The sequence below is a fragment of the Cetorhinus maximus genome, chromosome 15 (assembly GCF_964194155.1).
Source record: "Cetorhinus maximus chromosome 15, sCetMax3.hap1.1, whole genome shotgun sequence".
In the NCBI taxonomy this organism is placed as follows: Eukaryota; Metazoa; Chordata; class Chondrichthyes; order Lamniformes; family Cetorhinidae; genus Cetorhinus; species Cetorhinus maximus.
Window position 1 is genome coordinate 84,601,720 of NC_135893.1, and position 60,948 is coordinate 84,662,667.

Below are 60,948 nucleotides of genomic sequence, written 5' to 3' on the forward strand. Positions count from 1 at the left end.
CGAAGCCTCTAGCTCACTCTGTCTGGCTGGCATCGTCCCAGCAGTAGTGGATGAACGTCAATGCAGGCCTGAATACAGCATCTGTCACCTGCTTGACATAAGTGTGGACAGCTGATTGGAAGACACTGCAAAGATCACCCACCGACCCCTGGAAGGAGCCAGAGGCATAGAAGTTGAGGGCAGCTGTGACCTAAAGAGCCACTGGCATGGGGTGCCCACCCACATAGTTAGCGGAGATCTCAGGGCCTATCATCTGACAGATAGAGTTGACTGTCTCCCTTGAGAGACAGAGCTCCCAGGGGAGCCTCCTTTGGCACTGCACCTCAGACATATTGAGGTAGCTGATTTGCCGTCTGTATACCCTGGCAGCAGGATAGTGGTATTTTCAGCGGCCTCTTCCGCCTTGGACTTCCTGTTGGCCCTGCGCCCCTGGTGTTTGAGCCTCTCCTCCCACAGGTGGCTCTCCTGGAGGTTGAATGTGCACTCCTGGCCTCCTCCCCCTTCTGGCCCTTCCTTCCTCCTCAGAGGATGTGCTTCCAGTGGAGACCACAACTCCCATTCGCAGGCTAAGGGAAGGCTCCCTGAAATCTGTAGGCCCCAAAAAGCATCTTCACTGTAGAGTGCTGACCTAAAGGTTGTGAGTCCTGTCCAAGCAGCTGGTATGAGTTTTGAAGTATTTCTGCTCACACAGGCAAGTATCAGTAACTTTCAAAATAACTATCTGACTGAGCACATTCACGACCCCACTGACCCCTCTTATCCTGCCCGTGGATGAGGTTTATACAAGTGTGGCCCACCCGCCTGCCCGTTGCGCCTGTGCAATGACCTGAAGATCACAGGCCCTGAAAAATCACCGTCTATTGGTGCCTCAAGGGCCTTAAGTGGTCCCTCAATTAATGGCGGCCGTGCATTGGAGATCATTGCGCACCCGCCCACTGAAATATCGCGATGGCGTGCAGTGATGTCAAGACGCTCATCCAACATCACCACATGTCATTTTACACGTCAGCGTTGGGGCCCGCCCCCGCACGCCGATGGGAAAATTTTGCCCTCTGAGTTAGAAGGTTATGGAATGATGATTTAAACACAAGTGAACTTTACCCTTTACCTAACTCACGATGTACCTGCTCTGGGAGCGTTTGATGGGACAATGTAGAGAAAGCTTTACTCTGTATCTAACCCATGCTGTACCTGACTGGCAGTGATTGATGGGACAGTGTAGAGGGGTTTTATTCTGTATCGAACATGTTCTGTACCAGCCCTGGGAGTATTTAATGGTACAGTGTAGAGGGAGCTTTATGCTGTATCTAATCTGTGTTGTACCTGACTGGAATTGATTGATGAGACAGTGTAGAGAGAACTTTACTCTGTATCTAACCCATGCTGTACCTGCCTGGCAGTGGTTGATGGGACTGTGTGGAGGGGTTTTATTCTATTTCTTACCTGTGCTGTACTAGTCTTGGGAGTGTTTGATGGGACAGGGTAGAGGGAGATATATTCTGTGCTATACCTGCCTGGGAGTATTTCCTGAAATGCAAAGTATTTTGATAGACACAAAAATCTAAAAATTATTTTTCTCAAAGTTTAGATTTAAAACATCTTTTTTTTAGCTGCTGATAAAAATAAAAGTACTTTATCCTTTGGTTCAGCAGGATAATGCAGCAGGGGATGGGCAATAAATGTTGGCCTAGCCAGTGACACCCACATGAACGAATAAAAAAACTGTGGAAACAGACACTTGACCACCAACAATATTCCCAGTGTGATTGAATTTGTTTGGGTATGAATGGGTGATGAGGCTCAGCGTTATTATACCTGGTGACTTGCTGCTGTATTTATTGTTATTTTGAGTAGTAATAGACACCTCCCTGTACAAAAATATTCATGGTCAATATGACATTGTTACGTTGCACCAAAGTGATTTTACTGTGAAGATATATCATGTTACAGGATAGATCAAATTAAATCTCACTTCCATCTATCAGTAATGATAAGAAGGAAGAAATTGTTTAATTGACTTAAATCTGCACAGCCTAGATATTATGTCAGTGATAATAGAGCTGGAAAAGGAAAACTCCACCATTTCAGATGCCCAGTATGAAAAAGGAACTTGCGTTTATATTGTGTCTTTCACAATCATGGGTCATCCTAAGACAGGTTTCAGCCATTTCTGCCAACTCCAGCATGATGCCACCACCAAACACATCTTCCCTTCACCCCCCCTGTCAGCATTCCGTAGGGACCGTTCCCTCCAGGAAACTCTGGTCCATTCCTCCATCACTCCCAACACCTCATCCCCTTCCCATGGCACCTTCCCAAGCAATCACAGAATGTGCAACACCTGCCCCTTTACGCCCCCCCCACCCCCTTCTCACCGTCCAAGTGCCCAAACACTCAGGTGAAGCAGCACTTCATTTGCACCCCCTTCAATTTGGTCTACTGCATTCGCTGCTCCCAATGCGGTCTCCTCTATATTGGGGAGACCAAATGCAGGCTGGGTGACCGTTTTGTGGAACACCTTCAGCCTTCGCAAGCATGACCCAGACCTTCCTGTCGCTTGCCATTTCAACACGCCACCCTGCTCTCATGCCCACATGTCCGTCCTTGGCCTGCTACAATGTTTCAGTGAAGCCCAATGCAAACTGGAGGAACAGCACCTCATCTTCCGATTAGGCACTTTACGGCCTTCCAGACTTAACATTGAGTTCAACAACTTCAGACCATGAGCACTCTCCTCTATCTTCACCCCTTTTTTATTTACAATTTATTTTTATTTTTTATCCACTTATTTTAAGTTTTATTAATTTATCATTGTTTTATCCCCTTTTTATCCCTTTTTCCATCCTTTTAACCTCCACCCCGAAAAGGGTCATCCATTACTTGTTCCATGTTGTTCTTTCACAGAGTGCTTACCCTTGTTCTGCTATTAACACATTCTGCTTTCTTGCCTTTATACCACAATCAGCACCTCCTTTAGCCCTTAACACTACCATTAACACTCTTTTTGTCTTTTTGTCCATGACATCTTTGTCAATTTCTCCTTAGCCGCCACCTATCACTGGCCTTCTATCCAGCTTCACCTGCTCCACCCCTTTAAACAGTATAAATTTCATAACTTTTCTACTTCTCTTTAACTCTGAAGAAGGGTCATACAGACTCGAACCATTAACTCTGTTTCTCTCTTCACAGACCTGCCGAACTTTTCCAGCATTTTCTGTTTTAGAACATAAGACCATAAGTCGTAGGAGCAGAAGTAGGCCAATCGGCCCATCAAGTCTGCTCCACCATTCAATGAGAGCGTGGCTGATCTGATAATCCTTAAGCCTACTTTCCTCCTTTTCCCCATAACCCTCAATTCCCTTACTGATTAAAAATCTATCTCAGCCTTGAGCATACTTAATGACCCAGCCTCTACAGTCCTCTGTGGTAAAGAATTCCACAGGTTGACTACCCTCTGAGAGAAGAAATTCCTCCTCATCTCTGTCTTAAATGGGCGACCCCTCACTCTGAGATTATGCCCTCTGGTCCTAGACTCTCTCACAAAGGGAAACAACCTCTCAGCATCTACCCTGTCAAGCCCCCTAAGAATCTTTTTTGTTTCAATAAGGTCACCTCTCATCCTTCTAAACTCCAATGAGTACAGGCCCAACCTACTCAACCTCTCCTCATAAGAAAATCCCTCCATACCCAGGATCAACCTAGTGAACCTTCTCTGGACTGCCTCCAGTGCCAGTACATCTTTCCTTAGATAAGGGGACCAAAACTATTCACAGTATTCTAAGTGTGATCTAACTAGTGCCTTGTATAGTTTTAGCAAGACTTCCCTATTTTCAAATTCCATTCCTTTTGAAATAAAGGCCAAAATTCCATTTGCCTTTCCTATTACCTGCTGAACTTGTATGCTAGTTTTTTGGGATTCATGCACGAGGACCCCCAAATCCCTCTGTGCCGCAGCTCTTTTCAGTCTTTCTCCATTTAAGTAATATTCAGCTCCTCTATTCTTCCTGCCAAAGTACATAACCTCACATTTTCCCACATTATTTTCCATCTGCCAAGTTTTTGCCCACTCATTTAACTCTTTGTGTCAACTTCACCACTTGCCTTCCAACCTATTTTTGTGTCATCCGCAAACTTGGCGATAGTACTTTCATTTCCCTCATTCAAGTCATTACTATATATTGTAAATAATTGTGGCCCCAGCACTGATCCCTGTGGCACTCCACTAGTTACAGGTTGTCATTCTCAAAATGCCTTCCGTATCCCAACTCTCGGACTTCTATTAGTTAGACAATCCTCTATCCGTGCTAATATACTATCCCCAACATCATGGGCTCTTATCTTGTTAAGTAACCTTATGTGCAGTTTTTATTTCAGATTTCAACCAGTTAAGTACTTTGAAGGGTAATGTAGGAAATGTGGCAGCCAATTTGCAGACAGAAAGCCCCCACAAACAACAATGTACTAAAGACCAGATCATTTGTTTTAGATGTTGCTTGAGGGTTAAATATTCTACAGGGGACCAGGAAGAGCTCCTCTGCTCTTCTTCAAATAGTGTCTGGCACCATTTATACTGAAGTCAGAAGTGGGGCTCAATGGGGCCCCAGTTTAAAGTCTTACCTGAAAGATGAAGCCTCTGACAGTGAAACACCTCCTTAGTATTGCATTTGGAATGTCAGTCTGGATTTTACACTCAAGACTTGATTCCATAACCTTCTGACTCAGGGGCAAAAGTGCCACCCAGTGAGCCACGACTAACATTCCAGACACATGTGGAAATTGCTGAATGAAGAATGGACCTGTTCTGCTGCCTCTATTTGCCACACTGTGTAATGTGATAGTTTTATAATATTTACGGGCTATCACTAAGACTCCCTTCAGATGTCCTAATTAGCTAATTTCCAGATTTCCCTCCCAGGCCATTGTGTCCTGAACAACAGAATTTCTTCAGATGTGTAGGCACCCACATAGGACTCAGAAACACTCTATTCACATCACTCAATACAACAATAACCAGTGTGTGGGCTGGCTGAGGAGGGGGTGGGGTGGGGGGGTCCAAAAGTGTCTTTCTCTTGTTAGGATGCAGAAGACAACTGGACTCTCTGGGTTGATGAGTATAATAGGCAACACAAGAATGCCCAAAGTTGCTCCATGGGGAAAATTAATGAGCTAAAGGCAATGCCAAGAGCATCCTGGAAAAAAAAAGCAATGGCATTGCCAGGAATTACGTGCAGTGAGAGTGAATGGAATGGCAGCAAAGCTTTGTTTAGTTCACAAATGTGTCTTCCATCAACATCACCATGTTTAGGCTGTGATCCTTCATTCCACCCACCCTCCCCCCAGTGCTACCTTTGCAGCCCAGCCTTCACTGTAACCTCAGTAGAGCACCTCCAAAGACATATGCATGATATTTGAAATTTATCTCGTCCCTTCTGGTGCTGGGTTAATACAAAATCACTTAGCCTTGTGGACTTGTGTCCGCTGGGATCTGCCCAAACCCATTTTGTTGCAGGCTCTAAACAGCAATCAGAGAGACTAGAACCTTGTCCCATCTGCCTGGACTAATTCCCGTGAAATACTGGGAAACAATTTCTACAGATCCTTGAACAAGAGGAAGTTGGCCTCATTTTTCTGCAGGATTAGTGCAACATAATTGCATATTTATTGAAGTGATGTCAAAATGCATTTATATATGCAAAGGAGTACAATGTTTATTGAAACATCAAACAGAACAATGTGTTTATACACCACTTTTCCCAGTTAACCTCTCTAGACCCATATTTTGTTTCTTTACTTTTTCCATTACTATCGTTGTTTGCCTTGCATCATCATCAATCTGTCATGTCCTGCCCTCCACTCTATTATAGACACTCCTGTTTGTTTTCTTCCCCTCACCTTTGCCCTGCCTTGCTTTAAAATCTCTCATATCTATAAGTATTCCCAGTTCTGATGAAGGATTGTTGACCAGAAATGTCAACTCTGTGGGGAATTTAATGCCCTCCCCAATGCTGAGTTTGGTGGCAGAGAGGGTATTTAATCAGGTGGGAGGGTGGTGACTGGTTGACCATTCTCCCTTCCCGCTTCCACCCTGATTAAGTCCATAGACAGCCTTTGCGCTTCATCACCTATTGAGGTCCTTAAGTGGGTCTCATCCTGCCACCACTAGTATTAACCCAGCAGCGGGCAGGGGTCTCACCATATGGGGAACACAAGCAAACCCATGCAGGGTTGTTTGTGGACTCCCAGGAATCCCTCATTCAAAGGCACTTGGTGCCTGATTGAGACACCTGGCATCGGGAAATAGTGGGCTGCTGTGACTGCACCCTCACCTCCACATCATTCACCTGTGGCCTGGGATCCAGGGGCAATACTAGGCCTTGGGTGGGTGTCATACTGGCAGCAGCCACCGCCTCCCCGGTGGTGCTGTCTTTCAATAGAGCTTCCAGCCTCTGATTGGCAGGCAGGACTTCCACCCGGCCTGCCACTGCCCAATCAAGTACCTGAGTGACACAAGATGCAGCAGGCCTTCGCTAAAACGGTTTACACCAACTCTCCAGCTGGCAAGACTCCCATTGCCTCTATTAAATATTGCTATGTTTCTCTTTCCGCAGGTGCTGCCACACCTGCTGAGTATTTCCAGCCTTTTCAGAATTTAAAAAAAATATTCATTCATGGATGTGGGCATTGCTGGCCAAGCCAGCATTTATTGCCTATCCCTAATTGCCCTTGTTTAGAGGGCATTTAAGAGTCAACCACATTGCTGTGGGTCTAGATTCACATGTAGGCCAGACCAGGTAATTATGGCAGATTGCTTACCCTGAAGGACATTAATGAACTAGATGGGTTTTTTACAACAATTGGCAATGGTTTTGTGGTCATCATCAAACTTCTAATTCCAGGTTTTAATTAAATTCAAATTTCACCATCTGCTATGTTGGGATTTGAACCCAGGTCCTCAGAACACTGGAACGCTAGTCTAGTGACAATATTATTATGCCACCAACTCCCCCTATTTCCACCATCCATGCTATTTTGCTTGGGTAATGTGCTTTTTTTCTCCAACTCATTTTATATTGCTTACTACTTTCTATCATGTACCATCTGTGTCACTGTGTAATATAATCAGGGTGAGATGGAACATAGGAATAGGAGGTAGCCATTCAGCCTGTTCCACCATTCAACTAATGGTCTGTATCTTTCTGTTTTTAAATTTTCCATTGACTCCCAGCATCCACAGCTTTTTGGAGCTGAGAGTTCCAGATTTCCATTACCCTTTGGGTGTGAGGAAATGCTTCCTGACATCACCCCTGAATGGCCTGGCACCAATTTTAAGATCATGACCCATTGTTCTGGACTCCTCCCACCAGAGGAAAAAGTAGGAGCTTGCAAGCATGATGAGACACGGCGAAGTATCTTGGCTCAGATATTTGAAACAGCTTTAAAAGCCGAACAAATATTTTATGCAATGAACTCATTTGAAGTATGTGATACTACGCACTAGGCCAATAGGATTTTGATACTTGCCAAACTTCTGGCAATCAGGTCACCATTTGCCACATGATACAAAATATGTTTTTCTTTATTCTTTCATGGTATGTGGGTGTCGCTGGCAAGGCCAGTATTTGTTGCCCATCTATGCTCTTAAACTGAATGATTGCTAGGCCATTTCAAAAGGCAGTTAAGAGTCAACCACATTGCTGAGAGTCTGGAGTCACATGTAGGCCAGAGTGGGTAAGGATGGCAGATGTTCTTCCCTAAAGGGCACTGGTAACCAGGTGGGCTTTACAACAATCAATGATAGTTGTTATGGTCACCATTACTGACAATAGTTTCATATTCCAGATTGATTAATTGTATTTAAATTACACCAGCTGCTATAGTGGGATTTGAACCCATGTCCCCAGAGGATTAGCCTGGGCTTTCTGGATTACTAGTCCAGTGACATTACCACAACACCGCCATCTCCCACCCATATATGCAGTGTTACAAAAGCAAATGTGTAATCTTTTGAAAATAGGTTTGCAGTTTTAAACTGTCACAACCAAGACCAATACAATCGCTGCCAGAGCCAGGAGAACAGCTTCAAAAGCATTTTGCAACCCAACTGTTCTGCAAAGCAAGTCTGCCGCATACACTCTCAAAGGGTGGTGACAATCTGTTAACTTAAATGTTCTGTTTCTGACTGTGCTCCAATTTATTAAAAAACAAATTTCTTAAAAAATAAAATCTATATTTTATCAGAATTGATATATTAGGAAACTCAGGGAGGTAAAAGAATCGCAAAATCTCTATTGACTTGTGCGTCATGACTCGTCTTTCTTACGCTTTGGCGCCTGTCATTTCCAAAGTCAGTGTCCAAACAGTTAATGGACCTTTGGCTCGTGGCCAACCTCCTGTAATCTTTTCTTTCACCTCTATGCTGCCCTATTCCTTCCAATGGACTGGTTTAACAGATCTATTGAGATGAAGGCTAAACACATTTGGATGTTGCTGCACTGGCTCGGCTTGCCATAATCGCATATTTCAACCCTCATTGCAGCCATGGAGTGCTGTCGGTCGCTCATGCATCTCAACTTTTATGAAAGCCACCAAGGGCCAGCTAAACAAAACCAAGTTCGTCAGTTAGCATCTCCTGTGCCACTAGATTTCCTCAAGAAAACTTTGAGAGTAATTAGACCGCTGTCCTTCCGAAGGCCAGCCCTGCTTTCACAGTGCTTCATAGAGCAGTTCCACAGATCTAAATGTACCATCGTTTAGAGGCATCCAGAGAGAACAGGAACAGAGAAGGTAACAAACAGTGGACTATTTTTCTTGTTTCTGTGAGCAAGTGACCCTTCAGCTTCCAGGTCACTGGAAACCCAACAACTGAACTATATTCTGCTAGACAGTCGTGGTCTGACTGATATGTGACTCCTGTCCAACAGCAATGTGTTTGACTCTTCTTTGCGCAATTAGAGACAGAAAAAAGGTAGCGAATGACACCCATGCCTATCCCTGCAACTTTAACACAACTCAGTATTGTGTGGCTCTAAAAACGAAGAGCATTGATTCACCACGTGGCTGTGGTCGATTTGCCACATGACGAGCGGCAAGCTTATTGGACATTACTGCTATAGACAGTTCATTTACTAGCTGAGCCTTTGTGGCTCTGGCAGTCTGCAGCATGCTTGTGATGTTAATATGGAGTGCATTTAACCTGGTCTCTCCTTTGAAAGGCAACATGGGTAAGTGGTCTAAATCCCACAGCACAAGGTCAGTTAGAGGCTAATTGTTGCCAGAAGCTTGCGTAGGTTGGCAGCTGCTTGTAAATCCCTGGCAGTTGCCCTTTGGGGTAAAAGCAGATAATCAAAATGAGGAAAAAAAAAATCAATGAGTCAGCTTTTTAAAAAATAATATTGACACTTTGAAATGTGATAGATGAACTTTGGATGCAAGACTTTACACTTGTTACATTAATACATTAATACTCGTGTCCAACACACTCTTCCTATTTGTCAAATGGCATTGGTATCGTACACATATTAATAACAACTTGTGTTAATATAGCACCTTTAATGCAGTAAAATTCCAAGGAACGCAATCAGATAAAAAATTGACATCAAGCCAAAGGAGGAGAAATGAATATAGGTGTCCAAATGTTTGGCCCAAGAGGTAGATTTTAAGTAGCATCTTGAAAGGACAAAGAGAGGGTGGGGGAGGGAATTCCAGAGCTTACAGCCTGGGCTGCTGAAGACAGAGCTGCTGACATTCGTGAGGAACATATCCTGGCAGTGCTCAATGGCACAGCGTAGAGGGATCTTGCTCTGCATTTAATCTATGCTGAACCTGGTGTGCGTGAGCTCAGTTCTGTCACTGGGCACCAGCACATTCTATTCTCCAGCATTGATCTTTCTCATCCTGGACTGTATAATGTCATTCAAAAGCCAGCCTTGTGGAGGCTCAGAAAGAACAGCTGTTTGCAAAAAAATTAATGAGCAAGAGCTGGCAAGGGCAATATTTGTGAAATAACGTTGCCAGGTGCAAACCATTGATTTAAACTTGCTTTCTATAAAAGCAACTGCGTTTGCCTCTCGTTGATGCTGATGGATATGATGCAAAAACTACTGCATGTTGTGATTTTATTTCTGCAAAGTATTTCAGAGACATTACAGGCAAAGACTGACATCTGCTGGCAGCCAGAGCGGAGACTGGGATTTCAGTTGCTGTCAAGTTATTGGAATTCTGAAGCTTGTCAGTTGCTGTGAGCTTAGTAAAAAGAAATAATCTCACCATCGACCAACTCTGATGGGACTCCAACCCTTGCAGGACCTCAGTCACACGGAAGCCTACAGGAAACTGACTGGCTGATCCGGGCAGGACACTGGCTGATTGATGCCTGCGGTACAGCATTTGTGACGAGCCTCCAAACAGATCAGAAATCTTATTTGACTAATAACTGTCTACTATCCTTCCAACCAATGGAAGTGATTAGCAAATTTTGCTACCTTGGGTCTATGGTGACAATCTGTCTCTTGATGCAGAACTTGATACATACAAAGGGCAAGCAGCTATCACCTTTGGCCAACTCATGGAGCTTGTCTGGATTAACATCAGGACCAAGGTGCTGGTTATAAGGCCTGTATTCTCAGCATCTTCTTGTACGGCTATGAAACATGGGTGCCTTACAGCTATCAAGAAAGGAAGCTCAACGACTTTCATCTTCGTCGCTTGCGGCACATTCTGGGCATCTCATGGGAGGAAAAAAAAATCACGAACATGGCATTCCCCTCAAAGGCAAATCTCCCAACCATGTGGGCACTCATCAAGCAGGGGCGACTGTGCTGGCTTGGGCACGTTTGCAGGATGTAAGATGGACGTATACCCAAGGGTTTTCTGTATGGCAATACGGCCTGAGGCAGAAGGCCAGTAGGACGCCCAAAGCTCTACTTAAAGGATGCTTGCAAACATGGCAGGAAGGCCCTAAACATCAATTTTCGCCCCCTGGGAGACAATAGCCAATGACAGAGGGAGATGGCATCATCGCCTGTGGGCCAGTGTGTGCCACCATGACCACCAAGGGCTACAGCAACTTGGCAACAAGCACCAACCCCAAAATTATACTCTGACAACCACTTCATATACAGCACCTGGGGCAACCATCAGCAAAAGCGCACCATATGAAGCTACTCCATCCTCAATCGAATCGATTTGCTGTATGTCCATCACCCTACATAGATGGAAGGATGCCCATGATGGACAAACAGAACACTGACTCCAAAGACACTGATCTCAGCCACGTCTCACCCTCATTCCGGGGCACAGCCTGAAACAGACCTTACAACACTCAAAACAAGAACAGAGGGATTGCGATTCTGAACCAGAACATTCTGGAATAAACACATTGATGGAACATAAATGAAGATAGCTGGGATAGTGGAAGGTAAAACCCTGACTGGAATGACAAAGCCAGTAGTTGGGTACGGTCACGTTGAATTACTATAAAAGCATTAAAATGCTGGAAAAACTCAGCAGGTCAAACAGCATTTGTGGAGAGAGAAAAAAAAGAGTTAACGTTTCGAGTCCGTTTGACTCTTCTTTAGAGCGGAGTCATAAGAACTCGAAACGTTAACTCTGTTTTTTTTCCTCTCTACAGATGCTGCCAGACCTGCTGAGTTTTTCCAGCATTTTCTGTTTTTGTTTCAAATTTCCAGCATCCGCAGTATTTTGCTTTTAACTATGAAATCATTGCGCAGTTCCATTCTCTACCTCAGCACTCACTTCCCCTCTCAACCCCCATGACAGAAAACATTCGAGTTAAAATCTGCACCTCGTTTAGAATTAATTCATGTACATTAATGGAGCTGTATCCAGTCATATAAAGTCAGAGGAACTTTACTAATATCCTGCCGAGACCCCTGTTGGAACACAAGTGAGACGTCCGAGAGTCAACAGAGGAGGGTATTTTATGCTGAAAATTTAGCACTTCTGAGATAAATGCACAGGTGGTGAAACTGCCTGGAGGCTGAGTATTAAGAATGTGGCAATGTGAGTCCAGCTTCACTGCAGAGACTGTGCACAGTGCGAGTCCAGTGCCCAGTGTACCCAAATTCTATCTTCCATTCATTCAGCCCACCAGGAATCATCACTAACTCAGGCATCACCGGTTCACATTGGGGTCGATTTGTTATTCAGCCTCCTTTTCATTTGCTATTGTAGAGTGTTTCCATACCCACTCTCCGGCGATGTACGTGGCTTTGACATTCAGTTCCCTGTCCAGCAGCACCAGGTCTGTAGTACAGGGCAGAAGATGAAAGTACAAGATCAGATTAAACGCATTAATCCCGTCAGTGTTGGACATGGCTCAGTGCCTTCACCTCAGAGTCAATGGGTCACGGGTTCTATACAGGGTGTACAGTGGGTGAATGGGCATGGAAGTACCATAGCTTGGCATGGAGGGTGGGTGGAGGGGCATAGCTTGCCATGGTGGGGGGCATGGGAACTTACTTTTCAGAAGGTCCCCTCATCTGGACTCTGGATCACGACACCTCTGGCAGTGCTGTTGACCACGGGTCCTTTAAAATCTGGTCCAACCCCATGAAGATGGTGGAGGACTAGGACATGGCTATTCTCGCTATGGAGCCATCCAGGTCGGGACTACGGGCTCGTGACCAGCCACACTTTTAACCCACACTGGTGAAAATTGGGGGTGCTGGGAATGGGGTCGGGAATCCCGGCTGCCATTTTTACACCTCCACAGAGTCTCCCCTGCCCCATGAAAATCCAGCTCATCAGTTCAGCCGCAGGGCCTTAAAGGAGCACTGCTCCCGGACGCATCATGGCCAGGCTTGGAAGGATGTTACTGAACACAAAGATAAAAGGAGACGCGCTTTACCCTGATTATTTCCCTACTATTCAGCTGCTCCAAAAAAATCTTTAAATTTTTATATGGTCTGTTTTATAGTCTACACTGGGAACATTGATTGCTTCAACTTGGGGCAGGAATGCATTTTGTGCCCCATTTAAATGGAGCAAATACAAATGAATTTGACACTTGGTAGTTAATTATACGTTGTTCAATTTGACACTTTTATACTTTGGTTACTGAAAACTAGGATTAAGCAGAAATTAATTTTTGCATTGCAAGCATTAAGTACTTGGGCAAACTAATCGTACCCTCTGCTAGTCTTTCTAATAAGTCTATTTTTGAAGAATTATGCTATCTGCTAATATTCCACATGAAAGATAGCGCTGGGGTAGAGTGAGGCAATGCCTTTACCATAATCTTTCACCTCTTCTCCAGAATGTCAATGGCATCTCAGTGTTGTCCTTTTAAGTAATTCAGCTAGCTCGGAGAACAGTAAATTATTTTGCCACAAAAGCGCAGGTTTACAGTACTTCCCTATCCCACAAAGGAGCATTTTTAAAAGATTTGCACACTTTCTGTCCCAAACCCATCATAAACAAAGTGACAACCTCTAAAAGGTCCTGCTTCACTTGGATGAGGATGGTAGTCAGCACCCAACAAAACAGTTAAATTCTGTGAATTCTGATCATATACAACAAAAAACTTCTTTGACACTTTGTATCACTAGTATATTCCTCAGATCCATTTATACCATTCACAGAAGTCCTTCTACAGACATGAAATGGCAGCAACAGTCCCCTTTCCCTTACATTAAAAAGGTCCAAAGATGAGCAGCTGGGAGATTATGTATAATCAGGGCTCTTACTACTTTATTAACAATAATATTTTTTTGCTTTGCAGGTTGGGGTTTAAAATGTATTATTTCTGGAGGAAAAGAGAGACCTAGAGACAAACGGACCTTAAAGGAACAGGGCAAATTCCCCGAAGAACTGACACCCTCCATCAGGACATTTCATTAGACCCTGGATATTCGGTGTTGGTGGTGACAGGAGATTATGCTAAGATATGTCAAAGTGGGCAGTGTGCCTGCTCTAGTAGCTGGCCTGCCATTTGGAAGTGCAGCCAGGTTTGGCGCCTATCAGATCACTTGAGACCCCCAAGAACATATGGTTGTCTCAACCATATGGGCTCCCTCTCAAATCAACAAGTTCCTTTACCACTACAACAGCGGGAAGGTGTCGTTTGTTTGGTTCTACAGGGAAAGAAACCCTTTTCCCTCGATGATCTACATTTAAGGGGTTTTTATTAAATTCCACTTTAAGATGTCACCTGCCCGCAGCCCCTGCTCCACAGCTCTTCCAGCCTTTTTCCCTCTCTGCTTTGAGCAGTTGGATGAATTAAGATGGGCTATAAATATGTCATCTGGTGAGGGTAGTCTGTGATGCAACAGTTAATCTCCCATAGGTTCTGGAGGGTGCAAAGATTGATCTTGTACTCAAACTGCATCTGGACTGAAAACAGTTCACTCAGCACTGACTGTGGGCGGGGTGGGGTGGGGGAAACACCACGAAGTGGGGGGTGTCAGAGGGCAACCCACAAGAAGGGGGTGCGTCAGAGGGAAGACTATAAAACTGGGAGCTTGCCATTTTTGCGATGGTATAATCTGCCCTTATCGAGAAACTTGCACTGTGGGTGGGCACAGTATGCCCAATCGCTCGAGTCTAGTTTGTAATCACACTTTATTTCCAGAGGACAATATTATCACTAAGATTTGTGGAATTTAAACTAGCTTAGGAGAGAGTCAGTGCGAAAGGAAAGTGAATTCTGCGGGAGGCTGAGATCTCATTAATCTTTCTTTCTGTCCCCCTAAAACTGGTCTTTATTTGAAATTAAGGGTCCGTTTTCCTGATGTGGAATCAGCGATACACAGAACCCTCTGCAAAAACTGACTATAAAAAGAAAGGGAGTAAGAATTACTTATTCAATAAAAGGTTACTTTTAATGCTGTGGCACATTGACATTTGCATGTGCAGTGAGGACCTGGAAGATGGGATTAATAAAATGAAAGTTGAAACCCCATTCTCCCTTTCCCAGCAGCTTGTGCCATTGTTTCTTCCAAGATGTCGGATTAGACAAAGCTACAAGGTGACAGATGACTTGTTTGGTTGAAGTGTAGGAACAGGAGAAGGCCATTTAGCACCTCCAGCCTGGTTTATCATTCATTTGGATCATCGCTCATCTGTACTTCAACTCTATTTACCTGCCTTTGCTCCATATCCCTCAACACTCTTGCCCATCAAAGACCTAGCAATCTCAATCTTGAAAGCTCCGATTAATCCTCAGCCTTTGGGGACACATGTCCAGATTTCCAATACCCTCTGCATCAACGACAATAAACATCCCAGGTGGCCATAGGTTCCCCCTCGGTCTAAGCTAAGTCAGCTGACCCAGGTGGGGTGTTGCAATTGGCCTCAGTGCTCTTGGGTTAAGCTCACACATGTAGGATGACCAGTTTGGGAGAGAAGAATGGGCAGCCAAGAAGCAGAAAAGAATGTGATATAATATACATTAATTCGTAAGTGCCCCAAGTCATGATCCCTCTAAATTTCCTTTGTTTTGTATGGCCCGTTTATTTCAACCTTTAAATATTTTGGGGTGGTATTTTAAAGGGGGCACCTTCACTATTGTTGTGTGACCGCAACCAGCACAGTTTAGAAGGAACATTGATCCCAAGGCAGTCAAGGGTTAATCCACGTTGCGAATATTGCAGCCATCATAGGCTTTTGGCTCTTGACTCTAGGCTGGAGATACTCTGGGCCTGGAGAAAATGATGCACATTTATCAGGAACATAGCAGAGATGAGGGACTGAGACGATGATTGGACCAGCGGGGTTGGGGGGGGGGGGGAGTGTTCTGAACCATGCCACTCTCTCAAACAGAGCAGGTTGAGGGGTCAACTCATTCTCCCATTGTGAACACAGGTTCAGCACAGATAGATTAAATCCAATACCAGAGCGCATGGAAACCTCAGCACAAAATCTACTTCAAAAAGAAAAACGACACTGCTCAAAAGCTGGCATCTCAGGATAGCTGGGGCAGGGAGTCAAGGGGAAGTAGGAGCTGGGTACAGATGGATCAGTTCCAGACTTGCAGGAGCTCTGGACTGAACACCTTACAATTGGAAACTAAATGTAGAAATTTCTTTGCAACAATTTGTTTCAATAGCTTCAAGTGAGCTTCAGTTGCTTTGATCTTTACAGGTTACACATTACTATTTCAGAAAGGGACAGTGGCTCTCTCACTCCCTGATATTAAGGACCTTATGTTTCTTTTATGAGATGATATGAGATAGTATTCAAGTATTTATCTTGTCTCTGCTGCTCAGACATTAAGGGTGATTAGGTGAGGCCATTGGCAGGGTAAAGTTCTATCTGCTTTAGATAAACCAGAGATTTAAAGGCAAAAGCTTGGAAACAGGTGCAGAATCATTACTGCGATTGAGAGGGAATTTACTTGAGAAATGAGATGTTTGTAACAGTGTAGATGACACTGGGATTCCCTAACCCACCAATGCAGCAAGGATATGAACTGGGATCCCATAAACTGAATTCAACACAGGTTATGAATTTTGAATCATAGTTTTGAGGTTTGCGATTTGCTCCATTCCTGCTGACCTCTCCAGGGATTGTGTCGCACAATGTGTTCAGGAGGTAGCGTGACAAACCTGCCGTCCACCCCACTACAGAATCCAGCTGTCTGACCCGTCCCAGTAACCTGGCAAGAGGCTCCCTATCTCCGCCTGCTCCAGCCATGACCACACACTCACTTTGTCACCTCAATCTTAAAGTCTATCTTTCACAGCTCTGGTCCCTCTGCCTCAGGCTCTCATGGTTACACAGGCGCCCAGGTGGCTGCCACGCCCTTACCTGCATCTGTGCCGTAGTCCAATGTTCCCTTTGCCTGTTCAATCCCCAGGAGCTGAGCAGGGTGGAGTGTGGCAGCTTCCAGGGCTGCCTCCACTGAGCAGCCTGAAGAAGAAGAAAGGTTTCAGCTTGGAAAGCAGGAGACTTTATTTCACAAACTAAGACTTTGATATCCATGTATATTACATTTTCAAAACAGAACCAACCTCTCACTAGCTGGTGATATCTCTGAATGATTCAGTCATTTCAACCTGCGGTGTCAGACTTATAAAATGTACAGCTCCTCACGAGGCTCGTCCCTCCCCTTTTTCCTCTCACTATCAGCATATCCTTGAATTCCTTTCTCCCTCATCTGTTCATCTAACTTCTCCTTGAACGTACTGATGCTATTCACTTCAACTGTTCCCTGTCGTAGTGAGTTCTACAGTCTGAGTACTCTCTGGCTGATGAGAACACGACTCCCAACCATTTCTGTGTGTGACACTTCAAACTGCCTAACACCAGCCACGCGCCCATGTAATTTAGTGACACGAGTGAAACAGACCAGTCAAAACACAGCGCCCGTCACAATGGTCCCACTCAAAGCCCTAACATCAGGGGAACCCTCCTGCTCTTCCTTGAATAGCGGCTGTGGGGTTTGTGTCCACCTGGCTGTGTTGACGAGGCCACAATTTAACGTCTAATCCAAAAGAGGGCACCTCCAACTGTGTGACGCCCCGTCAGTACTCATTCTCCGAATGTGCAGTGTTCCCTCAGTACTCACCCTCCGATGGTGCTGCACTCCCTCAGTACTACCCCCTCCGACAGCACAGCACTCCCTCAGTACTGCCCCTCTGACAGGGCAGCGCTCCTTCAGTACTGTCCCTCTGACAGGGCAGCGCTCCCTCAGTACTGTCCCTCTGACAGGGCAGCGCTCCCTCAGTACTGTCCCTCTGACAGGGCAGCGCTCCCTCAGTACTGTCCCTCTGACAGGGCAGCGCTCCCTCAGTACTGTCCCTCTGACAGGGCAGCGCTCCCTCAGTACTGTCCCTCTGACAGGGCAGCGCTCCCTCAGTACTGTCCCTCTGACACTGCAGCGCTCCCTCAGTACTGTCCCTCTGACACTGCAGCGCTCCCTCAGTACTGCCTCTCTGACACTGCAGCGCTCCCTCAGTGCAGCCCCTCTGACAGGGCAGCGCTCCCTCAGTACTGTCCATCTGACAGGGCAGTGCTCCCTCAGTACTGTCCATCTGACACTGCAGCGCTCCCTCAGTACTGTCCATCTGACACTGCAGCGCTCCCTCAGTGCAGCCCCTCTGACAGGGCAGTACTCCCTCAGTACTGCACCTCTGACAGGGCAGTGCTCCCTCAGTACTGTCCATCTGACACTGCAGTGCTCCCTCAGTACTGTCCATCTGACACTGCAGCGCTCCCTCAGTGCAACCCCTCTGACAGGGCAGTGCTCCCTCAGTACTGCCCCTCTGACAGGGCAGCGGTCCCTCAGTACTGCCCCTCTGACAGGGCAGCGCTCCCTCAGTACTGTCCATCTGACAGGGCAGCGCTCCCTCAGTACTGTCCATCTGACAGGGCAGCGCTCCCTCAGTACTGTCCATCTGACAGGGCAGCGCTCCCTCAGTACTGTCCATCTGACAGGGCAGCGCTCCCTCAGTACTGTCCATCTGACAGGGCAGCGCTCCCTCAGTACTGTCCATCTGACAGGGCAGCGCTCCCTCAGTACTGTCCATCTGACAGGGCAGCGCTCCCTCAGTACTGTCCATCTGACAGGGCAGCGCTCCCTCAGTACTGTCCATCTGACAGGGCAGCGCTCCCTCAGTACTGTCCATCTGACAGGGCAGCGCTCCCTCAGTACTGTCCATCTGACAGGGCAGCGCTCCCTCAGTACTGTCCATCTGACAGGGCAGCGCTCCCTCAGTACTGTCCATCTGACAGGGCAGCGCTCCCTCAGTACTGTCCATCTGACACTGCAGCGCTCCCTCAGTACTCTCCATCTGACAGGGCAGCGCTCCCTCAGTACTGTCCATCTGACAGGGCAGCGCTCCCTCATTACTGTCCATCTGACAGGGCAGCGCTCCCTCAGTACTGTCCATCTGACAGGACAGCGCTCCCTCAGTACTGTCCATCTGACAGGACAGCGCTCCCTCAGTACTGTCCATCTGACAGGGCAGCGCTCCCTCAGTACTGTCCATCTGACAGGGCAGCGCTCCCTCAGTACTGTCCATCTGACACTGCAGCGCTCCCTCAGTACTCTCCATCTGACAGGGCAGCGCTCCCTCAGTACTGTCCATCTGACAGGGCAGCGCTCCCTCAGTACTGTCCATCTGACAGGACAGCGCTCCCTCAGTACTGTCCATCTGACAGGGCAGCGCTCCCTCAGTACTGTCCATCTGACAGGGCAGCGCTCCCTCAGTACTGTCCATCTGACAGGGCAGCGCTCCCTCAGTACTGTCCATCTGACAGGGCAGCGCTCCCTCAGTACTGTCCATCTGACAGGGCAGCGCTCCCTCAGTACTGTCCATCTGACAGCGCAGCGCTCCCTCAGTACTGTCCATCTGACAGGGCAGCGCTCCCTCAGTACTGTCCATCTGACACTGCAGCGCTCCCTCAGTACTGTCCATCTGACAGGGCAGCGCTCCCTCAGCACTGGCAATCTGACAGGGCAGCGCTCCCTCAGTACTGTCCATCTGACAGGGCAGCGCTCCCTCAGTGCAGCCCCTCTGACAGGGCAGCGCTCCCTCAGTACTGCCCCTCTGACAGGGCAGCGCTCCCTCAGTGCAGCCCCTCTGACAGGGCAGCGCTCCCTCAGTGCAGCCCCTCTGACAGGGCAGTGCTCCTTCAGTACTGGCCTTCTGACAGTGCAGCACTTGCTCAGTACTGACTCTATGGCTGTGTAGTGCTCCCTATTGACCCTCTGAGCGCAGGGCTCCCTCCTAATGGGAGTGTGAGCCTGGACGATGGGCTCCAATCTCTGAGGTGATGATGGTTGAGAGCTCGGCACTGAAGACACCGGATCAGTTTCCAGCTCCTGCACGAGTCAACCATGAGGACACTGCCCCCTCCACTGGTTCAAGCCAGCTATTGCAGGTATTTACAGATCATCTTTCATTCCTGCAGCAACCCCACTCCTCCCCGCAGTGTGAGCTGGGATCTCTCCTGGCAGCCTATTGCCCTCTCCACTCATCGACCCGATGCTCTGGTTTCCCGCCATGGATCACTTGACATTCTGGTGATTCCCCATCAATGTTCCGAGGCTCCTCACCCGCCGCCTGCCAGAAGTGTCGAACACACATGTCCATCGTAGAAATGCTCCCACTCAGTGTCTTGGTCCCTGTACAGAGGTCAGAGAAAGTTCAGAGGTCATTCTGAGCTGCTTATACCGGGGACTGTTAACACTATCGTTGCAGTCCTGGCCAACAATACATAAAGACCTCCCGGTCCCTGCTTGCATCCCATGGCTGTGACCCACTCCGAGATTCACACAAACATTCCAATCTCTCTGCTGCACCCCCAAATCCCACAATCCATACTGACCAAAGTCCACCCTTCCACATACTCGGGATGTCAGGCTCAGTACTGGAACCCTGACCTAACCAACATCTCCCTGTTGCTCCTTATTTTCCCAAGCTCACTCCTCTTTAGGCAACCACACTGAAATAAGCACCTTCAGGTGAGCAACTGAATAATTAAAAAACTTAAAAATAGTGGCATTTGTGCATCTCAATCACCCCATCACTCATATGGGATCCTTCTGATCAGTTTAACACCTCATCTTAAGATGGCACTTCCGACAATGCAAGGTTCCCTCAGTACCGACCCTCCGACAGTGCAGCGCTCCCTCAGTACTATATTGGGAGTGTCAGCCTGGATTTTGTGCTCCAGTCTCTGGAGTAGGAGTTGAACCCACAATCTTTGGTGTCTGAGGTGAAAAGACACTCACTGACTTTGTGTAACCCATGCCCTACAATGCACCAACAACTTGGATTTGCCATGCAGGGTAAGATGCAAAACGCTTGTTGCTACTCCTCACCTGCGACATAGGCGTGCAGCCCGTCGATCTTGATTACCTGCTGCCCCAGAGTGTGCTGTCCTGAGGGAAGTCCCATGGCCATGATCGCATCTGTCACCAGCACCAAACCTGCAGCAGAAGAGAAACCTGAGAAAGGGATTGGCAAACAGGAGGGTCACCCTCAGGTTTGGGGGGTGGGGGGGGCGGGGAGATGGGAGAGCAGGGGCTAGCCACAAGTAGGTGGCAGTGTAAAGATTAACCCCTTCTGTGGCGTTGGCTGGTAAGACCCTTGATCCTCAACCATGGGCTCTGCCAGTCAGCTGAGCTCAGTGGCATAACCACAAGGAGTGGACTGGCTTCTCTACCCAAATCCAAAATAAACCAGTGGCACTGTGGGCACGTCACCACACTACACAACGCAGGTATAGAGTGAACAGCAGTGCTTGCAGACTGAACCCCTGCCAAATCGGCTAGACAGCATCTCCCAGACTAACCCCATACCCAAGTCGGCTAGACAGCGGCCCCCAGACTGACCTCCTGCTGAACTCAGCACCCTGTCCCAGTTGGGTTGCCAACCCTCCAGGGTTGACCTGGAGTTTTCAGGAATTGAGGATCAATCTCCAGTACATGTCTGTGAGTGAAGTCCAGGAGGTAAATTATCAGGGCATTGAAAACCCTGTGCGTTTTATTCAATTTCTTTTGCACGTTTTTATTGGTGATAAAAATATTGGAGACGTGGGAAAGAGAGGTCCAGACTGACAGCCAAAAAACACCCAATTGGATAACAGCGAGGCTGTTCACTTTTCGATTGGCTGTGAGAGTGGGGTTCTACGAGGACGGTGACCAATAGGAGGATGGTGGGGGCAGGAGCTGGAGAGGATGAATGTGTCAAGTGACCAACAGTAGCAGCATGACCTTTGGACGCAGGTCATGTGCCAGAAGCTTCCAGAAGGCAACTGGCCAGCATTGGTGACCCTGACGCTGTAGGGTGCAACTGGGCCCATGGCACTGAACGACACAGAGCGGGGATTCACCATCCCTGTTCCACTAACTGCGACTTCGGTTAGTGATGTGGAATTGGGACTATGGGGGAGGGGAAATCGCTGCCTGACCGTTTACCTTTGGGGTGTGCTCGGTAAGCGATCCTCAGCGCTGCAGGATTGGTATGAATCCCGTCGGCGATCATCCCGTAGAACACTGACCGTCCGACAGGAGTCTCATTGCTGGTCAGCAGACCCACAATTCCCGGATCCCGGTGGTGAAACTGAGGGAATGGAAAGGAAGAAGCAAAGTAAGTGGGTTACATCTCACATAAAACACAGTCAAAGAAAGAGAACAAACCACTTTATGGATGAGGGAATTCTGGTTCTGTGGCAGGGAGGACTGCAGTGGGTATTATACTGCTCAGTACAGAATCCAGGCTGCATTAACACTCCTGTTACTACATCCCAGACATCGGAAAGTGTCCGGACCCTGTGGAATGCTACTCCAGCAGTGAAAACATCCCACGGCACTTAAGTTGAGACAATTCTCCCAATGTCCAGGACAGTATTCATCACATTGCTGTTTGTGGGAGCTTTCTGTACACAAATTGACTTTTGCATGTCCCCAACATTACAACAGCGACTACATTTCAAAACTACTTCATTGGCTGTATCGCACTTTGGGCACTCAGGCAGTGCAGTGCTCCCTCAGTACTGACCCTCCATCAGTGCAGTGCTCCCTCAGTACTGACCCTCCGGCAGTGCAGCGCTCCCTCAGTACTGGCCCTCCGGCAGTGCAGCGCTCCCTCAGTACTGGCCCTCCGGCAGTGCAGCGCTCCCTCAGTACTGACCCTCCGGCAGTGCAGCGCTCCCTCAGTACTGACCCTCTGGCAGTGCAGCGCTCCCTCAGTACTGACCCTCTGGCAGTGCAGCGCTCCCTCAGTACTGACCCTCTGGCAGTGCAGCGATCCCTCAGTACTGACCCTCTGGCAGTGCAGCGCTCCCTCAGTACTGACCCTCTGGCAGTGCAGCGCTCCCTCAGTACTGACCCTCTGGCAGTGCAGTGCTCCCTCAGTACTGACCCTCTGGCAGTGCAGTGCTCCCTCAGTACTGACCCTCTGGCAGTGCAGTGCTCCCTCAGTACTGACCCTCTGGCAGTGCAGTGCTCCCTCAGTACTGACCCTCTGGCAGTGCAGTGCTCCCTCAGTACTGACCCTCTGGCAGTGCAGTGCTCCTTCAGTACTGTCTCGCTAACAGTGCAGTGCTCCCTCAGTACTGTCTTGCTAACAATGCAGTGCTCCTTCAGTACTGACCCTCTGGCAGCGCCGCGCTCCCTCAGTACCGTATCTCCGACAGTGCAATGGGAGTGTCAGTCTGGGTTTCTTAGCTCAAGTCTCCGGAATGGGACTTGAACCCATAGCCTTCTGAGGCCGTGTACTAGCCATTGAGCCACAACTGACACAGAGGAATCTGACCTTACAAACGGCCCTTCCTATCAGCTCCCTCCCCCAGTTTCTGCTGAGTGCGGGCAGCTAAACTCACGGGCAGCATGGCATTGAAGAGATGGGTGATGAAGGTGGCTCCGTGTTTCACTGCAGCTTCAGCCTGCGACAGATTGGCGACAGAATGTCCTGCAAAGAGTTTGAGAAAGGAAACACGTTTTACATCAAAAAATAAACCCTTGCACAAAATCAAACATCCTGCAGATTCTACCATGGGCTAGAGAGCCAAGAGGAGGGAGAGGAAGAGGCAGAGAGAGGGGAAGGGGGATAGAGAGAAAGGGACAAAGAGGGAGGTTGAAAGAGAGAGGAGGGGGAAGGGAGAGAGGGGGGGGGGAAGGGAGAGAGAGAGGGGGGGAAGGGAGAGAGTGAGGGGGGAAGGGAGAGAGAGAGGGGGGGGGAAGGGAGAGAGAGAGGGGGGGGAAGGGAGAGAGAGAGGGGGGGGAAGGGAGAGAGAGAGGGGGGGAAGGGAGAGAGAGAGGGGGGGAAGGGAGAGAGAGAGGGGGGGAAGGGAGAGAGAGAGGGGGGGAAGGGAGAGAGAGAGGGGGGGGAAGGGAGAGAGAGAGGGGGGGGAAGGGAGAGAGAGAGGGGGGGAAGGGAGAGAGAGAGGGGGGGAAGGGAGAGAGAGAGGGGGGGAAGGGAGAGAGAGAGGGGGGGAAGGGAGAGAGAGAGGGGGGAAGGGAGAGAGAGAGGGGGGAAGGGAGAGAGAGAGGGGGGAAGGGAGAGAGAGAGGGGGAAGGGAGAGAGAGAGGGGGGGAAGGGAGAGAGAGAGAGAGAGAGAGGGAAGGGAGAGAGAGAAAGCAGAGACAGAGATGTGGGGGCAGGAGGAGGGAGAGTACAGACAGTGAGGAGGGAAAAGAGACTGAGGAAGGGGCAAAAATTGAGGTGGGGAGGATGAAAGAGGAGATTGCGAAGGACGACACTGGAACAGGCACAGCAGGGAGAGAGGGAGAAGTACAGACAGTGAGGGAGGGAAAAGAGACTGAGGAAGGGGCAAAAAATGAGGAGGAGGAGGATGAAAGAGGAGATTGCGAAAGGACGACACTGGAACAGGCAGCCAGCACACCGAGAGGATGTAGTATATCTAGAGGTTATACTCAAGTAGGAGTATGGGTAAAATAAAAGTAAGGGTCCATATTCTATTTAGTTAAGATATGTCTGGGGATCTCAGTTCCGTGATTTGCACGTCTTGCGCTATGTGGGAAATCCTAGATGCTCCTGATGGTTTGGATGACCATGTGTGCAGGAGGTGCCTCTGACTGGAGCAACTCGAGCTCCGGGTTTTGGAGCTTGAGCGGCAGCTGGGGGGTGCACTACGGTGCATTCATGAGGCTGAGAGGTTCATGGATAGCACATTTCAGGACATGGTCACCCCACAGCTTAAGGAAGCACAAGCAGAGAAGGAATGGGTGACCACCAGGCAGAAGAAGGGGTTCAGGCAGGTAGTGAGGGAATCCCCCGAGTGCATCTCACTCGCAAACTGGTTTTTTGGCCTTGGAAAATGGTGAAGTGACGGTTTCTCTGTGGAGGCCAACCAGAGCCAAGGCCATGCCACTGTGTGTGTGTTGGGGTGGGGGGGTGGTGGTGGAAGAGGCGGAGAAGTGTGGAAGGGCATTATGGTAGGGGATTTGTTAGTGAGGGGAGTAAACAGGTGCTTCTGCAGCCATAGGTGTGACTCCAGGATGCTATGTTGTCTCCCGGGTGCCAGGGTCAAGGATGCCACGGAATGGCTGCAGGGCATTCTGAAGGGGGAGGGTGAACAGCCAGAGGTCGTGGTCCATGTTGGGACCAATGACATAGGAAGAAACAGAAATGAGGTCCTGCAAGCAGACTTTAGGGAGTTAGGTAGGAAATTGAAAAGCAGGACTTCAAAGGTAGTAATCTAACCGGATTACTTCCAGTGCCATGTAGTAGTGAATATAGGAGCAGAGGGATAGAACAGATGAATGCGTGTCGGAAGAGATGGTACAGGAGAGAGGGCTTTAGATTCCTGGGGCATTGGGACCTTTTCTGGGGGAGGTGGCAACCAGTACAAATTGGACAGGTTACATCTGAACAGGAACGGAACCAACATCCTCACGGGGAGGTTTGCTAATGCCGTTGAGGGGGATTTAAACTAAATTGGCAGGGGGGGTGGGTTCCTGAAAAGTAGTTCAGAGGGGAGAGAAGCTGAGGTGGAATTAGAAGTGAGTGTAAGTTAGTGAAAGTTGGCTGAGAGGCAGGAAGCAGAGGGATGTTTCTGTGACTGGAAGTCTGTTTCCAGTGGGGTTCCGCAGGGTTCGGTGCTGGGGCCCTTGTTGTTTGTGGTGTACACAAATGATTTAGACTTAAATTTAGGGGGCGTGGTGGGGGGAAGGGGGCGTGGGGGTTAAGAGGGTGGGGTGGGGGGGGTAAGAGGGTGGGGTGGGGGGGGTAAGAGGGTGGGGTGGGGGGGGTAAGAGGGTGGGGTGGGGGGGGTAAGAGGGTGGGGTGGGGGGGGTAAGAGGGTGGGGTGGGGGGGGTAAGAGGGTGGGGTGGGGGGGGTAAGAGGGTGGGGTGGGGGGGGTAAGAGGGTGGGGTGGGGGGGGTAAGAGGGTGGGGTGGGGGGGGTAAGAGGGTGGGGTGGGGGGGGTAAGAGGGTGGGGTGGGGGGGGTAAGAGGGTGGGGTGGGGGGGGTAGAGGGTGGTGGGGGGGGTAGAGGGTGGTGGGGGGGGAAGAGGGTGGTGGGGGGGGAAGAGGGTGGTGGGGGGGGAAGAGGGTGGTGGGGGGGGAAGAGGGTGGTGGGGGGCTGAAGAGGGTGGTGGGGGGGGAAGAGGGTGGTGGGGGGGGAAGAGGGTGGTGGGGGGGGAAGATGGTGGTGGGGGGGGAAGAGGGTGGTGGGGGGGGGAAGAGGGTTGGGGGGTGGAAAGAGGGTTGGGGGGGGAAAGAGGGTTGGGGGGGGGAAAGAGGGTTGGGGGGGGGAAAGAGGGTTGGGGGGGGAAAAAGAGGGTGGGGGGGGAAAAAGAGGGTGGGGGGGGGAAAAGAGGGTGGGGGGGAAAAGAGGGTGGTGGGGGAAAAGAGGGTGGGGGGGGGAAAAGAGGGTGGGGGGGGAAAAGAGGGTGGGGGGGGAAAAGAGGGTGGGGGGGGAAAAGAGGGTGGGGGGGGAAAAGAGGGTGGGGGGGGAAAAGAGGGTGGGGGGGGAGAAAGAGGGGGGGGGAAAGAGGGTGGGGGGGGGAAGAGGGTGGGGGGGGGGAAGAGGGTGGGGGGGGGGAAGAGGGTGGGGGGGGGGGAAGAGGGTGGGGGGGGGGGGAAGAGGGTGGGGGGGGGGAAGAGGGTGGGGGGGGGGAAGAGGGTGGGGGGGGGGGAAAAGAGGGTGGGGGGGGGGAAAGAGGGTGGGGGGGGTGGAAGAGGGTGGGAGGGAAGAGGAAAGAAGGAGTGGGAAGGAGGGAGTGGACAGGGGGAAGAGAAAGTTCATTACTGCAATCTCAGGCCTGGCTCTTCCCTACCCTCTCCACTGACGCCCAGTACTTTGGCCTTATCCCTGCCCCACAAATTTACTGGACATCTCCATTGGCCACACTGGGTCTCAGTGACCCTGACTGAGGAGTTATCCACTAGTGAGTGTGAGATAAAGATAGAGGAGGAGGAGTGAGATTGGGGAGAGAGAAGAAGCAACAGATAAGACAAAATGTGAGAGACAAAACCCAAGACTCCAGCAGTGTGAGCTGTGGATGCTGGAAGCTTATCCCACTCGATGAACAGTCTGTGGGATTAGTGGCTCCTCTCCCCTTAATCAGATCCTTCGCCATGAGAGACGGGAACAAAGAGAATGGTAAAAGTGGCGATCCATCTGCAGCCTCTCCTTCCGTACCCAGTGAAACCCGGATCCCGCGACTGGCCAGTTCACTGATAACCTCTTCACTTCTGTCGAGCTCGGGAGCCAACGTGACGATTCGGACATTGTCCAGGGAGCCGTATGTATCGAACAGATCCCGGAAGCCTCGATTCTCAAATGTCCGCAGGTATTCCTCAGGGTGAGCGCCCTTCTTGTCTTTGCTAATGAATGGCCCCTCCAGGTGTAGACCTGGACAAAACAGAAAATAATCCCGTTAGAACAGCACAACCTCAGTCACCTGGCCACATTCATCCTTTCTGCTCCGTGTCTCAGTCTCACCTCTGGGTCAGAACATTGTGGGTTCAATTGCCACCCCAGAGATTTGAAAGCAGAATCCAGGCTGATACTCCCAATGAGGTGGTGCTGCACTGCTGGAGAGGCAGTATTGAGGGGGGTGCCGCACTGCTGGAGAGGCAGTATTGAGGGGGTGCCGCACTGCTGGAGAGGCAGTATTGAGGGGGTGCCGCACTGCTGGAGAGGCAGTATTGAGGGGGTGCCGCACTGCTGGAGAGGCAGTATTGAGGGGGTGCCGCACTGCTGGAGAGGCAGTATTGAGGGGGTGCCGCACTGTTGGAGGGGCGGTTTTGAGAGAGTGCTACACTGTCGGAGTGGCAGCACTAAAGGGGCGCCTCACTATTGGTGGGATGGTACTGAGGGGGCGCAGCACTTTCTGAGGGGCAGTACTGAGGGGGGTGCCGCATGCTGCCGGAGAGGCAGTATTGAGGGGGCGGCGCACTGGCGAAGGGGCAGTATTGAGGGGGCGGCGCACTGGCGAAGGGGCAGTAGAGGGGGCGGCGCACTGGCGAAGGGGCAGTAGAGGGGGCGCCGCACTGGCGAAGGGGCAGTAGAGGGGGCGGCGCACTGGCGAAGGGGCAGTAGAGGGGGCGGCGCACTGGCGAAGGGGCAGTAGAGGGGGCAGCGCACTGGCGAAGGGGCAGTAGAGGGGGCGGCGCACTGGCAAAGGGGCAGTAGAGGGGGCGGCGCACTGGCAAAGGGGCAGTAGAGGGGGCGGCGCACTGGCGAAGGGGCAGTAGAGGGGGCGGCGCACTGGCGAAGGGGCAGTAGAGGGGCGGCGCACTGGCGAAGGGGCAGTAGAGGGGGCGGCGCACTGGCGAAGGGGCAGTAGAGGGGGCGGCGCACTGGCGAAGGGGCAGTAGAGGGGGCGGCGCACTGGCGAAGGGGCAGTAGAGGGGGCGGCGCACTGGCGAAGGGGCAGTAGAGGGGGCGCTGCACTGGCGAAGGGGCAATAGAGGCGGCCGCACTGGCGAAGGGGCAGTAGAGGGGGCGCCGCACTGGCGAAGGGGCAGTAGAGGGGGCGCCGCACTGGCGAAGGGGCAGTAGAGGGGGCGCCGCACTGGCGAAGGGGCAGTAGAGGGGGCGCCGCACTGGCGAAGGGGCAGTAGAGGGGGCGCCGCACTGGCGAAGGGGCAATACTGAGGGCGCGTCACAAAGGGTTTGTGGACTGTGACTTCACACTGCCACCTGCCCCAACACCAAGAAGGTAATGAGATAAAAGAAAAACCCATAATTACTGTGAGAAGTGTGAAACTTTTAAAGATGGTTATGTTTTAAACTGTCTCTTGTAATTCAAGGTAAAATGGAGCATTTGGAGAGGGAGATGTGACCTCCTATAGGATCTGCCTGGAGACAAGCGCATGTGACCTGTCTACCATGGGAACAAGGGCCCAGGTCAAAACCTATTGAAAATAAGGCACAAGCTTTGACATCTGGACACAAAGGAGGAGGCAGCTGGCTTTACTGCTGACAGAGTATGAGGGACAGTCAGACAAGAGATTTGAGGGAAGAATACCCACAACAGGTGCTGCTATGCCAGGCAGAAGAAAAGGACTGCTTGTGGGTTGATTGGGTAGGGCTGGTGAATTTGGAACCCCCATGTTTGAGGAAACAAGGATTTTGAAGAATTAAAGACCATGGAATCAGTAGCATGTTCATTGGAAAAGGAAGTTCATTTGATTATGTTCAGAAGATTGAATGAAGGACGTTGGAAAATTCACCCTAATAAAGCAGGGAGAAGGGATCCTGTTAAAGCCGGGAGGAACTTTGGACTTTAATCACAAGACTAAATCTCAGTGTAGAGTGTGATGCGATGTATAAATGTCACATCGGGTTTTTGGTTGTGTTAGGGAGTTATTAGGGAATCATTTTTCTGCAGTTTAGTGTATTAGCGGCCTATTGAGTAAAGTTTAGCCGATGTTGAGTTTTGTTTGTTGTTACAGTAAAACTCTTACAAGGTGAAATGTTATAATGTGATCCTTTGAGTTGGTCACTGGGAAATTCATACTTCTTTTTAAAAGTTATCAGTCTCTATAGGGATTATAACTAGAAGTGACATATATTCATACACATGGACCCGAACCTGCAAAAAAATGAATATGTTCAGGCATTGCATGTGCTTTTTTTGAATTACCCAGGAGCTTTGGGAGCCTATAGTTCCACTTTTCTTTCTCCATCACAACATTTTGGCCAATCAGAATCGACTCAACAACCAATCAACACCCTTTTCTCCTGTAGTATAAATTGTTGTGATCATTTGAACTTTGGCATTCTTGCATTTGTCCTGATGAGTGCAAGATGAAAAGCTTCGGCAACCTGTCTCTCAGCAATATTCAAGTTATTTACTCTGAAGTAACTGATTGTAACAGTACTTACCCAATATCCCTGCTCCCCTTGGCCCACCATCCTGCACCTCAATTTGAGGAATAACCTGTGAAGGAAGAGATAAAGGTTTTAAAAAATTCTAATTATTTGGAAACATTCATTCTGTAAGCTGATCAGTTTGATTTGTCTAGGTGGTTTAGAAACCTTGCATATAACTCACACTTTGTGCATGTGTCACACTTACTTACTGTGACATTTTCCCCATCGCACTGTTAACATTATGAGCAGTACCAAGAGGGATTCCTTTTCCCTCCCAGCCCCATGTCCCAACCCCCTCTCCCATCTTTCTTCAGAAGCCCAGCCCGTCTCTCCCCGTGCACAGGCAAGCTCTGTTCCTCTCGCTGGGAAGAGTCCTCATGACGAACCTGATGGTAGATGGAGACGGGGGAGGTCACAAGCGTTGGACAGAAGGAGGTCACTCCGGTGGAAAGCAGCTTCCGAGCAACCATGGAAACCCCGCATTTCAGGTCATCTGTGGCCAATGAGAAGTCAGTTCCGTATCCTCCTAGAAAACATCAACATGTCAGATATCAGTCTTAAGGCACAATACACAGCTCGCAGAACAAACCTTCCGGAATAATAGTTTGGGTCAGCTGACTACCAGAAGAGTGTTTGGAATTCTCATAAAGGAGGTGACAATGTTGCTAATGATTGGCTGAAGGAAGTGGCCGATATGCAATTGGCCAGAATTAGTGGATATAGGGGTCTCGGAGAGTTGTAGGGCTGGAACAGATTATAGAGATAGGGAAGGGCGAGGCAGTGGAGGGATTTGAAAACCATTTGAGGTGTTGGAGGGGGCAGTGAAAGATGAAGACTTGGGTGCAGGGCACAATGGGGAGTTCTGGCTGACCCCTTCACTCACCGTTGATCTGTGTGTCGATGAACCCTGGGGCGATGATGCTGCCCTTGCAATCGATCTGAACATCTGCATAACCTTTCTCATCAAAGAACAGCTTCTCCGGGTTAAGGATCTTCCCCTCACGGACCCAAAGGTCCTCCCTTCAAAACAGACACAGTCGGAGCAGAAATCGAGACCTGTTCAAACAGGAGTGGCGGCTCAAGCTTCAAGCTCAAATAATTCTTACTTAAGTTGTCAGTCGTGGCACAGTGGGTAGCACTCTCACCCGAGTCGGAAAAGTTGTTGGTTCATGTCCTACTCCGGAGACTGGAGAACAAAATCCAGGCTGCGCTGCGAGAAGTATCATTTAATCAAATCCTCATCTGCCCTCTCAGATCCCAAGGCATTATTTTGAAGAACAGCAAGGTAGTTCTCCTCAGTGTCCCGGGACAATATTTATCCTTCAACTAATAATGATTATCTGGCGATTATCACAGTGCTGTTTGTAGCTGCCATAGGTTGTAACAATAACTACACTTCAAAAATATTTAGGACATCTTGAGGTCATGAAGGTCTTAACTGCACATAATACTGTTTCTACCACTATCTGTAAAGCAATGACTCAGCTTATTCTTTGTTATAAGTTCTAAGTCTGAAGGTTTAAGGTGGTCAGCAATTTGCGGCATACGCTTCTCAACTACAGCCAGATTCACAGCCGAGGACAAACGTATTCTCATCTCACACTACACAAAACAACTTCTATTTATACACAATCTTTCCAGCCACATCTCTTACCTCTGTAACTTGTGATCCTTCAGAATGTGACAGTTCTGGAACTGTGTAACTGGGGCATCAGAGACTGACTTATTGGATGGCATTTTTAAAGGGAGAAGCCAATTCCCTGCAAAAGATAATTAAAACCATTAAGATACCACAGTGCACTGCCACGGGTGTGATTAGTCGGGTATTTACCGATGCAACAGGCTTTGCAGACAGCAGAATGATTTACTGAACACAGGGGTGTGAACCTTTGGAATTGTTTATGCCAGAGGACTGTGAATGTTCAGTTGCTGAGGCTGTAATTGATAGATTTTTGGATATTAAGGGAACCCGAGGCTAACAGGATAGTGCAGGAAGGTGTAGCTGAGGTAGATCAGCCATGATCTTATTGAATGATGGAGCGGGTTCAAGGGGCCAAATGACCTATGTCTTATGTTCTTACATTTTCAAGAACCGATGCACAAAGATTGCCCCAGCAACTAGACCAGACCCATATTCACACCCCTCCCCACTCTGATAACACCATCCAACCCATGATGTCTACCATCTAGAACAGGCTTGTCCAACCTTTTCGTGGAGGGGGAGGGGGGTCACATTTCAAATTTATTTCACTCTAGGGGCCAACGAGCCAAAACAAAAACAGAATTACCTGGAAAAACTCAGCAGGTCGGGCAGCATCGGTGGAGAAGAAAACAGTTGACGTTTCGAGTCCTCACGACCCTTTGGCAGAACTGAAGTAATATTAGGAGAGGGGTGAAATATAAGCTGGTCTAAGGTGGGGGGCGGGGGGAGAGAGAAGTTGAGGGTGGTGTTTTGTTTTTAGTAATTCTGTTTTTGTTTTGGATTTCCAGCATCCGCAGTAGCTTTTAGCCAACGAGCCAATTTCAGAAAGATAAGGTTTGGCACAACATTAAACATGAATTTCAGTGAAAAGGCTGAGGTATGAAAACAAACAACTGGCACAGAAAAAAGACAATGTCAAAACAATGAACTGATAATTTTTAAAAATTAGTAATAGATAAAGATGAACATTAGAGTGTGGTGGGGTGGGTGTGCGCTTGCACATCTGGCTCACTCCCAGTCTCAGTGTGCCCATTCACCCTCACCCACTGTGAGAGTGCACGTTGGTGTGTGGGGGTAACACACACATGCTCTTTGTCCCCTGCTCTCCCTCCCCCCATCACGCCCCAGCCTCTCCCTCCCCTCCCCCCTCGCACACTCTCCCTCCCCTCTCCCCCGCGTACACAGCCTCTGCCTCCACCCTCACCCTCGCAGGCTCTCCCAGCCCCTCCCCCTTGCACGTTCTCCCCGCTCCCGCCACCACTTTCACTCTCTCTCCCCCTTTCTCATAGTCTCCACTCACTCAAACTCAGGTGGGCCCCACTCCGCCTTTCCCGGGCCCTGCTCCAGCTTGAGCACCGCTCCGCTTTCCCCGGGCCCCGACACTTAAAAACTAGTGAGCCTATCAGCAGCAGACTCAGAGAGAGGAACCAGCCTGTGATTGGACGAGCGGCTTTACAGCATTTTTCAAACATAAGTCAGTCGAATGTCCGACAAGTTTGGCGGGCTGAGTCCAGAGGGCTGAGGGGCCGCATCCCGGCCTGTAGACTGTGAGTTGGACAAACCTGATCTAGAAGAATGAAAGCAGCAGGCACATGGGAACACCATCACCTGCAAGCTCCCCTTCAAGTCACTCACCATCCTGTTATGATCTCAGTAGAGACCAGTAACTTTTTTTAAAAATAGAAGAAATCATGAATCCCAATTATTTAAAGCGACAAGATTCCATGGTCTAAAACAGAAGAATTTTAACTATACAATAGTCAAACAAGCAAAAACTAAATACTATCTTAGCTAACTACCATACACTAAAACACAGAATCAACAGAAGTTAAATATGAATTTACAGGCAAATTGCGGTCAATTATAAACGATAAATTACACATGAAATGGCAGATACAAATGGGACAGAGCTTACAAATTGACTCAGCAGTCTATTCAGCAAATGGGTAATCGATATCAGTCACAAAAGTCCTTCAAAACTCTGTCTTCCTCACAAAGAATTTCAGCTCCTCTTCTTGATTAATGACTTGATCCTCAGCCAACAGCAGCAAACATTCAGAGAGCCAGCGTAGACACGATGGGCTGAACGGCCTCCTTTGTACTGTAACAATTCTGTGATTCAAAAAAGATAAATAGCTGCAGCAGCTGTATCTTTGCTTATTCTCAGCGTCTGCATCTAGCCTCTGTTTTCTTCAGCCTGCCTGTACTGCACCACTGGAATTATCATCAGCCACTGAGCTCTGATGGCTCTGTCTCCTTTTATATAGTTTCAACTAGAGGTTTGTTTCCAATTTCAGTTTTAGTTTCCTTAGCAACTGGAAAGGTCGGTTTCCCTTTTCAATTAGGGTCTGTCTCAAAAAACACAAGTTTGAAACCACAGATTCCATCCACTCCCCCCACCCCTTGGGAGAAAGGAAGCTTTAGGTGGTGAAAGTTTCTTTACAACAGTTTACAAATATTTTGAAAAAAGACATTTTGTTGAAGCTTTTCATCTTGCACTCATTCACAAGACCACCAATGTCAGGGGAAGCAACAACCTTATACTGTTTGAAAAGAGGGTGCTGATTGGTTGGCAAGTGGGCTCTGATTGGTAGAGGTGTTGCCATGGAGAATGTACCAGTTAATGGCAATTGACAGTTAACTGCCGAGCATTGTTTGAAATTTAAACCAGGCAGCTTGACTCTGATTGGTCAAGGCATTGCCCCAAGGAATGAGCCAGCAAATGGTTGTCAATTATGTTGTTTAGCTGAAACAGGCGCAATGTGTGTACATGTTCTTTCTCTCTGCAAAGAACAGGGCCCTATGTATTAATATATGTAGCTTCCAGTACACGCAAACGTGCCACACTGTGAGCCCAATTGACAATCTTAAATTGGTTGTCGGCATAATTTGATCTGATCAGGGTAACCATTATCCTGCAGGATGTCATTGATGCACCCTATTTCAGCATCAAGCTTGCATGGTGAGCAAATGGCTTGGGCCCTATTTATGAGGTTGCCGATAAGACCAATTTTATAGCGCGTGTAACCGTAAGAATCCCAATGCGTGTACTGATCAGTGAAGGTTGGTTTGTGGTAGACCATTGTAGAGAATCCCCTGGAAGATTTCTCAACTAGTACATTGACGAAAGGAAGTTCATTTGACTGCCCCATTCAAAACAGTGTTCAACATTAGATCTGATTCCACGATTGGACATTTGCTAAATAATCTTCAGTGTGCTAAAAATTACACTGAAAACCAATTTAAGGTTGTCAGTTGGGCTCACAGTGTGGAGCATTTGTATGCACTGAGCTACATATATTAATACACAGGGCTCTGTTCTTTGCAGACAGAAAGAACCTGTACACACATTGTGCCTGTTTCAGCTAAACAAAATAAATGATAGCCATTCGTTGGTTCATTCCTCAGGTCAATGCCTTGACTAATCAGAGTCAAGCTGTCTGGTTTAAATTTCAAACAATGCTTGGCAGTTAACTGTCAGTCACCATTAACTGGTGCATTCTCCATGACAATGCCTCTACCAGAGTCCACTTGCCAACCAATCAGCCCTCTCTTCTCATACAGTATAAAGTTGTTGCTTCCTCTGACATTGGTATTCTTGCGATTGTCCTCCTGAGTGCAAGATGGAAAGTTTCTTTTTTCAGCAATACACAAGTTCTGTTCTACCAAACAACTATTAGTTTATAAATACAGCAGGTTCTTATCATCATAAACATTTTAACAAATAAATTACATACTGTACAGGTAACCATTTGCACATTTGACAATTACACATATCATATGTACAAAATTATAAGGGCTTAACCAAAGCAAAAGTGAGTAAATGTAACAATTAGGATTAGCAGGATTCAAACATCATAGAATGACCAAAACTCTTCTTTAAACTCTGGACAGGACTGTAGCATCAAACTCCAGCGAAACATCTGAAGAGTCTTTGTGCGGATCTTTTCCAAAAACACCAGTGAATTATGATCAGTGTAAATTAATGTCTCTCCTTGATTTTTAGAAACCTAGACTTCAAACTGTTGAAGAGCCAACTCAAGACTTGACCTTTCCTTCTCAATTGTGGAGTATTTTCATTGACATGTATTAAGTTTTCTTGAGAAATAGCTGACTGGCTGCTCCATACCAGGGTCATCCTCTTGCAGCAACACCACTCCTACACCTACATTACTAACAGCAAAAGCTATTTTTGAATGGTTTATTGAAACTTGGAGGAGCCAAAACAGGTGATTTTTGGTCATCAATCTTAGTCGTAAAAGCATTTCAAAGCTCTGTCTTCCTCATGAAGAATTTCAGCTCCTCTTCTTCTAGGAGCTAACTTGATCCTCAGCCGATAGTGGCACACAACCAACCTGAATTCCACAGGCGCAGTCTTCATCAAAAATGGCAAATGTCTGCAGAACCTCTCAACTCTGTTAACAACGGTCTGGATGGCATAGGTCCAGAGCTCTGAAGAAGGGTCATACGGACTCAAAATGCTAACTGTTTCTTTCTCCACAGATGCTGCTAGACCTGCTGAGTTTTTCCAGTATTTTCTGTCTTTGTTATAGATCCAGCGATGTTACCTTGAAGTAAAAGGAACAGCTGCAGCAACTGTATCTTTGCTCATTCTCAGCTTCTGGATCTAGCCTCTGTGTTCTTCAGCCTGCCTGTACTGTACCACTGAACTCATCATCTACTGGGTGCTGGTGGCTCTGTCTCCTTTTACATAGTTTCAACCGGAAGTTTTGGTTTCCAATCTGTTTGTCTTAGTTTCCTTAGCAACTGGGAGGATCAGTTTCCGTTTTCAGAGAGGATCTGTCTCAAAAAAATATGAGGCTTCACTGTCGCTGGGTCAAAATCCTGGAACTCCCTTCCCTAACAGCACTGTGGTTCTACCTACACCACATGGGCTGCAGCAGTTCAAGAAGGCAGCTCACCAGGGCAATTAGAGATGAGTAATAAATAAATTATGGCCTTGCCAGCGATGTTCACATTCCATGAATGAACAAAAATAACTGTTGTGTATGTATGGACAAGCTGAGATCTGAATTTGATTTGACAGATCAGAAGACCGAATTCATCCTGTTTATATTTTTATGGAGAGAGTGGGTTACAGGTTTGGCAGTAATGGGACATTAGCACATTACCTTCTGCCCTTTACACACTTTTCTCTAATATCGGGAAAGGACTTCAGACCAATTGTCCCATTGCTGTCAGACCCGTCCTGAGCATAAACAAGAGCTGAATTTAGCAGGGACAGAACCATCATGTAGAAACCACTCTAATATAAAGAGTACATTAAATACCATCATGTAGAAATGATACTGCAATATAAATGGCATTAAATACCATCATGTAGAAATTATACTGTAATATAAACAGGGCATTAGATACCAAGTACAGGAATCAGCAAAGGAGGCAAGAATCAGACAATGATCCAGTAATCTTTACTGAAAAGATCTGTTTAATAAAATAAAAATAACAGATGTTTGCTGCATTGGTCAAGACAAGAGGACTCTGCTTACCCCAGCTAGTGCAATGGAACCATTAAATTCCACTCACACAGGTAAACAGGACCAGAGTTATTGTCATATCATCCTTCGAAGTCCTTCCCTCAGTTACTACATTGAAGTGTCAAACTATCTGCTCTAATCCAGAGCCATGGCTTTTGGACTCAGGAAATAGTAAGTAAGCTATACCTGATACACTCAATTATTGCATAGTCAACACCTTTTTTGCCATATAATTTCATTCAACAATCTGCAGACGATGGGGGTGACCGTACATACATTCTGCTCCAACACTGCCCACCGGTACAGAAAATAAGTGAAGTGTTGCTGGCCCCAACTAATAAAAGCACCGTGTGAGGCACATCGGAACTTTGTTTCAGTCAGATTAAACCTCAGATTTTGGAATACATCTTTCACAGAGCGTTATCAAGATTCTTAGAATCTGAAGCAGGGCTTTTGGTACTAATTAACAGACACAATGGGCCAATTGGCCTCCTTCCGTGCTGCAGGATTTTATAATTACTCAGCAGCAGATTATGTTGTTCTGCTTTCGCTTTAGAGGGAACTTTGACTTTTACATGGTTGGCTTGTGCATTATCTCAGTGCTGAACTCAACTGGAATGTGAAAAATCGAAGTCCACTGTTCACCCTGTTCCTTGCTACAATCAGTCTCTCCTGATCTCACTGCAAAGGAGCACCCACAGTGTAACTGAGCCTTACTGTGCTGGAAGCAAAGCTTGCCTCATTTCTTGTCCATTCCTTCTCCCGTTCCCTCTTTATTCCTCTGAGATCGAGGGTTTAAGTCTCACTCCAGAAACTGAGCACACATTCGGGGGTGGTCTTTCGGATTCAGACTTAAATGTGGGAAGTGTAATTAGGAAATTTGCAGAAGGCACAAAAATTGGTCGTGTGGTTGATAGTGAAAAGGTTAGCTGTCGACTCCAGAATGATATCAATGGTTTGGTTGAGTGGGCGGAGAAGTGGCAAATGGAATTCAATCCAGAAAAGTGTGAGGTAATGCGTTTAGGGAGCATAAACAAAGCAAGGGAATACTCAATAAAGGGGAAGTTATTGAGAGGGGCCAAGGAAGTGAGAGGCCTTGGAGTGCATATCCATAGGTCCTTGAAGGTGGCAGGACAGGTGGACAAGAAAGCATACGGAATGCTTTTCTTTATTGGATGAGATATTGAATCCAAAAGCAGGGATGTAATGATAGAACTGTATAAAATGCTGGTTAGGCTGGAATTGTGTGTACTGTTCTGGTCACCACATTACAGGAAGGTCTTAATTGCTCTGAAGAGAGTGCAGAGGAGATTTACAAGAATGTTGCCTGGGCTTGAAAATTACAGCTATGAGGAGAGATTGGATAGGCTCAGGTTGTTTTCCTTAGAACAGAGGAGGCTAAGGGGTGGCCTAATTGAGGTGTACAAAATTATGAGGGGCCTAGACAGGGTAGACGGAAAAGACATGTTTCTCCTAGCTGAGGGGTCAATTACCAGGAGGCGTAGATGTAAGGTGAACGGTAGAAGGATTAGAGGAGACACGAGGAAAGACTTTTTCACTCAGACGATGGTGGGTGTCCGGAATTCACTGTCTCAGTTGGTGGTTGAGTCTTAAACACTCAACTCGTTTAAAAGGTACCTGGACCTGAAGTGCAGTAACCACCTGGGCTATGGACCAGGTGCTGAAAAGTGGGGCTAAAATGAGCGGTTAGTTTATTTTTTTGGCCAGCACAGACACAATGGGCTGAATAGCCTCTTTCTGCACCGTAACTTTTCCACGGAGACGATAAATCGAGAATTTTAAGTGGACGTAAAAGATCCCAGAAATTATTTGGAAGAGCGGATTTGAACCAACACTAATCCCTCAGCCTACATCACAACACGGATTATCTGCTCATTATCACATCGCCGTTTGCGAGAGGTTACTGTCTGTAACTGATTGCGGTATGTCCTACAACAGCCACTAATGATACCCCGGGAGACAGCTTCTCTCTCCCTCCCAATCCACTTACCTGCCGCTCCGCTCCGCTCCGCTCCCATCACATGACTGCAACAGTCAGCTGACCGGCGGGTCACGTGCTCTTCTATTATTGATGCAAAATGGCGGCCGGGGCACTTCCGGTGCGAGAAAGGCCCGCTCCCAGCGACATCCGGGACCTGAGGCCTCGGTGTCGGGTGGAACGGATTGCGGGAGTGAAGGAAGCCCCGAAGCTGCCCTGACCTTAAACTGTGGCCTCGTTAGACCCCCCCCCACCCCGGCCGCTCCTTGGCTCCGGCCCTGCCGCTGGAGTGAGTATTTTCCCCCCCCACCGAGGCTGTACAGTTCCTGTAGCGGGAAGACTGGCCTGTTGTTGTAATGGTTGATATTTTGAGCAATCTGGATAAAATGCTGATCTACCTCGGGGGTGGAGAGCAGCCCCAGAAAGATGCCAGGGGCTGACAGGGTCACATTCTGAGGCCTGCTTCAGGTTGTTTACACTGGGTTTGTAATCAGTATAAGAAAGATTAAAGGGTGATTAATGGAAGTATTTTCAATGATTGAAGTATTCGATAGGATAAAGACAAACTATTTCCTCTGGTGGGAGGAGTCCACCAGAACAAGGGGGCAAAACCTTAAAATTAGAGCCAGGTTGTTCAGGGCTGATGTCAGGAAGCACTTCTTCACATAAAGGGGTGTGGAAATCTTGAACTCTCTCACTTCACCCCTGTCAATTGAAAATGTCAAAACTGAGATTGATAGGTTTTGTTGGATTAGGGTATGAAGGGCTATGGGACAAAGGTGGGTAAATGGATTTAAGATACAGATCAGCACTAATCTAATTGAATAAGAGAACAGGCTTGAGGGGCTGAAGGGACTCCTCTATAAATATAAGGCCATTTAGCCTTTTGAGCCATCTGTGCTATTCAGTAAGATCATGGCTGATCTTCAACTTCAACTCTCTGCTGCATTATCTACATACTCAATGCTTTACTAACCAAAAACAGCCTCTGTTTTGAATATACTCAGTGACTGAGCGTTCACAGCTCTCTGAGATAGAGAATTCTAAAGATTCACAACCCTTTGAGACAAAAAAATTCTCCTCATCTCAGCCCTAAATGGCCAACCCCTGATTCTGAGACTGTGATCTCTAGTTCTAAACTCTCCAACCAGATCAAGTATACTCCCAGCATGTACCCTGTTAAGCCCCACAAGAATTCTATGTTTCAATGAAATCACCTCTCATTCTAAATTTTAGGAAAAAGGCCTAGACTACTCAATCTGCCTGCATAGAACAATCCCCTCAACACACCAGTCAGTCTCAGTGAACCTTTGTGGCACTCCCTCCCAGGCAAGTATACCTTTTCTTAGGTAAGAACACAAAACTGTACACAGTACTCCCAGGTGTGGTTTCACCAAGGCCCAATGTAATTGTAGTAAGATTTGTTTACTCTTACACTCCAATCCCTTTGTAATAAAAGCTAGCATACAGTTTGCTTTCCTGATCACTTGCTGTGTCTGTATGTTTACTTTCTGTGATTCATGTACAAGGACACCTGTTCCTTTGTTTAACACACATTGTGGTGTGTTACACTTCACTTGGAGTCTGAGTTGCTGTGGCAACATGCACTTTTACACGCATGATGTAGTCTGAAGCTATGGATAGTGATGGTAGAGGCTCTAACTTTCTTTCCACCGCATGGCTGACCAGGAATCTCTCCTGCTCTTACCGCCTGCCAGTGGTGGGTGTTGGAAGGATTTGCAGGTTTGGCCGTGTTATGAATCTTAGCCATCAAGTCCTGGGTTGGGATTTCAACTTGGAGCTTCTGGCTCAGGCAGGGACGTAACCCAGTGTGACACTGTGCTCTCGTTAAGTGATGCCAAAAATGGATTTTAGATGCCAGTCAATTACAGGAAGAAGAACTGTATGGGGGCGGGGGATTCCCGCAGGACTGAGGTTCAAGGAAAGGATGAATTAAATGGGGAGGGATTTCTTTTCTGTGCAATGAGGCTTTCTCTTTGGTATTTTGTTTGCAGGCATTTGGAAAACAAAGAGGATGGTTTTGAGTTGTGGTCATGGCTGATCTCTAATGTTCACCTTGTAATGTAACACACTTTGAACTGATGGATGAATCAGACGATGATTTTGTTGAACTCTGCAAGACAGCATCCAGGTACCCGGTTGAAGGTGGAGGAAAGAAATGCAAATCTGTCTGCTGGAACCGCACGAGTTCCTTTGCAGCAAAGGTGAAATTAAAAGAAAAACAAACATTGAACACTGAGACAAACTGCAGTAACAAGAGCAAAGTCCACAGTGATGGGGCAACAGAGAACCATCAGACTAGGGCAACTGAATGTCAGGCACATGACCTGCCTGCCCCTCCCTGCAGCAGCCAAGTGTGTGTAACCACTGAGGATGTCACTGTGCATCAGCCTTCAAAACCTGAGGCTTCACAGTGCTCTGGGACTGTTGCGATTAACAGTGGTTTACCAGGTAAGGTATCAATAAATTTTTTTTTAAAAACCTAGAAAATTAACTCTATCGAGCCTTTTTTTTAAATATAAATGTATATTGTCGAGCAGTTTTGAGTTAATGAACAATTATGTATAGAAAGTTAGTGGTCAGTTTATCAAGTTACAAAAGCAATTAGGACACAGGATCAGCAGAGTGTTGAGCCTGTTGAAACGTATACTTGCAGTATCTTAGCTGTCACGTTTGCATTTAACAGTTTGTTGAATAATGCAGAAGTTTACAGTATAGATTGAGATTTACTCTGTTAGTTTGGCTCAGTGCTAATACTTTCACATCTCACTAAGAAAATTGTATGTATGTCCCACCCAGAGACTTCACCACGCAATCTAGTTGGACATTCCATTGCAGTGCTGAGGGAGCGCCACACATTCGGAGGGGCAGTACTGAGGAAGTGGCGCGCAGTCAGAGAGGCAGTGCTGAGGAAGCACCGCGCAATCAGAGAGGCAGTACTGAGGAAGCGCCGCACAATCAGAGAGGCAGTACTGAGGAAGTGGCGCGCAGTCAGAGAGGCAGTGCTGAGGAAGCGCCGCGCAGTCAGAGAGGCAGTATTGAGGAAGCGCTGCACAGTCAGAGAGGCAGTACTGAGGAAGCGCCGCGCAGTCAGAGAGGCAGTGTTGAGGAAGCGCTGCGCAGTCAGAGAGGCAGTGCTGAGGAAGTGGCGCGCAGTCAGAGAGGCAGTGTTGAGGAAGCGCTGCGCAGTCAGAGAGGCAGTACTGAGGAAGCGCCGCGCAGTCAGAGAGGCAGTGCTGAGGAAGCGCCGCGCAGTCAGAGAGGCAGTGTTGAGGAAGCGCTGCGCAGTCAGAGAGGCAGTACTGAGGAAGCGCTGCGCAGTCAGAGAGGCAGTGCTGAGGAAGTGGCGCACAGTCAGAGAGGCAGTGCTGAGGAAGTGGCGCGCAATCAGAAGGGCAGTGCTGAGGAAGCGACGCGCAATCAGAGAGGAAGTGCTGAGGAAGTGACGCGCAATCAGTGGGGCAGTACTGAGAAAGTGGCGCGCAATCAGTGGGGCAGTGTTGAGGAAGTGGCGCGCAGTCAGAGAGGCAGTGCTGAGGAAGTGGCGCGCAGTCAGAGAGGCAGTGCTGAGGAAGTGGCGTGCAGTCAGAGAGGCAGTGCTGAGGAAGTGGCGTGCAGTCAGAGAGGCAGTGCTGAGGAAGTGGCGTGCAGTCAGAGAGGCAGTGCTGAGGAAGTGGCGTGCAGTCAGAGAGGCAGTACTGAGGAAGTGGTGCACAGTCAGAGGGACAGTACTGAGGCAGTGCTGCACTGTTGGAGGGGGAGTTCTGCACAGTGGCACATGCCTTCCGTGGTGTGCAGAAGAGAAGCCTAAGAAAAGTAAGAAGGAGAGAGCAATAATCTTTTTAGAAAGAATGTCTCTCACTGACAGAAAAAACCTTAGAGCTGAATTTGACTGCTTTTTATGCTCAGATTATATCTTGTGATATCGATTCAGCCCAGAGTGGAGTATTTCATAAGATGATTAATTTTGAGGAACTATGACACGAAGAATTTGGTTGTGTGCCCGTGGCGATGACTTATCTGTTACACGTGGCCCTTCTTATTTGCAGGCCGTATATGGACTGGCAGCCTCGGCCATTCGTCAATTATGAAGAAAACTGTTAGCAAAGGCCTGGGTGTGAAAGAACGAGTTTTGGGAAATATGCAGAAGTTTAGGAGGAAGGAACCTGAGCGTTTGAGACACAGCGGCGATGATGTGAAAATACTGTCAGCTTGTACCATCCAAGAGGATGAGAAAAGCAAGGAATTCTGCTCCTTGGACAGAAACAGAGAGAATGGTGGAAGAGACAGTCAGTCAGCCGCAGTATCCCTTCCAGTACCATTTGTTCCTAAGGAAGACGGTTCGTTTATCAAATGTTCTGTTATTATCTGTTCAAAAAGTAACTATTATGTTAAATTCTGTACGTCTATTACACATTGTTTCTTTGGGCATTGCTAATCTGATACACAGGTATGTCGTCTAAATTGAGATGTGTCAACCATTAGAGCTTAATGAGAATCTAACAGCACAGGGAGCATGATTCATCCTGTTATAAAAGCAAAAAACTGCGGATGCTGGAAATCCAAAACAAAAATAAAAATACCTGGAAAAACTCAGCAGGTCTGGCAGCATCTGCGGAGAGGAACACAGTTAACGTTTCGAGTCCGAATGACTCTTCAACAGAACTAAGTAAAAATAGAAAAGATAGAAAAGAAAAGAGGTGAAATATTTCACCTCTTTTCTATTTTTACTTAGTTCTGTTGAAGAGTCATACGGACTAGAAATGTTAACTGTGTTCCTCTCCGCAGATGCTGCCAGACCTGCTGAGATTTTCCATGATTCGTCCTGTGTTCAATTCCCCAGGCAGCTCAATGGCTCGCTTGGTCAAACTGTGTTCCCCATTTCTGTGGGAACATGTGTTACTATTGCAATTCCCTTATTAAATGAGAGAGCTTTGTTTTTAATCCTTTGCTGTCACGTAACAAAGCTACTAGCAACACTTGGCAGCCATGGTACCAATGGTGAGGACAAATTGATTAGAGTGGAGAATAGAAACTTGAATGGAAAAGCTGAGACAGGGCGCAGAAAGTGCCAGCATATATGGAAGATGTCTGAAGTAGCTTGGTTGACTATTTCAAGTTGCTTAAGCTTAGATGTGGAGTATATGGTGCCATCTTAACCCTGGGTTCATTAGAGTTTTGAAGCGCTTCTGGTCATCTAATGATTTTATGCTTTTGCCTGGAAACTCTTGACAATGATGATGCTTGTAGAGTTAAATGTGACGATATCTATTTGTCTGCAGCTGGTGACTGCCAGGCGACTGCAGACAGTGATCTGGCCTTGGTGTGGACAATACAACAAGAAGTGGGAGCAGCTGATTCCTATACCCTTGAAGACAATGGGCTCTTTTTTTGTGTAATCTGTCAGAAGGATCTTTCTAACATGAACTCCGCTCGGCGCACACAGCACATCAACAGGTGAGAGGCACCTAAATATAACATCTAACTTTTCTAAATACTGTGTTGTTGACATTGTTAATTTATCAATCCTGTTCCACCAGTTCTTCACAGATCAACCTTCCAGATGTTCTTTTATATTCAGCCTTAACTGACTGGAGCTCATACGCAATCGTTTTATTTGACTTTTATTAGCCTAATATTAGTTTAAGTTCTTGTAGTGATGGAATGGGAGAAAACAGTTTTTAAAAAAAGAAGCTATCTGAACAGCTGTCCCCTCTAGTGTAGAGCATAATCAACAGCACAGACCAATTGGGCCCAATGGCATACTTAACTCTATAAGCATCATCATAGCCTAGAGTTTCCAGGCAAAAAGCATTAGATGGTCAGAATAACTTCAAAACTCGAATGCACCCAGGGTTAAGATGGCACTGTAAACTCCACAGCTAAGCTTAAGCATATTAAAATAGTCAGCCAAGCTACATAAGACATGTTCCACATATTCTGGCACTTGCTGCTCTCTGTCTCAGCTTTTCATGTAAATTGCATTAACTTCTTTCCATCTGATCTCACAGGTGCTTAGATGAAGGAGAGCAGAGAACAGCTACAATGGTCTCTTTAAACATACCTTCAGTTCCTGAATGTCCAATTTGCGGGAAACAGTTTAAAAGCTTCAAGAGCCGAGCGATTCACCTCAAACGCTGTGCCATTGAATTGGAGGTCCCACCACAGTTATTGCTGCAGGCAGTTCAGAGACAGAACTCACAGTGTCTTGAAAGCTCAGCTTACTCAACAAGGTAAATTAAATAAAAAGCTAAAGTTGATTCTGGTCCCATCTCTTATGCACACGGAGGTCCTGCCAGTGTATCCGTATTGGGCTCACTCCTGCCTTTCAGACTTGCCTTCATGTTTAATTATCTTTATCCTTCCTGTCAACTTGGGTGCCTTGTACACCCAGTGCTGGTATCCCCCAATGTAATTCATTGGGGTTGGTGTGTCTGATATGAGCTGCATATCCACAATAAAAGTGACAGGTTTCAGAGTGTGATGCTTATGGATGACATAACCACCTGAGTTCCTCCTACTCTGTTCCTACAACCTTCAGTATAAATAAGGAGAGTCACAGTGGGTTCACGCATTCTTCTTTCCAGTTTGCTCCAGGTGTGATTCTGTTGAATGGTGGATTGAATCTTTTCCTCTCTCTCTGGATCAGACATTAAGCTGAGATTCTATTTGCCCCATTTTGAACTCATCATCTAAGGCCTTCACTCCATTGCACAACTGGGGAGTGCATTGTTGGAGGTGCCGTCTTTCAGGATGATGTGATAAATTGAGGCCCAGTCTACCTGTTCAGGTGCATTTAAAAGATGCATGACGTCCCTGTCCTTCCATTTCAAAATATTTCATTGTATGTGAAATACAGTGACACATTTCTGAGAGGCAGTCAGGGGCATACGGACATACGAATTAGGAGCAGGGGTAGGCCATTCAGCCCCTCGAGCCTGCTCCGCCATTCAGTAAGATCATGGCTGGTCTGATTGTGGCCTCAACTCCACTTGCCTTCCTACCCTACTATACCCTTTGACTCCCCTGTCAATCAAGAATCTGTCTAACTTAGCCTTAAAAATATTCAATGACCCTGCCTCCTGTGCTGTCGGGGGAAGAGAGTTCCACTGTCTCACAACCCAGAGAAAAAAAATTCTCCTCATTTCAGTCTTAAATGGGAGACCCATTATAAGGGGAAACATCCTCTCAGGATCCAGTCTGTCACGTTTCCTCAGGTTCTTATATGTTTCAATAAAATCACCTCTCAATCTTCTAAAATCCAATGGATTCAGGTCTAACCTGTCCAACCTTTCCTCATGCCAGGAATCAGTTGAGTGAACCTTTTCTGCAAGTGCCAATCTCCCTTTATAATTACTGGTGGTGTTGGGCTATGGTTGCTACATTATCATTGCACTTCATTCTAAGCGTGGTTAAAGGACTAAACGAAGCTTTGCTGGATGTGACCCAGTAAAGGTTTACATAGAGGATCTCTTGTAAGATCAGTGTCATTGTCCAGCTCAGAGGAATTGCAAATTAATTTGCTTTCTTCAGGGATATTTAAAAGGATATCTCCTGCGAAATACCTTGCCTTGTTCTTCGACCTTTGTGTGTAAATGTCTGGATGCATATCTGTTGTGTGCATAAACTTTAAAATCTTCTCCTTTTCTCTCTTCAATTCTAAATGTCAGCCTTCAGCCAGGTCGATTAAAGAGAAAAATTTCAACAAGAGAAAACGCATTGCCAAAGAAATGCAAGCCCACCAGGGAGAAGCCAGTGGATGAGGATACAATGGTCGCCATGGCGTTATCTGCATCCTTGTTGGAACAGCAGAAAGGGGAGCAGGAGAAGCAAAATGTATCCCTGCACGCTAATAACTTCAGCCTTACCAAAATGGTGGTGGCAGCGGGTAAGAGCTAAACTGTGGGCACTCACACTCCTTAGAATGCAATTTTAATCCAGTCCTGAGTTCTTCTCCATGTAGTGTAACTTGTGAATGAGTCTGAAAATGTTTTGGTCGTTATTTATTATTCCATCAAAACAAATAACTGTGCATCTCATGAGTTACATTTTGAAATGCAAGTTCCTTTGTGAGCCAGTGATTACTTTCAGGACACATTCTGAGTGAGCACTGTTCAGTCCAGGGAGATGTAAAATAGCCATCGGAAACAAGTCTCTGTTGGTGAAAGTACAGATAATGTTGTTTTTCCAACAGTTATATGTTGTCAGGTGACATTTCTTGGAACTTTAGAGCTTTTATATTTTGTAAATTTAGTTGTCATTTTCAAAGTGTATTTTCCCGTTGTATTGTTAAGCCGATTTTATCATTAAGGTGATATACAAATATTTCATTATTGCTGGATTTTTTCTTTGGTTTTAGACAAGAGAGTTCGGAAGAAGAGGAAGGACGGCCTTCCCCCATTGTTGTTGGTGCAGGACCCTGAGACAGCAATCAAACGGGTCCAAAATAGTTTGGCAATACTGCTGTCCGAGGAAATGGAAATATGTAGCACCCCTCCGCTGCCAGCAAGCACTTTCTGTGTGGGTGGAATACTGAGGCACGTCTGCCATGTGAACCCAGGGATAACCGAGCAAGATAGCCTGTGGTGTCGCAGTGCCTTGTCTGGAGCCAGTGGTTGGGACTCTGCACTCTTTTACACAAATGACTTGGCCCCTCCTATAATACCATGGAAACCGCGACAGGTGAGGTGGTTTGTGAAGGATACAAAATTCAGGAGGATTAATCAGGAGAAGAAAACTGCAGGTTTTATTAATTATTGCAAAAAGAAAAAAAATCTTCCTTCTGTATGCACACATCTGCTGTCTCCTTGGCTTCATTATCTGTTATGATTTCAAGAAATTTATAACATTTTACGGCCGTTTCTGAGAATTGAGCCTGGATCCTTATGATCCAAAATCTGTAGTTTTTAGACAATTTACCCTTTCAAAGTTACATGACTTCATGTACTAACAATTTAATAACAGTAATCTGTTGACTGGATTAACAAGAATAATTTGTATTTCTGTAGTTCCTTTAACATAGTAAAATGTCCCAAGGCGCTTAACTGATTGTGCTGTTCTCCACCCATTCCTTGCATTAGGTGTGATTTGCATGCATTTAATTTGTTTACAATTAAATGTAAATATGCAGCATAAAAATTGACATACCACTGAGTGCAATTATAACCGTTCATAATTAATTTTTATTTTAATATTCATGAAAATGAAGTCTCTGGATTGGCAGTTTCTGTCTGTCTTCAACCTGCTTTCACTTCCGATAATACCATCCACTAAAGTTAAAGTTGATTTATGGTAATTCTTCTATGCTTCAGAAAGAATCAGTAATGTCCAAATAAACCAGTTTACCAATAACCTAATTGGAGGCTGTATTGATTTGTCATTACAATATAAAGCAACTTATTTTGCAGTTGTGAAATGTAGTTTATTTTACAGGCTAGCATCTTGAAGGAAGAGATGCTAATGATAGAGTGATATAACATTCAGCTCATTGTGCCTATGACAGCATTTTAGTAGAGCTATTTAATTAATCCCGCTTCCCTGCTTTTTCCCCATAGCCTCATTTAAAAAAAATAACTACAGTACTGTGTGTTTTGTTGAAGGGGCATGATCAGGAATTTTCGAGTTGTAAAGAGCAGTTGTTATCTTCTACAATGGCTGCCAAAGCCCTTATAAAACCTCCCTTGGAGCTGATCCATCAACAGTCTTCACCAGTTGGCAATGGAAGTGAGATTGGGACTGAGGACGTGCCCATGGCCAGGAGTCAGCAAGATCAGACGTTCTTCGACTTGATGGATTTAGCTGGTGAGGGAATGACGTTGACACAATGGAATTGTGGGGTGAAGAGTGAGCAAGACAATGGAGTAACAGGAAGAAACAGTAAGTGGGAACTTTACACAACTGGTTTAAGATCTGGATCTTTATGTTCCATGGATGGTTACAGAATCATTTTCTTTCAGAAATTGGTTTGGGTTTAAGAATGCAGAAATGAAATGAATTATAATTATGGGAATGAATAATTTTACAGGCAATAATAACCCTGTGTGGATATTTGTAGAGGTTTTAGAATTGAATTGTACTTGCCATTATGAATTGATACTTAACAAAAGCTGTAATTAATGTGGAGTCTGATCTAAAATCTGTTAAATCATCTTTCTCTGAATTGGATAGCCACAGCAATAGTTTTTTGTTGACACATGCTTTTAATTTCTCGCTATTTTTTTTTAGATTAATTTCTGTTGAGTACCATTTAATGTTTTGTGTCATTAAAAGATCTTGTGGGACAATGTTGCTTTGTGTTGAACATTATATTAATAGCTAGGGGTTTATCACTCTACTTAGTGAAACATATTCTTGTAAATCAAAGCCTGTATTCCAGGTTTTACTGTATCCGTTCACTTCACCCTACAGGAAAGAACTCTTTATCGGATGACATTACGCCAAGTGGATTTGTTCCAGCTCAGAGAGAGAGAATTTGTGGAAATAATATGCATCATGGAGTAAGCAAACCAGTTTAATTTTATCAAAGTGAAATTCAGCAGTTTTGACCATTTTTGTAATTAGCTCACTGGCGTTTCCCATCAAAGTTTTGAAGCTTAGAAAAGAGATTCGGGATAAAATGGTGAGATTATTTTGTAATGTTAACCGCCTGTAATTGTTTTAATATTTGGTGCATTTTGATTTCAGCAACAACTGAAGAAACTGAGTGAAGACCTTGGAGGGATGGTGAACAATCCCCACCTGAGTGATGTGCAGTTTCAGATGGACAGTGGTGAGATTGTGTATGCTCACCAGTTTGTTCTCTACGCTCGCTCTCCACAGCTTGTGCAAATTGTAAGTGATAGGATTTCTTTCTATAAAAAAAATTCTGTAGAAATGATTTTTTCAGCCCCTTCCCTGTTCAATCTTCTCTAAGAATCACATGAGAACTTGTAGAAGCTGGTGTGCCCTTCAATGCATGCTTTATATGGGGCAAAGTCTTCCATCATTTGGTACTCTTGGTGTTTAACATCACGTTGCAAGTGAGTATATCCTCAATGGAGAGAGATCGCAGAGTAATAAAGCTGCTTTGTTTGCAACAGGAGAATGTGTACCAAACCTGGCTGTACAATTTAACCATCATTAGTGACGTGCATAACACTGTTTTGTCCTACCTTGTGCCGCCACACACTTTCTGACATTAGTTTGCACTAATTTAGATCATTCAGAATGGAACCCAAGTAAAATCCAGGGAGCAATCAATGATATCTGACAGCTATTAAAAGTAGATGAGCTATGTGGCTCTCCTGAAGGGTAACCCGTGGCAGCCTGTCACAATTCTTTGTCCATTCTCATCCTCCTCTTCTGCACAATTCGGATCAAACCCTTGAGTTTGGTGATTTACTGTTTTTTAGGTGCATGATGAAGGATTCTTGGTAGAAGAGGATGGTGCTGTCATGACCCGCAGACTCTTAATGCCTGAAGTTACAACAGAGGCAGTTTGTACATTCCTTCAATATCTGTATACTGCTAGTATCTCTGTATCTCCCACTGTGCTTTCAGAGCTCCACGCTCTTGCTGACAGGTCAGTATAGTTATGTAGTACTAAGATCAGGCTTGAATATTGAAATGTTGCCATTAATCTGCAGTATGTTACTAATTCTCTTCTTAAATTTGATTCTAAAGTATGAAGTAAAATAACTATCTTACAAGACAGAAAGAAGCGTGCAACGTCTGAAGGAACGTTTTTTGTCTTTATTTAAGATTCCCAGCATCTACAGAATTTACTCTTAAATAACTTGTTGCCTGCTAACTTACCTTTTCAGAATGATGCCATGGATTTACATGTTTCTGTGTGTTGATCAGGTTTGCTGTGAATGAGTTGTTAGAGATCTGCGAAGCTGAGGCTGATGGAGATAGTTCGGAAAACGAGCTTTTCACTGAAGTAGAAGTCAAAAAGCAAGGAGATAGAGAAGACCACCTCCAAGACCTTTTGAGATCAATGTGGACGGGAGAATCTGAGGAGCCTGCCTTGGACGTCAAATATGCAGAGTATGAAGATGAAGAGAAGGTCAATGAGAAAGTTGACGATGAGGAATTAGAAGAAATTTATGAGTTTGCAGCAACTCAGAGAAAAATTATGAGAACCTCCCTTAAGACTCCAGATAGTGGGGGACCCAATCAGAAGAACAGCAGTGTGGAAAGCAGAGAAGAAACTGATGCATATGGAGAAAATGAGCACAATGAAGAGGGATTAAGAACTGAAAGTGAGACATTTCGAAATTGTGTGTCTTCCATGACTGAAAGAGAAGGGGGATCTGATTCTCAATGTCTTTCGAAGACTCTAGAAGGGTCCAAGATGCAGGAAACCTCTCAGAAGGTTAACACATTTCAACTGGAAGGATCACAGAAGCATACAGAACCTGATTTGAATTTAAATACCAGTGATGACTGCCTCTTTTCAGAAACTGATTTATCAGGAGAATCTGAGCAAGATATGGAGTTTGGAGAAAAGTATAATTATGATGTCTCTGAAGAAGACAAGCCTTTGGTTGCAAAAGGCAGTCATTTGTTTAGCTCCTCTGCCAACTGCAGCATTAACCGAATTTCACCCGTGTGTGAGGTTGAAAGTCCCTCTGCTTGCCCAAGTTTGTCTGATCTGCCTTTGGTTGGCCTGTCACCATTGGAAACTTGTACAAATGTGAAATCTCCACAGGAACGCCTGTCTTTGGTCTCAGCAGCAATCTCATCCCTTGTAGCTGTACACCATGTGAATCCGTCTGAAGTATTGTCTAGTGACTCTCTGATTTCAAATGGACAACTAAATTTGGCAAATGAAAGGTGTGATAATCCTAGAGTTCATCAGGAACTTGATGCTCACAAAGCCCCAAAATACTTAGGAGAATGCCCATCAAACCAAAAATCCCTTTCAACAAATGCTCTTTGCTTGCAGATGCCATCCCAAAATACCTGTGACATGCAACACTGCAATCTGTCACCACCCATTAGCATTGACTCCAGTCAGTCTCCATCAGAAAATAAATCCAATGATACCCTGCTGGTCATAGACTCAGATGAAGAAATGGAAATAACTGAAAACAAAATGTCAGCACCCTGCTCTGAAAACATACATTTAATGCCTTTGTACAACGTGAAATGTCCTAGTGCTGAATTAGACTCTCATCCATGTGGGAAACAATTTAGTATTAGGTCTGACATGGCATTGAGTTCTAAGATTGATGCTGAGCAGAGAAACTTCAGAGTTTCTGGAATCCCATCCAAGTGTTTGGATGAGATATATGACAATAGCATTTCAGTGTTGTCCACGTATGGTGTTGCTAAACAGGTGGCTAACCGTGAAAGCCAAGCTAAGGATAGTGAAAGTGAGCTGATTCTACAGCTTAGCAGTGACGGTGAACAGAGCAATGAAGACCGTACTGTGGAGGGGTCATGGCTGGTACCAGCCACTCCACTTTCAACAAGAACTGGACACTGTTCCACACTGGCTACAAATTCTCACTTTCTACAGAATCAAAGTGTTAAAAGGGGCAAGTTGTCAGTTGAACAGGAGGTTACAGTATTAAAGTCTGGTGTGGAGCAGGAAAAAGCACAGGCAATTATCCCATTGAAGGAAATGTTCAGAGATGCCAAAGAAATAAACCTAATTAGAGAGTTGGATTGTCCTGCAGAGAGGAATTCTGTCAATCAGTCATTGAGTGATTCGCTGCCTTCATCCCCGATTCCTCCCACACAGACCTCTGATTGTAATGTTGAATTGGAAAGTGAGGGCACTACAGTCACCCATTCTCCTTCAGCTCAACTAGAAGGAGCACTGTCAGTGTCACTTTGCTCTGAAGAGAAGGAAGCAACAGACAAGTCTGTGCTGGAGATTGAAGACACTGAGGAGGAGATGCCAACAGCGGAAGCTGAAGATAGCTTTCAGTTTGAAGATGGGCCCCCAATACCATATGACGAGTGTTGGATTTCTGAAGGTAGTCCTCAACTTGAAGAGGAAGATTCTAATGGTGAAGATGCATTTCTTCACAAGACAATCGAGCAAGTGAAGAATAAAGATGAACTATATCTTGTTACAAACACAGAGATCAAAAATAGCACACCTCTCCCAGAAAAATCAAAGCCCAGCATGTCCTTTCCATCTATTCAAGTAGACCAGAGCAGGAAAGCTGATGAAAAGAACATTTCAGGCAGGCAACATCCCAGATTTTTTGATTCTAATATCTGGAATGATTGGGATGAAGATGAGGAGTTTCCTGAACTCCTCCCTGGATTATCTCAAAAGTTACCCGTGCTTCAGAAAGACAGCACTAATTTCAGACAACATGTTGGCGAGCACAAGACTCCAGGTAAGCAATTATCAAGGATTAGGGAAAGTTTCTAAATTCAAAGCCTCATGCTTTTGATTTTTTTTTGCAGTTAAAATTGAGACTGGAGATGTGATCAATGTGAGTTTTGAAGTTTAAATGTCTAAACAGCAAGGCATTGAACTTTTTTCAGACACTAATATTCCTTTAGGTGTTTTGATTAAGTTTTTACATTTGTTACAATCCCTGTGGGAAAACCATAAACCAGAATAACCAGATTTAATGAATGACCCCCAAATGAAGAAATTACCAATAAAATTCTTGTAGCTTTTACTTTGACATGAATCAGAACCAATGCAAATGACATACAAATTAACAGGCAAATGATACTTCAAATAAAAAGGTAAATTTCTCTTTAAATAGTCAGTGCAACAAAGATACATTTTGTGCAACCACAAGCATTCACATCACCCCGTGCACATATATGGCACTACATAGCTACACAGCTCCATAATATCCTGTTCTTTATTCACACAGGATAGGTCAGGAGTCTTGCAACAACTTTTTTAACAACAACTTTCACCTTCAAATTTCACGGGGTATGATTATCATCAGCAAGGCACACTTCTAAAAGCCCTCTCTCCCTCGGTCACAGTAGTCCTGATGGTGTAGCTTTCCAGAGTTTCTTTTCACCCAACCAACCAATAACGCCCTGGTTAATGTTTGGCCATTTCTGAGAAAACACCCAGCGCTTTAACGTCTATGAGTTATTCACGAAGCTTTCCAGGTTTAGACCTTTTTAGCCAGCTCACATGTTGCCTCCAAGGGCTCCTGTCTCTTTTCTGTCAAACAGAAAAACAGACCTCTCCCTGAGAGGTTTGCTACTTCTCACAAGGATTCTGTGCATTCCTCTTTCTGTCTCTGTCTGCTTTCCCTTTGTGTCTGCATCTGTGTGCTGATCGCCTTCACCCTCTAGCTCCTCTGCATGTAGCTCTCCTTTGTGTCTGCCAGCCACATGGCTTCTTTCTGAACTTCCTTCCTATTGGTACTGCTTTTAGGTCAAGGGTTGCCAGGTCACATAGACCAGTATTTCTTATCCAAGAAAATTTACAATTTATTCCTTTACAATTGATGCAAACCCTTAAAACTCTTTTCAACCTTAAAAGCAATTCGATTCCACAGACCTTTTAAAGAAATTACAAATTTTCTTTACTATACTGCTTCTGGGTCAAAGGGCATCACAATACCAGATATATAAATAATTGAGTAAAGTTAATGCATTTGATCTCAAAGTGCATTGGCTCAAGGTGATTTTCTTCCCCCATCATCTGTTAGTACCATTTAGTGAATGACGCTAGTTGTATAATTTTTGACTTCTTTGTAGCCTACATGAAACCTTACTATATATAACATGAGCTGCAAGTACAGAGAAAAATTGGTAGTTAAACTGAAAAATCAAAGCCGATGTTGTGGGGTAGATATAGAGATTTTGGAATTTTAAGGCCAGTGGATGTTACAGAAATGTCATTTTCTGGATTTAGTGTAGCAGTATCCATTCATCATTAATTTTTCTGGTATTTTTAGGCTTATTTTCATCCATTGTATGATTTGTATTTTTTTTCAGCATCTGTTAACAGAAGGAAAGATCAACTTCCATTGGTTCCCATCACCCCAGAACCACCTTATTCAACCATGGCCACCCCACACCTAAAGAAAGTACTGGGCAAGTAAGATGATGGTTGGGGTTGAGTGTGTAATGGAGGCAGAGATTCCTATATTTTTTTGAATAAAGGAATGATTTCACTAAATCCAATCAGGAACTCAGAAAAAAACTTCTTTACCCAGAAAGCGGTGAGAATGTGAAACTCCCTACCATAGGGAGTGAATGATTGAGGTGAATAGCAGAGAAACATTTAAAGAGAAGCTAGATAAACATATGATGGAGAAAGGAACAGAGGGCATGCTGATGGGGTTAGATGAATTATTTCCAAGTTTGCTGATGACACAATTGGTGGGAGTGAGAGTTCTGAGGAGTATTCAGAGATGCTTCAAGGGGATTTAGACAGGCTAAGTGAGTGGGCAAGAACATGGCAGATGGAATATAATGTGGAAAAATGTGAAGTTATCCACTTTGGTAGGAAAAACAGAAATGCAGAGTATCACTGAAAGCATTTGATAAGGTGCCACATCAAAGGTTATTGTGGAAAATCAACGCTCATGGTATAGGGGGTAACATATTGGCATATTAGAAGATTGGCTGGCTAACATAACTTGGTAGCCATAACAGTGTTTTTCTGGTTGGCAGGATGTAACTAGTGGCGTGCCATAGGGATCAGTGCTGGGATTGCAACTTTTTATAATTTATATAAATGACTTGGATGAAGGGATCAGAGGTATGGTTGCTAAATTTGCTGATGATACAAAGATGGGTAGGTAAGTAAGCTGTGACGACATAAGGATGCTACAAAGGGACATAGATTAAGTGAGTGGGCAAAGATCTGGCACATGGAGTATAATGTGGGGAAATGTGAAATTGTCCATTTTGGTAGCAAGAATAAAAAAGCTTATTATCTAAATAGTAAGAAATTGCAGAGCTCAGAGGTTCAGAGGGACCTGGGTGTCCAAGTGCATGAATCACAAAAGGCTAGTATGCAGGTACAGCTGGTAATTAGGAAAGCTAATAGAATGTTAGCATTTATTTCAAGGGGAATTGAATACAAAAGTAGGGAGGTTATGCTTCAGTTGTACTGGACCCTGACGAAACCACATCCGGAATACTGTGTACAGTATTTGTCTCCTTGTTTAAGGAAGGATGTAAATGCATTAGAGGTGCATCAGAGAAAGTTTGCTAAACATACCAGGAATGGGCAGATTGTCCTATGAGGAAAGGTTAGACAGTCTAGCCTTGTATCCGCTGGAATTTTGAAGGGAAAGAGGCGACTTGATTGAAACATAAGATCCTGAGGAGCCTTGACAGGGTCATTGTGGATAGGATGTTTCCTCTTGTGGGAGAATCTAGAACTTAGGGACCACTGTTTAAAAATAAAGGGTTTCCCATTTTAGAGATGAAGAGAATTTTTTTCTCTGAGGATAATGAGTTTTTGGAACTCCCTTCCTCAAAAGGCAGTGGAAGCAGAGTCTTTGAATGTTTTCAAAGCCGAGGTAGATAGATTCTTGATAAACAAGGGGGTGAAAGGAAGTTACAGTCAGATCAGCCATGAATGGCGGAGCAGGCTCAAAGGACTAAGCGGCCTACTCCTGTTCCTAGTTCGTATTTCTTAAATGGTGAGAGATTGAGAAGTGTTGATGTCCATAGGGGCCTTGGTACCCTTGTTCACAAGTCACTGAAAGCTAACATGCAGGTGCAACAATTAGAAAGGCAAATGGCGTGTTGGCCTTTATTGCAAGAGGATTTCAGTAAAGAAGTGTCGCTACGGTTGTATAGAGCCTTGGTGAGACTGCATCTGGAGTATTGTGTGTGGTTTTGTTCTCCTTGCCTAAGGGAAGATATATTGGTCATAGAGGCAGTGCAATGAATGTTCACCAGACTGATTCCTGGGCTGGTGGGATTGTCCTATGAGGAGAAATTGAGGAGATTGGGCCTGTGTTTTCTAGAGTTTAGAAGAATGAGAGGTGTCCTCATTGAGATCTATAAAATTCTTACAGGGCTCAACAGAATAGATGTAGGATGTTTCCCCTAGCTGGTGGGAAAACAGAACCAGGGGATACAATCTCAGGATAAGAAATAGGCTATTGAGGACTGGGTTGGAATTTCTTCATTCAGGGTGGTGAATCTTTAGAATTCTCTACACCCGAAGGCTGTGGAGGCTCAGATATTGATTATGTTCTAGACGTAGATGGATAGATTTCTAGTTATTAAAGATATCGAGGGATAGGGGGATAGTGTGGGAAAATGGCGTTGAGGCAGTTTATCGGCCATGATCTAATTAAATGGTGGAGCAGGCTCAAGGAGCCAAATGGCCTACTCCACCTATTTCCTATATTCCTATGCAGGTGGGTGACAGAAATCTCATATGGAGCATAAACACCAGCAAGGACCACTTGGGCTGAATAGCTTGTTTCTTTGGTGTAGATATACTATGTATGTATCAGAACTCCATTTTTGGCAAAAATATCTTCCCCCTTACTTGAAGGTACCACCACTGAAATTATTGAAATGTTAAAGCAGCACCTTTTAAATCAGGATTCATCATAGGGGCATTGTCCTATTGATGCCATTCTTCCACTAGTACTCGTATTTAGTTCTTGTTGATATCTTGTGGATTATTTAGAGGTCACACTCACAGAACTGGAGAATGGGGGCTACAGTAGATTATGTTGTGCTCAATGTTAAAGTCTGAAAATGTTTTTTTCTGGACTAGTTTTTTTTTGTTCCAGGTTTGGTGTGCGACCTCTGCCAAAGAAGAAAATGATTCTGAAATTGAAAGAGATTTACCAATATACCCATCAAGTCATTCAACCTGGGTCTGAGTCCCAGTCGAAGCAGGAAGTAACATCTTCACAGCCTTGCATCCGAAAAACAATCCCAGTTCTAACGAGCAAACAAAAGGCGGGCACCATAAACCAATCCCAGCCAGTTTCATCGCGAACAGACCGGCTAATACCATGCTCCAAAAAACAATCAAAGTCTGTTTCAGCAGAATCCAGCAAACCAGCCTTGAAAGGTCGGTTGCAGGCCATTTCTAAAAGAAAAAGGAAAAGCTGTGTTCCTGAATCTCACAGACCAGAAGCCAAGTCACCATCGAAAGCTGTTGCTCCTGATGTGGCCAACCAGCTCTCTTCGTCTCAAAGCTCCTCTTCAGCGGGGAGTGAGAGCTCCTTTGAATCACAAAGGTGGGTCATTTAAATCTGAGTGCAGTGAAGGGAATAAAGTGACTGACTGAAAGGAAAAGCCTAACTACCTCAAATAAATCAATTTAATTGAAGGAAGTGACAAATGGTAAACAAATCAGTGTGATGAAAGAAATAAAATGGAAAGCTTTTTAACTGCCATCTTTGGGTCAGCTCAAAAAAGGTTGATTTGCAAAGTGTCTGACATATCACTTGAACCAATCATCATGCTTCAGAGATCTGTTTTGAATGCAGGTTGCCTGAAACACACATCCTCCCGCATTAAGGGAACCACTAATTCAAATTTTGTTGTGTTATGCAGAAGTGTTTTTAGCCACTTTGTAGAGTTCAGGAGATCCAAGGCAAATTTCAATAACCTGCTTCCTAATTTGACACCTGAAAAGAGGTTCCTCCACCGTCCCGTCCCCCTCATTCTTTGAAACAACCAAGGAGTAGGTTTGGGTGACTAATGGGGGAAAAAATCATAGCAGATAATAAGCTATAATAATATTGTAAAGGAACGTTGCCTGTGTGTTGCTTCCCGTTGGTTACCAGGACTTGTTGCTAATCTGAGGAAAATACATGTCTCTGAAGGACTAAGGTCCTACAAGATGCAGAAAATAACTTGAACACCTGCCCTAACTCTGTCAAAACATCATAACTGCAGCTTTGACACGGCAAGTTTGCTTTCAAAATGTGGAAATTCTACCTTGGTTGAATTTGCCATCATTACCAAACTGCTTCACATCAACAAACCATGCGTTGCCTCTTTCCCATTACTAATTCATATCAGTCAATACAGGCCCTGGGAATTCACTGCAAATCACAGTGTAAATGAGTTGATCATGGGAAAACTGGCAACCTTCCTTACCAAGGCCATTTAAAAAAACATTTTTCATGATGGCGGTGTACATATCTGGATTGTATGAACAAACTCTGTTCATCTTTCTCCCTCTTTCAGGCTGTTGGCCGGTGAGTTTGACAATATCTTTAGCACAGATTCGGACGATGAAGAGGATGATGGAATCACTCCATCACAGGCAGTAACCCGTGACACAGATACAACAGAGGCCATACGACAATATATTCGGTCAGACCCATCTCTGTACAGTAACATCCTGCAGTACAAGCCTTTTGAGCTGTCAGACCTCCACCAGCAGCTTAAGGAAAATGGGATAAAGGTTTCCAAGGGGAAATTGCTGGATTTTCTCGATGCTCACTGTATTACTTTTACCACAGCTAGAGCGAGGAAGGAGATGTTAAAACAGAGAAAGCAGGGTGCTGATAAACGGCGTAAGGGAAAGCCGAGTCAGTGCCGCAGGAAGAAGTAAGTGCTGCTATTTCAGCGACTAAAACATTCCTCTTCTATAATAATAGTAGAAATGTAACATCCATCTGGTTTGGAAACCATCTTATTATGAGTGTGATTATACATTCAACCGAGAACACTTACCACGTTGTATTTTAATTCAGGAGCTTTGATGCATCAGTGTTAACTGCTATACAATGAGGAAATGTACCTCCTGTAGAATATTTCAATAACTGCAGCATTACTTCAGGAACATCATGAAAGCCAGCATTGTTGTAATAAGATTGTCATCATATCACAGAAAGGTGTGATCTTAATTGAAAATTGAATGCATTGACTTTCAGCCATGTTTTAGTCAACAGTCTGTACTTCACGTTTTAAATTATGTTGAAAGAAACAAACCATAAAATAAGGAGACTTGCCTGCAGAAGTGATGCTATTTTTGGATGTTATTGTTCATACTACAAACTGGCAGTTTCTTTATCAGCGTGGTACTGGCCTCACTTCTCATTTCTGCTGGCTGGTCACTCTTTTGGCTCAGGTAGGAACATTGCAAGGAATTGTAAGCAACTTGACCTCAAAGGAATGCGAGAAGAAAGGACCGTCTTCACTGGGACCAAGCAATTTAATCAAAAAACTTATCCCCTTGTATTTGGTTCCCCTTTAATATCTCCTACCCGAGGGTGGTAGTCTAATTCAAAATAATGTATGTTTGTATATAATTGGGTAAGAAATTCTTAACTTTGTATATGTGTAATTGAAAAAAAACTAGAATAGATTTTGTCTATTGTATGTGTGTGCAATAAAAGTTACACTGGCTTTCTCTTGTACCTGTCATAAAAAAATGAGGCATTTGGATAATCAGTGGCAGAGCTGAAATGGATATACTTTTCTCCAGACTGTTAATACATTTTGTGTGTTCTGTGTGCAATTATTGACAAGTGCCAGTGTCCAATCTCTGCGATTAAGTGAACCAAGAGATCACTTAAGTATAAATGTTATGTTATCAGAATTGTAACTGCTTTTTTAAAAAAAAATAAACAAATGCACTTTTAATCATTGTGACGTTTTCTATCCTTCATGAAACCCATGTCCCTTGAGTATAGGTAACTCCCATGAGGATAAAGCAGTCTTTTAAAATTAATAAAGCATCTCTTCACAATCTATCATGAAAGTTGAAACAAGGCAAGGCAACCTGAGTTGCTGGATCTAGGGTCCAGAGTTCAAGCCCTTTCTCATTTAGTACTAATCATTTATGAAAGTAATTAACATGCCTGACATAAAATTAAAAATGGTTTCCTATCTCAAAGCACAATGACATGACTGGAATTCAGTCATATTAATTTTAACCATTTCAAATGAGAACTTTAGGTTGAAATGAATGAATTGTGACAATGGAGGAATGAAGAACAGTGAAGTGGATTATGTTTTTGTCGAGGTCACATGTTACTCGTACAATTGGCTTCTTGAGCTTTGGCAGTGGAGGGGGGCCAAGCGGGCCATTCCCTGGC

At 45.8% G+C, this 60,948-nt stretch overlaps 2 protein-coding genes across 7 annotated transcripts; one reads left to right on the forward strand and one right to left on the reverse strand.

Annotated features, from left to right (window-relative positions):
• Nucleotides 1-11,921: 11,921 nt before the first annotated feature.
• Nucleotides 11,922-39,010, reverse strand: amdhd2 (amidohydrolase domain containing 2). Of its 3 annotated transcripts, XM_078558797.1 has the most exons (12): nucleotides 38,972-39,010; nucleotides 31,415-31,520; nucleotides 30,644-30,780; nucleotides 30,147-30,286; nucleotides 29,773-29,827; nucleotides 27,079-27,291; nucleotides 23,293-23,381; nucleotides 21,887-22,031; nucleotides 20,789-20,896; nucleotides 20,021-20,089; nucleotides 16,768-16,869; nucleotides 11,922-12,264 (listed from the first exon to the last, which is right to left on the reverse strand). In XM_078558797.1, the coding sequence occupies exons 1-12, from the start codon at nucleotides 38,997-38,999 to the stop codon at nucleotides 12,161-12,163; spliced, it is 1,296 nt and encodes a 431-aa protein (XP_078414923.1). In that variant the 5' UTR covers nucleotides 39,000-39,010; the 3' UTR covers nucleotides 11,922-12,160. The 3 variants fall into 3 exon arrangements, with proteins under 3 accessions (XP_078414923.1, XP_078414924.1, XP_078414925.1); XM_078558798.1 differs by lacking the exon at nucleotides 20,789-20,896; XM_078558799.1 differs by lacking the exons at nucleotides 20,021-20,089; nucleotides 20,789-20,896.
• A 41-nt stretch (nucleotides 39,011-39,051) lies between these two features.
• slx4 (SLX4 structure-specific endonuclease subunit homolog (S. cerevisiae)) lies at nucleotides 39,052-60,493 on the forward strand. Of its 4 annotated transcripts, none has more exons than XM_078558801.1 (16): nucleotides 39,052-39,248; nucleotides 40,196-40,288; nucleotides 40,975-41,431; nucleotides 43,030-43,320; nucleotides 44,263-44,437; nucleotides 44,992-45,213; nucleotides 46,651-46,868; nucleotides 47,340-47,662; nucleotides 48,580-48,856; nucleotides 49,388-49,476; nucleotides 49,664-49,810; nucleotides 50,371-50,540; nucleotides 50,822-53,319; nucleotides 54,902-55,004; nucleotides 57,676-58,131; nucleotides 59,090-60,493. In XM_078558801.1, exons 3-16 carry the CDS (start codon nucleotides 41,062-41,064, stop codon nucleotides 59,457-59,459), a joined length of 5,709 nt encoding a protein of 1,902 aa, XP_078414927.1. In that variant the 5' UTR covers nucleotides 39,052-39,248; nucleotides 40,196-40,288; nucleotides 40,975-41,061; the 3' UTR covers nucleotides 59,460-60,493. The 4 variants fall into 4 exon arrangements, with proteins under 4 accessions (XP_078414927.1, XP_078414929.1, XP_078414926.1 ...); XM_078558800.1 differs by having other exon boundaries at nucleotides 39,203-39,248; nucleotides 40,209-40,288; XM_078558802.1 differs by lacking the exon at nucleotides 39,052-39,248 and adding an exon at nucleotides 39,652-39,738 and having other exon boundaries at nucleotides 40,209-40,288.
• The last annotated feature ends 455 nt before the right edge of the window (nucleotides 60,494-60,948 follow it).

What these genes read in the sequence shown, in the direction of transcription:
- slx4 (XM_078558801.1), top strand. Translation starts at nt 41,062, where the DNA reads ATGGATGAATCAGACGATGATTTTGTTGAACTCTGCAAGACAGCATCC. An exon ending in TGGAGTAACAGGAAGAAACA is followed by an intron (nt 48,857 to 49,387) that starts GTAAGTGGGAAC and finishes TTCACCCTACAG; the next exon opens with GAAAGAACTCTTTATCGGAT. An exon ending in CTCCACAGCTTGTGCAAATT is followed by an intron (nt 49,811 to 50,370) that starts GTAAGTGATAGG and finishes ACTGTTTTTTAG; the next exon opens with GTGCATGATGAAGGATTCTT.
- amdhd2 (XM_078558797.1), bottom strand. Translation starts at nt 38,999, where the DNA reads ATGGGAGCGGAGCGGAGCGGAGCGGCAG. An exon ending in CGGGATCCGGGTTTCACTGG is followed by an intron (nt 23,382 to 27,078) that starts GTACGGAAGGAG and finishes AACTCTTTGCAG; the next exon opens with GACATTCTGTCGCCAATCTG. An exon ending in TTACCGAGCACACCCCAAAG is followed by an intron (nt 20,897 to 21,886) that starts GTAAACGGTCAG and finishes CTTCTGCTGCAG; the next exon opens with GTTTGGTGCTGGTGACAGAT.